The 72,089-nt window shown below is 39.8% G+C and overlaps 1 protein-coding gene across 1 annotated transcript; it reads left to right on the top strand.

Annotated features, from left to right (window-relative positions):
- The first annotated feature begins 14,926 nt into the window (after positions 1 to 14,926).
- On the top strand, positions 14,927 to 48,818 carry PDZRN3 (PDZ domain containing ring finger 3). Its single transcript, XM_026857712.1, has 8 exons — positions 14,927 to 15,202; positions 32,018 to 32,271; positions 34,739 to 34,826; positions 42,287 to 42,385; positions 43,248 to 43,310; positions 44,166 to 44,267; positions 45,350 to 45,466; positions 46,395 to 48,818. Exons 1-8 carry the CDS (start codon positions 15,134 to 15,136, stop codon positions 47,943 to 47,945), a joined length of 2,343 nt encoding a protein of 780 aa, XP_026713513.1. The 5' UTR covers positions 14,927 to 15,133; the 3' UTR covers positions 47,946 to 48,818.
- The last annotated feature ends 23,271 nt before the right edge of the window (positions 48,819 to 72,089 follow it).

Below are 72,089 nucleotides of genomic sequence, written 5' to 3'. Positions count from 1 at the left end.
GAATTAAATCAATGTTAGGCATTTAAAAATCCTAACATGACACCCTTTGGAAGTTTCTGGCTACATTATATTATAACAGCAATTCTTGCCCCCCACCATTTAGAGGGGATGTGTTTGTTGGAAGAACAGCAAGTCTTCCCTTTCTTCCTTACTACTGCTCTTCATGTCTGAACTAAAAACTGACAAATTCAGCTTCTGCCAAAAAACTCAGAAGCCATCTTTGAATTCTGCCTACGGAGTCACCACATTAAACTCGAAAAGCACTAATGCAAATCCTGAGTTTTAGATAGATCTCTGTGCTTAAAAAAGTAAAAAGCACCAATCTTACTGTTCCATAAATTACAAAGTCAGTAATTCTCCATAACCATTTCTCCCAAATTCATTAGAGAAAGTTCCCAGTAAAATTTATACATGAATTGGCAAGATGAAAATTAGGGTGAACATCTCTTAATAAGAACTCTTTAACTGAAACCCAAAACCATGCAGTTTCAATTCTCAGTATAAAATAATCTGCAGTAGTAGAGATCTGTACTGTATGTATTGCACCTTTTTGAGAACATTGTTTTTTAAAAAATATTCCATTATTTTGAATATAGATAAGATCATGAATACTGCAGTTTAGCCTCTTTTTCCTGTTACAGGTTTGCATTTTCACATGGGTGAGTGACAGAGAAAAATGAAATTGTTTAGAAGCACAGACCTGGAAAACAACTTTAAGAAGCTTCTATGTGTTCACCAATCTAAGTATAAACAGAGACCTAAAATACTAAATTAGCAGTGTCTGAGAAACTGCACAGAAAAAAATTTCTGAACTTGATCTTTATGGAAATGAATTATCTGTGACACTAATGTTGTATACCAGGGCTTTGCGCTGTGCTCCAACTTAGTGAGAGTTTCTGTTTCGTAAATTCTTTTTAGCAGTCTGACTGCCACTTCTGAGAGAGCTTCTGCTGTACAAAATGTCCGTGAGTAGGTGTGAGAAAGAAAAGGTCTGACATTGCCCCAGTGTATTTATAACCACAGCAGGGAAAGTTAGTCTAATAATAGTATTTACCTTTGTTACTTGGTAAATAACAAACTATTATTGGACAATTATAGTAAAGGTCAGTATCCACTTTCTTTTTTCTCCTTTAAGAAACGTGCTTACTCTGTGTTTACCTTCAGTTAAGAAGTGCTTTTCATAAAGTAATGTAGTGCAGCAAAAATTTTAATGTATCAGAGCTTACGATGCTGACTTAATTTAATGGCAAAAGATAAGAATTTTTCAGTAGTGCTTGCTCAGGTATCCTTATTACCATCTGGCTCCAGCTTTCATATGGGTTTGTTACAATAATAATAACAATAATAATAATAATAAGGATTCATAAAATGTAGCTATTTGCATATAAATGTTGTCCAAGTGACAATAGATTTTTATAATCGGCTCGAGCAGTGGCCAGCAAACACTCTGCTGGTGTGTGGTTGCTGGGAGTGCACACTGCTGCAGGAAATGAAAACAACTTCAGAAGGAGGAAAGATTAAATACAATCAATCCATCACAGTATGATAAGTAACGGGCTTTCAGAGTTTTAATGGACTAAATAGTGTAATGTGTTTGGTTTGGTAACCACAGAGTTTAATCAAGTATTTTTAAATTTTTAAACAGGAAATGGCCTTTTCTCCAAAGGATATACACATTTGCAGTGCATAAATCAGATCCTGAGCCCCAGAATCCTGATCTCATGGTCTTTACCATGCAGTTAACTTTAACTCTTTCTGAAGAAACCTGGTCATTCTGGTAGTATAACATGATTTGATGAGTTGTTGCTGTTGTTTTTCCATCATTTTGTTCCATTCAAGCTCTCGCCTCAACACTGTTCCTCTAAGTCACCTCCACACTGTGGGTTAGCCCCACACCCCATCCAGGGGGAGATTCAGGTAATGGGGTGCTACCTGAGCAGCCCAGCAATGGTACAACCATTCGCCACCCAGACCTCCGGCACAGACAAACCCCACTGTCTCCACCACCACCACAAAGAACGCTGGACAGTCTTGTCTTGTTTCACCTTTGATGTCTAACCCTTTCCCAAAGTACAACCACATTTGTTTTAAGCCCAGCCTGCACGGTTCTACACCCCACTGCCCTGCACGGGTGTCCCCAGCCACGGCTGCTGGCCGGGGGAACGGGCAGGCTCACGTTTAGGGCACTGAGCACAGTATGGGGTTTATTTAACACTGTACAAATGTCAGATTTTAGACAGGATAGCATGTAGCTATGACAGCTGTCTTTTAAATTATGCAGAAGAACAAGCTGAGGACAAATAGAACTGAGCAGTGGCTTGTTAAAGGAATCTACTGAATACAGCAATGTTTATTCTGTCAGAAAACCTACAGTATCATTTTGCAATAAAATCAGGTAAAATTGTAGGTGCATGTATTTTCTGACATGCTTGCTAGATATCATGATATAAATACATATTACCAACATAAAATATGCACACACACTCACACACATATCTCTCTCTTCTGAGATTACTGATAACTTACCCTTTGCCAAAATGAGACAGAAAATTTACAAAACATGTATAGTTAATATACCCACTCACGGACTACTTTTGAAAAATCTAATTCATAAATTATACATTAAGTCAGCAACTGCATATGCATGCATCGACAGGATATTATTATGACGAAGACAGCTATCTTTTCAAAACGTAGGGGACGCATTAAAACACTATTGAATGACAAGCAGAACTGGGAACCTTTCAGCAGAGCTTAATCAAAGATTCTTCTGGAAGCTAAAAAGAGGAGTGCTGGGAATCCCTTTCTCTCCAAAGAATCAGACACCTCCAAATATAGTCTGCGCACAAATCCCCTAGTTTACAAGCAGAGGATTCCCACAGACTATTAGTCCTGCTACCTCCTGCACAAGAAATACTTTTGGTATTGAAGCTTGAATTTAGGAAATTCTTATTATCCGAAGTTAGTTTTTAATCAAATAAATGTTACAGTAAGGAAGAAAATATGACTGCAGAGATAGAAAATGTTTGAAACACTTTAAATTAAACACTGAAACTACATGGAAAATGTTTGAAACATAAATGTTTTTATGCAAGTTATGGGAAAGGTTTTCTGAGGTAGGCAGTAATTAAGGAACACATACAAGACACAGGGAAGTGTTCATGACTATGCCTCTGATACTGTATGGAAAAATACTGGAAGATACTAAAAAACATGAAGTTGTCTTCCTCTTTTTTAAAGCAAAATTCAAGTAGAGGGTGTTCTACTTTAACACTCTCACATGAAGAATCGCCGTGAAACTGTTCATGAACAAGATACTACTCTACCAAAATGCTTGACAGAGCTGCAAAATAAGCCAACAAACTACTGAAGAAAAACAATCTAGCTCTGAATAGAGCATTGCTGTGATTCTAGATTCCTGTTTCTAATGATACACCAACGTGCATAGGCAGCTTCATATACACAGCTTTCACAATAAAAATTATAAACTGCTTGAATAATTTTAATATAAATAATAGCAGGGAAGCAGATACATTAATATCCAAAAAAACCCTTGATATTTTTTTTTTTTTTTTTAATGTGAAACACCTTAAAAAACTACACCCACGGGTGAAAGTATTTCAGCTAATAATACTGTATTTTAGATTGTAACATTCTTTTATAGCTATTTTTTTCCATTGGCATTTGTTTTCTATTCATTTGCTTCCTTAGTACTGTCTTATGTGGTATCATGCCACCATGACCAAAGTGACAGACTTTTTTCTCTGCTGGATTAATCAGTGTGTTCTTTGATCCATAACATATGCTCCTAGTAGACATTTAGCGTCAACATATTCAAGATTTGTGGTCTGGCAGTTCAGTGCCTGATGTTAACCTACCTGATAGACAGTTTAGAGTATTTAATTTTTTTTTTTTAATTGAGCCTGCCTTTCATCCATAATAGAGCTTAAACAATGGAATAAAATATATGATTAAATATTTGGGTTGATGTCTTTGCTTGGAGATTATTTTTTTTTCTGCGTGAGAAAGCACTGAGAGGTTGCCCAGCAAATATCAGAGCTCCATGGGTACAACATGGACATTTTTATGCACCTCTTAGGCGCAGGGTTTGTGTATTCACGGTCAGGGAAGCCTGTCCTCACAAAAGAGAATGTGATCTCTACACCACCACTTCTGAGGGTGGTCCCGGGGCCTGTCCAGGATCTTGCTACACTGACACTGCTCCAGGGGCATGGCCAGGCACTACAGTCAATGGAAAAGCCCCAGGGGCAGTTAGTTAAGTTAAAAACTGGCTTGCTAAAACTTGCGGTTGAGAGGACTTTATGGTGGGAACCCAAAGTCAGTCTGCTGGGATGGTCCTGACAGGTGCTGGGGGATGCAGGAGAGCCCTTGGTAGCCCACGGCATCAGGAGCCACCAGGCTCTTCCCAGCGAGCCCCCACTCCTTGCCCAGCCTGCTCCCGAGGGATGAGGACCTACACAGGGCTGTGAAAGTGGGTGGTTGACACAAAGTTTTATTTTCTCTAGGTGCTGTGTGAAATTGTTAAAAAGTTAGATCAAATGAAACCAGTGAAGAGCAGGGTGAAGGGGGCAGAAAGAGTAGGGTGGCAACCCAAGATATTTTTCCTTTAGTATATCAATTAAATAAAGGATATCAATTAATGAGATTCAAACTATGTAATTATTTTTTCATTGAGGTATAGCACATGATTTATGGCTCAGCTAGTCCTTTACTGATCGTACTGCTATAAAGTGCTGCATAATATATTGCTTTCTACTATGTCATGCACAGATAGAAATGGCAAGTGTAAAATGGGATTAACTGCCCTCAGAATAGTCTGGGCTTGAAATTACTTATACAAGGCCAATGTCAAAACTCCCTTTGACTTCCAAGGGTGCTGAGTTACCTCCTCATCCCCATCTTCCTCTGCAGGCAGACACATCCCTGCCCGTGGCAGACCTGTACTGGGCCGCAAAATAGCACATATAATACAGAGGAGAAAAGATGTGTTTAATTTTTTTACAGTGTTGTCCTGCCATGAACAATTAAACAGAAAATGAATGGAGAAACTAAATGTCAGCTGCTCCCTTAGACTTCAAGGCTCAGGAAACTCTGCTTAGTGGGAGTGGGAAAATACTGGCAGGCTGAAATGTAAGAGAATAATTGTATTATAAGAAGATTATGGAAGATTATTTTTCTTGTGGACCCCAGATTTCTGCAAAAACAATCCTGAATTGCACCCTACAAGGCAAAATGGATTCATCCATTCCTCTAAACAACAGGGGTTTATTAACTGTGTATTCATTTGGTGTGCAAAAAATTGAAAATGGGCTCATATTACAAAAAGTTACGTGCATCTTTCTTTCATTTGACAGCATGGAGCTCAGTGTGATTAACAATGTGGCTGTTCGTAGCAACAAGAAAAATAATTGTTTTTTCAATATACAACCCCCATAATAATTCAGAAATCAATATGCATCCTCAGAGAATTTTCCCCAGCAGAGGTTTGGAGGAAGCAGGGTGGCCGGCCTTCATTTCCGTATGAATGTGAAGCTGTTGCAGCCCTGGCTAGCCTGGCTTTTTTATTTTAATGTTTAACTATAACCACTGGGACTGGAATCATAGCTTCTGGTGGCCTAGTATGAATATTAATAAGACACTGGGCCATGGAGTTCCTTGCTGATTTTGACAGTTTAAAGGATCAGTTAGTTAATTAGAAGATGACATGGCACATCGCATCCCTTGGCTCCATCCTGCCTTCTGTCTCCTCTTTTCATTTTCCTTCTTGACATGTTAGATTACATCATTACTTGTAGTTTCACTTGTTAGCCACACCATGAAATGAGAATATTTTAAGCTGTAATTATTGTGATTTCTCTCCTCTGCTAAGAACATGAAACTCAAAGAAAGCATACTTGAATTTCAAAGACTTAGCAATATGTGCTTGGTAGTTTATAACCTTCTAACTACAGACAATAAACAGAAAAAGATTTTAAGCAGCACAGAAAATTGTGTTGGTCATCATACTGGAAACCAATCAACTATTTTTTAAGTAGGTGCCCCCATCATCTGTGCTTTATTTGTTATTTAATGCTTTCATAGGTGCATTTCTCAGAAATCTAGTCTTTTCCCCTCAGCCATGAACTGATTGTGCCTCTAGACATGTATACGCAATCCAGCACATTCATGCATTGTACTGTCCCCAAAAAAGTATGATTTTTCTATCATCATCATCATAGTCAGAACAGACAAAAGTAACGTGAACAGAAAGCACCGTACTATGCAGCAGCCCTCTCATTATGGGGGAACAACAAAGGAAAACAAAGATGTACAATGGATAATAAATTTCATTGAAACATTATTTCTCAACTATACCCGATACTCTAAAATAGACAAGCCACAACTCAAAACATACAGATTAAAAAAAAAAATGTAACCTGCAAAGCTACAGTGATACCATAAATCATAAAATATTCCAAGTTTTGCATCCCAGTGACACACTGCAGTTAGCCATCAGCTTCTAGCTATCATGCTACTAAGACTGGAAGAACCACAACCACTTATTTTGTGTATCACTAGGTAATCTCATTAATTAATATTTGTCTTCTAAGTTACATTCTGCCTGTAAAATTCTCATCAAGGATATTGGTCTACTTCTGCAGAGAAATGCAGAGAAACAAATACGCATCTTATGTTCTCAGTAGGCTTACCAGTCTGCAAACAGAAGAGTCTGCAGGAAAATCGGAGGCAGTTTATACATTGTGGAAAGGCTGCAGCTCTGGGGCTTCATTGGAAATGACAAGATTAGTGGGTAAATGTGTCTTCCAATAGGAATGATCATTTCTGGGTTATTATTGGTATTCATCACAGTGTCTGGTCGCCTGTGTACTTTCACATTTCTTCTATCAAATTTGTGTATTCATTTCCATATTACTTAATCGATACTGGTTATCAGAATATTTTTTTGATAGAAGAAATTACAGAGGAAGTATAACTACATAAAAACTCGATGCAGCTAGCCAATACAATAACCTATGTAGGTATTTTATTTTTTTCATTAAGGTAAACATGTAACCTCCCATTGATTCACAGGGCTTCACAGAAATACGGTGCTAATAACAGGTGGAAATCACTTCCACTGCCATTGAAGATAAAGCTAGGTAATGTTACCTGTAGAAGGAACAAAGTTGGGAGTTGTGTGCCCTCCAACAGCAGACTTTACTCATTAAACTGGAATTCCTTGTTCCAGATGAACCAAGTTAGGCATGAAAAGTGTCCTTCTATCAGAGAAGGGATTAACACCTTAGAGTGTCTTTTATCAAATCAAAGTTATTGCAGTAGTATTGATTTCATAATGAAACAAGAAATGAACCAGCATCGCTACAATGTCATAGGCTGGTGAGATTATATTGTAAAGAGGATAAATGGAAATCAAACAGGATGCTATATTGGTGGTGTTTTTCATACACTAAACAATAGAAAGCCGTGCACTAGGGCACTCAGCAGGACCTTAACCATCTTCTCTGTTCTCTAGTTTCAAGATTATGCCTTGGCTGACTCTGGGAAAGCACAGCCTGTCTCTGGGACTGCAAACTAGTCAGAGTCTCCATTTGCCTGATACTCTTTTCTCTTACCCCATACGTCTGATCTGGTCTGACTGTACTTTTGGTGAAGCAGAGACATCTGCTGCTTCGCATACCCAGCAGAGTCCTGCGGTCACTGCTGGCCCCTCCGTGTGCCCACAGTGGAATTAATTGCACATTCCAGATCTGAAGCTAATGCCCGTCTCCCTCAGTGGAAATGCATCTTTGCCAACTTCAAAGACAGAAATGAACACTTACATTTCCTTTGTTCCTAAAAGACTTAAATCCTATTTCATTCAGGTCTGCTCATCTTCTGGGTCTTTTCTGCATAGGAGCTCTAGCTGAGAATTATCAATCAGATTCTTCATTGTCCACCTGAACCTAGAAATGAACATAAGGGCAAACATATAAGCAACTCTTTTCATTTTGACTGCCATTTACCATTAATACTTAATATTCCCACATATCCTTTTCATCAGATGGTTAATATAAAACCTAGTGAACCATAGATGGCATTCCTGTTTTGCTCTGTTTCAAATTAAGTGTGGAGCAGTAAAAACTGAGAAATGAAAGTTAATATCTTTTCAAATAGAAATGGCTTAAAATTCATCATATGAATACAGTAACTAAAATACAAAAGTAAGTGAAGACTGTGATCCTTGGCAGGTCTTGGCAGTTTCGGCCATATATTATTAAGCATTATTCAGCTGACCCTAAGGGGAGTTCATCTGGCAACGTTAAGGTCAAAGAGTAGAAGCATTTGGACACAGTCAAATGGATTTTACACCTTTGTATCTTTCTGACATTACTGTTTTGCTTCAGCAAACTGCCTAATATCAGATATATCCTACTGGGTACCTTTCTAAATCACTTCAATTTTCTTTGTCCCTGGGCTACAGTTATATGATCAGGATCCAAAGCTATCACAGACTATGATATACTATTTTACTTGATCGTTTGTATTAGAATGAACTTTATTAGCTTTTGGGCACATGTCTATCAGTTTTAAAGATTAAGTATTATGTCAATAGTTTTTATGCAGCATTCAAGTACACTGAATCATTTTGCTTGCTCTGAGATTATTAAAAGTGTATTATCACTTTTACAGAAAACACTTTTATTTTAAAATGAATAATAACTCATAGCAGTCTGTGCTTACTAATGCTATCCCTTAAAAAGAGATATTTCACATCAAAATCAAAATGGGGATAGATGCTCTGTAAGTAATTTTAGATTTGAGAGGACATGAGTCTTATAAACACAACTGTATAACTAACATTTGACTCCATGCTCCTAGGCTTTCATTATCCACTTTCGTCCTTTAAATATTCTTAATTTTCTATTCTATATTCTTGTAACTTCTAACAATAACTACAGCATTTTTACTATGTAAAAACTGACAATTTGTGCAAGCTTGAATTTGTCTTTCCTCTTAAACAGATATGATCTAGTTAAATAACCCATAAAAAATTACAGAGATGAGCTTGGCTGTTTGGGTATCACAACCAGGAAATCAAAGATGCTTTTCTGTGAGGAAGCTGAGGTTTCAGCTAACATGGAAGAAGCTTTTAGAGCACAAATCCAGCCTATAATCAGATTTTCTCATTTCCTTGCTAGTCTTCCGTACTTTTGCTTTTGTGGTTTGTACTGGCTGGCTATATTGTGTCATGAACGGGAAACTAGACAAGGATAGTGCACCGGGGCTTTGAGCGGAACAAGTATTGAAAGTGTGATCTGCCTCCAGGTCCTTCACTTGGGCATTGCTAGGCTTGAAGCATCGCAGCTGGCAGATGGTGATTTCGGAGAGGGTTTATGATTAGGTGAAAGAGCACTCCCTTTCTGATTAGTTCATTCTCTGTCCTCGGTAGCTAAAACCCTGTTTTGCCCGCTTCCATCACGGTGTCATCACTGTAAATCCCACGTGTACATCCTCTGGTTCAGGGATCACCTTTTGTCTTAAATCTTTGCCCAAGACCTCTTGGCACTGCTGTAATAGACACCCAAAGAGGCAGCCCACAGTAGGAGGAGTTTCATAGTCCATAGGTCAGCTCTTGGCATCCTAATTCTCCCCCTCAGAAGGTCTCAGTAGCATATTAAACAGTTATTTAGCCTATTCTGACCTCATCATTTCTGCTTCATGAAAGACTGAATTAACACAATAGCGTTCTCGTATCTCCTGGCCTTGCAGTGCTTACAGCGATGTTGCTCTAATGTTCCTATGATATTACTGTCTTTCTCAAGTGGCATCAATGAAAGAGATATCAGACTCCTTAATGAGCTTATAGGACAGAACAGTTCCTTCAGAGGTTGAACAATAAGTATCATTTCATTTAAGTTACTTCTGAGAATTGGAACTCTTTCAGAGATGCTAAGTGGAGCAAATAAGGATCTCAAGACTTCAACATTAACTGATGGGAATAAAGCCAAAGTTTTACATTTGCTTTCACATCCTCTCTTGTGGTATGTTTTAGTTTAAATATTTTGGCTCCAGTCTTGACGCTTCCAATGCATAGGCAGATTGCTATGCCCACATACACACACACAAAAAATATAGAATTGAGATCTTTTTGCTGTTATATTTAGAGTATGTATTTAATTGCTGTGCCTGCACAATGCCATAGAAAATCCTGGTTTACTTTCACATATTCAAAAAAAGACATTTTAGAAGAGTATTTTTAAAGTAGATCTACAGCAATTAAATGTACTATTAAGAATCCAACACTTCACAGCTATCGATTGATTGTTGTATTGAAAATTTGCAAATAAACACAGGGAAACAGAATTCAATCTGAACACATTCTCAACAACGAGGCACTCAGGCTTTAATAGAGGTAACCCAATGGCTTTAATTAAAAAGCACCCCAACACACTTTGAAAAATTCCAGATACTTACTTTAAAGTACAGTTGTGTAGCAGTTTTCTTTCACACCACTCTATGTAATCATACTCTGTACAGTTTCCTGACTTCTGTTTATATAACACACCAATGTGAGAATTATTTATAAAGTCACAGCTGTTCTCTTTCCTAGCCTTTGTTTCTCTCAAGTCTTAAATATTTGTAAAAACAAGAAAAGTAATTAAGGTATTGATACATTAAGCAAACATTTCCCTGATCACACCACTTAAATAGGAATCATTTATTTAAACAGGACTTGCTAAGTATATGTACAAAAATATAATGTTAAATAGTTACTACATACTAGGAAAGCCAACTTGCATTTAAAGAAACAAAATAAACAATGCCAAACCATTACTAATATTTCAGTCAGCCACTCAAACATTGGGAGCTCCCAGAACCGAGTGTAACGGTTTGGTGTTTGCCCAGATCTGTGAAGTATCTATGTGCCATCTGCTCCTCGCACAAAGGACATGAGTTTATTCTTGCTGGTGGGAACTGCTGTCTAAGAGCCAACACTTGGCAGCGTAAGTCCTTACCCTTGAAAAGCTGGCAGAGAGCGCTTTTTAGCCTTTGAGTTCCCTAATAATGTTCCCCTCTGGGGTGCAGGTCCCTTGTGAGTGCTTTATTTCCCTCTTTATTCTGATTCACCATCCCGTGCAGACAGGCAAGACACCTCAAGTGCGTTGGTCTCCTGTGGATTCCCCTTACCTGCCAACACCTGACGGGCTTCATTGTAAAATAAATCAAACATTTAAATAGCAAAATTTACACTAGGCTGGTAGTTACAAGCTGAGAGGTGGTAGGTTTGCAACTAAGACAAATACAAAAAGCAAAACCAGCCTGTGGCGGTGGCGGGATTCCCTCCTCGCTGTCACCCACCGTCTGTCCGGGACATCGAGCTTCCCAGAGACGGGCGCAGCACCCTGCCCACTGTGGTGGCCCGTGCAGTCTGGCTGCTTTCCACCTTCTGTTCCCTGGGAATTAGCTTTTGGACACCAAAGCAAATGTCTGATAGTCGGAGCCAGGTATCTTGGTAAAAGGGATTTTGCAGACTTGGTCACATGCGATCAGTCAGGGAGCAAGTAATCTAGATAAATGCTAATGAAAGCTCTTGCTGGCACCTTGTGTGTTCAAAGGCTATTTACTATTGTTCCTAGTCGGCTGGCTCACTAACTTCCCATTCAGTCTGGATTGCTCAGATTCAGCTGGGACCACTATAATATTCACATTAGACATGATAGAAGCCATCCACTACACGTACATTTCGTTAAGCTCATTATCTGTGGCACGCTGGCGAGACCACACATGACACATTGTTAATGCAGATGACAGATCCCGTAACGAGCTGTCTTATCTGGACAAACCAAAGTAAGCCAGTTTACCTCCACCACGTAGGGCACACATTGACAAGGGTTCCTGAAACACACTGGGCTTGCCTCTGTACAGATGTTATAAAGCAAGTGTAATGACACAATTAACATCCACCCCATCCCAGACAGCTCAGGTGGCTCTTTCTGGCTGTCTGGGTCCAGCAGTGAGGGGCACTGAGATCTCTTTGTTCTTGATATCAGTCCTTGAACCTCACAAAGAGCAATTAAGAAACATCCCTGGCCTTATCAGACCTTTTGGCATCACCCACCAAACTCATTTATAGTGGAAGAAGTCTCCTAAGAATTAAACTGAAAACTCGTAGCAACTTTGTACTGAGAACATGCAAACTGCAACAGCTTAAAAGCTGACCAAATTTAGCAGATTTCACAGGGACAAACCGTCCCTGTGCAAAACTTCAAATTCTTGTTTCAAATTATGCTGATACTAAAACCTTCTCAAAGAAAACATATCCAGAATTTCTTAACATTGGCAAACCACGGGGTTTTTTTTGTAATCTTACTCTTGGAAATGACTGAAAACACTTTGGCTCAAGTGTACCATTAAAAGCAAAAATCAGCATTGGACAACGCCCAGAACACAAGTTTACAGCCCAAATGTTTAAAGTTTGGCAAAGTACTGTAAAAACTAGTCTATATTAACCTGAGGCAGTGCTACCATTTCTGCCTATGAGATGAACAGAGAAATATGAGTTAAATTTCAATAATGGAAACCATCTCCGTTGAGATAAGCACTGGCCTGACTGTCAGGCTAAGCTTATTTACCAGAGCAACAGTGCAACAAAGCCAACTGCGCTCTTAAGCCACACTGTTTGCTGCTGAGCAACGTGCTTAGGCTTTGTTAGGTGAGGAATCTGAAACATCACATTTATGGGATCCCTCCACTCTTACATCAAAACAATAGTCTTCTGCTGGACTTACTCTCCTGGCCTTGTTTATAGATTATCTTTTTCAATCAGATGAAACATTACCTCATGTAGTCTATCATGTTGCCATAGGAAAATAACAAATAGGTGCATTTCCGTTGAAGCTGGAAATGAAATATCCTGCATGTTTCTGTTTTATTTCTAATCCAATCCAGCTGTGTGCTCTTTGTAAAAAAAGCTGACTGAACTCAGCCACCTGAACTGAACAATAGTATTTAAATAGCAACTAGTGTTTAAGAAGAAACTTAATTGCATGAAAAAAACCCAAAAATCATAGACAATGATTTTTGAAAGTTCTACCTTAAGTTGCTTAATCAAATTACATAACTTAAAAAAAAAAATAATCAAAACCATAAATTTGTTTACAATATCACTAGGGTGTTTTTTTAATTAAATCAGTTATCATCATCATCTTTTCTGCTTTTAAGGAACACTAGTTCCCTCATGCAAGAACTTTCCAGTTGTTTGAGATCCACAGCCACTGGCTGTCAACCAGCTTTGGAAAATCCTGTAGTGGCTGTCATATCTAACCAGGGATAGCCCAAATCATTCTTCAGCTTAGAGGGCCAGCACTAAGATCCAGGCTACCTCTGTTTTGCTCTAACCTTGCAAGTTCCACCACCATTGCAGTGGCAATCCCATCAGGGAAACATCATAGTCACAGCACAGGGATGGAGTCCCTGCCTGCTTTCAGATGTTTGGCAGGGATCTGAAGAGGTCTCCTTTCTTTCTTTTCCTGTACATAGGTAGATTTTACTACCAAAACACTGTCTCAGAGTTAAGGGCCCCCTTCTTGGCACTGAAGTTTAGTAATAAAACATGTAAAGGGCATGAACTGTGTTTCACTAATGATGGTTTTACTGCAAATTGTGAGACAGTACAATTGTGGCAATAGCTGGGTGTCCTACAGGTTACCTATAGCAAGATACCTATGTACAGTATCAGACATAAAAGCTGCATATAATCCGTGCACAACATTTCCATTGCCATCCACAGAAACTCAGTAAGCAAATAGAAGTCAGTTAAATGACCACAGCTTGAGATCCAGGCCCCCTGCCTTGCAACACCTATATGGGAATTACACCCTTGGTCTCATTCCTAGCTATTCTGTCTTCTTTATAGCAGAATCAGTTGAAATAAGGATTATAAAAATCTGTACCTTCTGAACACTTAAGCAATTGGAAAAATTATGGTCAATCCAAACTCTTACCACAAGGCAGGATTTCCAACAGACTGGAAAATATCCATAAAGCTTATGACTTAGGAGTACTTTTCTAGTTCTTCAGGCAGTTCACTGATGCTTCATTCTTTACATTTATGGCACAGGTCAGTGTGGATCTAGGCACTCAAACACTGAATAGTCATAAATGCCATACTTACTTTATTGTGTATCTTCGTAATCTGATAAAGTTTATATTTTTAATATAACAAATAATATGTGAACCTGTTATTTACACTCTTCAACAAGACTCAGTAGCATAGATGGCCATTTTTCACTTGGTATAAACATCAGTCTAAATCTAATCTATAAATATTAGTCCAAGGCACTTTTTTTTTTTTTTTTAATTCCTAAATCCACATATATTCACATATACCTCTTTTGCTTTGTAGCCAGGTCCTAAGGCTGCATGTAGGCTTTCAGGGACAGAGACAGCCTTTCTCTGTTGTGTTTGTTAAATGCCTGGTTCAGTCATGTCCTGCTATAAAACTGAGGCTCTCAGATGCCACCACAGTAGGAGAGGAAAATAAATGCTACTAAGCATATTCAACTTTGCCACAGCCACCGCTGAGTTCTGTACCATTATGTTCATTTCCTTGTGACTTGCATTTAAACTGTGCTAGCCAGCTTAAATACATTAAGAATTAACCTGAGGGACCACAGTAAAATGTAGTTGTGTTTATTTGTAATTGCTACAAAATGGTTTACAAAATTGTTAGTGTCTTTTATTATGCCTCCTACTGAAGCACTTGCCTGTTAATTAGAGAAATTTCAGCTGTCATAGCTGGCAATTATAGCTTCTATATCACTGTCTGTTATGAATAGTCAATGAGAGCTGATTAATATGCATGAGTAGCAGTATATAGCGTGTGCATCGGAGCCCAGTGCTGCAGCCGGAGTGGCGCGGCAGAGGGAGTGCTGTATGCTGCCAGGGAAGGAGGGAGAGCACGAAGGGAGAGCACTGTTCCTCCGCAGCACCCTCTGCGATACCACCGTGAACTGCTGCGGTCCAGCCGACCCACCGAGGGCTTGCAAGGATACCTGCATGCATGCTGGCTACCAGAGCTCTGTGGCTGCTCTGGTGAATAAGGGAGGTTACCTCTGCCACTTACTTAAACATGGGATGCAGTTTGTGCACTCTACAGAAGCAAGAAGAACAGTACAAGTTACTGTATGAAGTTTGTCAGGTAAAGAACTAGTTTTCATTTCTAAAAGCAAATGTTCTCTTTTAGGCTTGTGACCACTGTTAATGAGAGGGAAGATGGAATATCAAAAACTGCTTATACAAGTGGAAATGAAAGGGGGTTTTGCCATATTTGACATGTGTATAGTAGTTATGTTTTTATGATGTACCTTCTGATTCACACTTGCAGAACATCAAATATTTAAATGTATGCTATTATATATCTAACTTCTTATAAAACTTAACATCACAAAATAGTAATTGTTAATTACTCCAGTAGGTATTAGGGGAAATTTCATGATGAGGATCATGGCTTGGCCACTCACTCTAAACAAGTTAGGAAAGATGTGCAAGGATGGTTTTGTATCTGTTGATAAGTGCCTGTTCCTGTCAGTGTAAGTTGATGTCTAGTTTTTGCACCTCTGCGTGTAGAAATGCCAGCTAACAAATAGTTACATTGGACAGTAGATTAAAACTGCTCTACAGATCTTTATATATCAAATTACTCATATTAAGCATCTGATAAGTTTTCTAAAAATAACACATTAACCACTATTACAAAAATGTTATTTCCTGCTTCTGCTTTTCCTTCTGTCTCTGAAATTTCTTACTCTGTCACATCTGAAGTATGATTTGGACCAAAACAGTGTGATGGAATCATGCAAAGCGATGACCAGGTGTTTAGGGATGTACTCCTAAGAAGAGATAGATCTCTCTTGAAATAATCACAGGTAGATAGCTTATGGTTAACCCCTGAAAATGTGAAGTGGGTTGTCTGTACAAACCCTCCAGATAAGAAGAAACTCCCCGGATCCTTCAAGCTGTACTTTACTACCTTGCTGTTCCCTAGGGCAGTTTACTCAATGACAATTACCCCCAGTCACAGGAGCGTGGGGTCGGTGACATTTCCCTGCGCTCGCCGGCAGAGGGAATTGCTCAGCGGTGCACAGGAGTGAAAGAAGCCCTGTGGTCCTTGCATTACCACCTGCATCTGATCCCAGATACTGATGTCACTGACAGCAAAGTGAATAAAAGATGGGGTTTGTATGTTATGCTAGTAGCGAAGGGATTAAATTTTAAACACATAGTTTTGATCTAATTCTCACTCACTCAAAAGACACTGACACTTTGTGGAAGAAAAAAACTTGTGAGAGCAAATAGGAAGACATGTTTGCTGTCATTTCTATTTATACTAACTCACTTCCACTTGCTAAGCTGCTAGGCATGTGATGGTGGGAAGAATTTTAGAGAAAGGTAATCAGATTTCTTGGACATTATTCTGTGCTGAGAACTAGTTTCAGATACTGCCTGCAACAGCAGACTGGTGCCAGGTATTGTTTGTGTGAATCCTCCCTTCAGATCAGGCAGTGGCTGTGGTAATAGTTATTTATCCCTCAAAGTCGCCAAGTTTTCATGCAGTCTGGGTTTGAGGACTGTCAGTGAATCAGACTCAGAAGCGCAACAACCAAAACAAACTAAGACAACAACAAATTATGAATATTTTGATTGTTTAGGAAGCTTGCACAATTTTTGTGGTGAAATGAAGGTGACAGAAGCTTAGCAGGTTACTGACATCTCCTAACAGATACAGGACAACATTCTTTAAATACATGTCCTTAAAATCAGTCACAGGAGCAGTGCCACTGATATCTGAGATGACTGAACTATCCGGTGCTGGCTGCAGGTGCAGATCCCTCTCAGTACTTTGGATTCAGAAATCAACCTGCAAAGTGCTGTAACCTTGTTTCAGCAATATGTGGGGCACAGTGCACAGCACTTGTGATTAACTTCAGCATGGAAGTCCTTTGAGAAACATGGTTGGAATACCCTCAGCTTCCACAGAAGTGAGAGGTGTGTGTAATCCTATAAAACTGGGATTTCTAACATCGTGAAACCTGAATTATTTAAGACTATAATCCCTGATTATTCCAGAATATCAATTATTATGCAAAACTATTTTAACAGGGTAACTACTTTGATTTCTCTGTTTCACAGATAGGAGAGAATTCTATTGCTTGTAGAGTACATCCAGATAATTAAACATCACCATAAAAACACATCCTCATGTAACCTACACATAAGAGCAATCACTTAAAATTTAATGGTGAGGGAGATGAAGAATCATTATCATTTAAAATAAGAGCATATAGAAGTTTCAAAATACGGTAGCAGTATCAAATACCTCATACAGTATTTTCCTTTTGTATCATCCATGTAACCCTAATATCATGTGCTGATATTGCCATTTCAGAGTAAAAACTAAAAGAAGCTTTTTTATCATCTCAGTTAGACAAAATTTGCATAAGTTTTAGGAAATACTGAGCACTGTTACAAATAAATCCCTTTAGCCTTATTTTTGAAAAGTTCATGACACGGAGATGTAGGAATTCAGAAAACACTTGCAAGAATTAATAATAGTACATAACTGCACTTTCTTTATTAGGCCAAGAGCTTTAGCGTGGCTGGGAAATTAATGCTTCAATAAATTACAATTCCAGAAGGTCCAGTACGTCTGGCTCCGTAAGTCCTCATAACAGAGAGCACAAAGAGGATCAAATATACCAGGGCTCAGGCTTTATCCCTTCCTCATCCATAGATAATTCAAAGAGATCCTCTTCATTAAGGGCTTTGGCACACTGCCTACAATTTCTTTTTGGGCCGCTGTGAGCTTAATGATGCAGAACAATGGTCTTCCCTCTTGTTGAACACATACCTTATTGTACCTTTAATCACATAATAAAAACCAAATTAAGACACCTCGTCATTAGTCTATTGTAGCTGTGCATATCAATGCTTTGTATTACAAATACAGAGGGGACTGTGGCAGCTTGAAATCTTGATGCAGAACAGTGTCACCGATGAGAAGCATGCTTGTGGCAGCAACATGATGCATGTAATATCTTCAATGTATCCTGAGGTTTACTTCCCAGTTGCGTGCAGCATATGAAATGAAGTAATTGTATGCTATTAGATTTTGGGTTTCTAGTTAAATGGAAATTTTCTTGAGAAAATTTTAAAGGTTGTGAAAATGGAGGGAGAAAAAGGAAGAAAGAAAAACAGAAAATTGGAGAGTGTTTTAGACCAGGTTTCTTTCCAGTTTGCTTTTCTCAACATTATCAGATCCTGTACAAACAATAACAGAAGTAAGGACTTTTCCCTTTGTAGGAAGACTCCTGGGGGACTATAAAGTAAGCTCCATTGAAGGAAACCCCTAGAAGAATGAGTCATCTGAGATAGAGCTTTTAAGTTTGCAAAATAAAAAAGGTTAAGACCGCAATTTAAGAAACTTTCTCAGGACTTATTTCATAGTACGCACATGTTTACACAGTTTGGGAGGTACGCACACCCAGTGAAATAATTTCCTAAATGGACACAATATTTTCAAGGATAAGAACATCAAATTTTAAATCACAGATGACTCTAAACTGCCGGGGCAATGCTCAGAGCTGTTCCCTGGGATTCAAGATAATGGAGTTCATCCAGTTCTCATGGTGGGGAGATATCATAAAAACAACCCATCAAAACTGGCACTTCCAGCTGAGAAATCATGTGATAAGTGAGTATGGAGACTAACCCCTTCCTCCAGGCTGTCCCTCCAGAATAAGGATAGAAACGCTGGCAGGAAACAAGCTCATGTTGCCACTGCCCTTGCTTCAAATGATCCGAGGTCAGAATATTTCTGCCTCTGTGATTGTTGAGCTGGCACCTTTCACAAATGCTAAAGTTCATGTATAAATAAACAGTTGATGTAACGACCTTTTAATGTTTTAGTAACTTGAAAGCCTCATTCACGTGCTTCTGGCCTGGCACATCTGAGACAAATAAAAATGACAGTGTTGGTAAAAACAATAGTGGGCAAGCTGGATCTGTCTTTTAAGCTAGACTAAGATAACGATGCAGCCAAGGTTATATAAGCACCATGGTCAGCATACAAATTGCTGTGCTAATGAGAAGATGGTAGTGATGAGGAACTAACCGACACTATATTTCATTGGCAGCTTCCAGCGGCACCACTTGCAAGGAGACTACTGCTTCAGCAGGACTCAGCACAAACCAGTTGCACTAAGCTGATCACCGATACAGTTCCCTTTGCCATTAGAATTCCATTTACATGTTTAGACTTGCAAAAATTAGACTGAAGTAATCAGTCATTAAGAAAGCCTAATTCAAGGAAACAGTCTAACTAGACTTAAACCTCCTGAGTAATGATGCTATCCTAAATCAGGGCCAAAATGAAGTTTGCCAAAATAAACATTCAGCTCAAAAAAAAATTTTGAATCAAAACTGTAAGATTTGGGAAACAAAAATAATTGCTTCTTACATATGCTTTTCACACCTTCAAATTTAATTGGGCAGCCAGGATTTAGTTGGTCTATATTTCAGTAGTTTTCCACATTAAGATCGAACTGGTTGTGCCAATTATAGTAAACAGGTCTACTTGAAATACACTGTATGGCTTCATATACTTTGTATGTACAGTCTGTGCTGCAGCTGAAATTAAGAATAGCGTTAAAGTTATGTTCTGTCACTTCACTACCATTAAACTCAACCTCAATAACAGTTGTGAAACTATCACACTTACTTCAAAGTAGGCATGTGTTTGCTTAAACAAGATGTTAATTCCAAGGGCTTTGTTCTAGACAGGGTTTTCTACTGCTGAATTAGTTCAGCTGTAGAAAAACTCTGCTTGACAGACTGGAGACTCATAATCTTCAGAAAACTACCCTTTAATGATTGTGGCGCCTGTCTGTGGCTCAGAAGTCCCCTTTCTTAATTAGACATTTACCAGAAACTGGCAATTGAAATTTTCCTCTTCACTTGACGATGAATAATGCAATGCCTCTGTTAGGATTTATCTGGAAGATACTCTTCATTGCATGTTAGAGGAATATTTTGGTCATTAAAGGAACATAAACAAGATGTGATATGAAAGAAACAAAATGCCTAATGGTCACCTATGTTATAAAGGGACAATTCCACCTACTGTGCACATGAAATATCTTGCTTCATAATCTTCCTAGAATTTACAGTTCCTTCTTTACATTGAGCAGATAAAATACTTAACCACAACATAGATTTATTTGGAATTTTTTTAAGCGATAAATGATTGAAAAGATGAGTTTTGTAATGCCTTACACTTACACATCTGTTTAATGCTATGAAGCAGGTGGCAAGAAGTCACAAGGGAGAACGCAGTAGGGACAATCACTCTGTGCTTTACTGTCACATGTCAGAAATGGGCTGGGAAAAAGGAAACATATGGAGTAATGAAAAAGTGCAGATTTAATAAATGCATTTTGTTGTGTTCATTAATATTGAAACAAAAGGTCAGGCTTCACTTTGACTAGGACAGGACAACGTTTCTACGTAGATTGGGATTGTTCCTTTCAGAGACTCGGTGGGTAAATGTAAGCAGATCTAGCTAGCCCTCCTGAACTTGCTACGAGTTAGGGGGTTGACAGGAGAGTGGCTGAATAAATAATACAAAATATACATAAACTTTAAACAAGACTACAATAGTTACTACCTTAAACAGTGACTATTGAAGGAAGTCTTCCTATTAATGCAGTAGATCTTCAGGGAAAAAGCCAGAGGCCACCATCTACAAGAATGGTAAGCATCGTGGCAGTGTTTTCTTACTTGTGTCAATACAGTGATAGCTCTGGACATAGACATGTTGTAGGTGATCGGACACATTGTCCACTGGCACGGGAACTGAGCACTTCTTTATTTCATTTCAATTGCTGGAACTTCTGGCTTTAGCAGCATTCAGTAGCAAGCCATTTCTCAACCACTACCATCAGACTGCTTGAGAAAGAACACTTGAGAAATACGTGTTCTGCTTCACAGAAAGTGTAACTGTACTATCAGACTAAAGCCATATTTGGTTTATGTATTTTCATGGATCATGAACATTTACAGAGTAAATTAGCTCCTATGGCATCATTTTAGAGAAAATGATCATTCATATGTTGAAAGATCACAGCTGATAAGAAAGCCTTTTCAAGTTTGGCAGAGTGGCTTGCAGAGTGCAACAGAAGCTTTTGTATCTGACCTGACAGCATCTCTGTAACTGCCATCAATCTGAGCCAAAATAGGAAAATGAAAGTGTTTTTGTCAGTAGCACACTATGAGAATGGTAGGCCATGGTCAAGCAGCATGGACTGGAAGGGTAAAGTGAGGTGGTGCTGGGACTCCTACCCACATGACACCTGCTGAGGTTAGTCTTCCTCAGCCGAAAACAGAATCACAGCATTATCAAGGTTGGAAAAGACCTTGAAGATCATCCAGTCCAACCATTAACCTCACACTGACAGTTCCCAACTACACCAGATTCCTCAGCGCTGTGTCAATGCAAATCTTAAACCCCTCCAGGGATGGGGACTGCACCACTGCCCTGGGCAGCCCATTCCAACACCCAACCACCCCTTCTGGAAAGGAATGCTTCCTGATATCCAGTCTAAACCTTCCCTGGCACAACTTGAGGCCATTCCCTCTTGTCCTGTCTCTTGTTACTTGGTTCAAGAGACTCATCCCCAGCGCTCTGCACCCTCCTGTCAGGGAGCTGTAGAGGGCGATGAGGTCTCCCCTCAGCCTCCTCTTCTCCAGACTAAACCCCCCCAGTTCCCTCAGCCGCTCCCCGTACGACCTGTGCTCCAGACCCTGCACCAGCTCCGTTGCCCTTCTCTGGACACGCTCGAGTCATTCAATGTCCTTTTTGTAGTGAGGGGCCCAAAACTGAACACAGGAATCGAGGGGCGGCCTCACCAGTGCCGAGTACAGGGGTCAGATCCCTTCCCTGTCCCTGCTGGCCACGCTAGTGCTGACACAAGCCAGGATGCCATTGGCCTTCTTGGCCACCTGGGCACACTGCTGGCTCCTGTTCAGCCGGCTGTCAATCAACACCCCAGGTCCCTCTCTGACTGGCAGCTCTCCAGCCACTCCTCCCCAAGCCTGTAGCGCTGCTGGGGGTTGTTACAGCTGAAGTGCACTTTACTTCTGAAAGCAGATGGCCCAAGATGACAAAGCCTACTCTGCAGATACCAGGTAGCTACTGAAGCAGCAGGGCCTCTTATTAACGAACCCACTTGGATCTGTCACTGCTGCTGGGTTCCCAGATAGCAGCACTGGGTGATTTTTCCATCTTTTCTTGGCACCAACTTCAATAACCCTCTTCAACACAGATTATCTTCAGAGCTATCCATAATTGCCCTTTCTCTGTCTTACATCACTGAGACATTTGTGGAAGAAGGGAGGGAGTGGGAGGATGGACTCAAAAACTACAAATTATGAGCAACAGTGCAGAAGTGGGAATGTTGTGAATTAGAATGGTCTTAAGTACAGTCTCAGAGATCAGTGTTCTGGTTTCAGTTGCAATGTGCTCTCACGTGACGTTGGGTAGATCACTAACTTGGTTTGTGTTTCATCTTCTCAACTGTACAATACTCGTTTTGTCTTTTTGCTTGGAGTAGGCTTTCCAGAGGAAGCCCTGTCTTTTGTTCTCTGTTTGCATAGTGTGATATGCTACTAAAATAATATTAGTACTATTTGAAGGCCTGGTCTAGACACCAACTTCTACTACTCTGATTTTTATTGAGGTATGGTGTTAAATATTCCTGGACTCTCACTATTTGAGATGTAGGTGCTGGAAGGGCAGGGTGGGGGAAAGTTCCCTCCAGGTATGTTTTATTCTTACACCATTCTCAAAGCACCTTCTGCATGCCATTCTTGGAGAAAGATGACTAGTCTACAGAGACTTTTGGCCTAATTAGTACAAGAATTGGTTGGTTATGTTACTCCAATTTAGCTTAAATCCATGCAACATTACACCCAGATTAATCTGTTAATGCTATTTACTATCACTGTCTATTATTTTAAACAAATATAGAAATACAGAGCTCTTTAAAAAGTTCTTATCATAAGAAAGCTGTAATTTGCTGCACTAGGCAAATACCTAGACTAGGTTTTGCCTGTTGAGAAGAGCACATTTGAGAAGGGCAAGAAGGCATTTCGATGCAACGTCACAGCAGAGCAGCCCAAGGCACCATACTGGAGGCACAGCGCTATATGTGGGCAAGTCTAAAGAACAGGAGAAAGCGCTTGTTGAATTTTGGTCATTAGTAATTCATGATTATTTATGGCTGTCATTTGTACCTCACTCAGAAATATAATTGATCTGCTCCCTCTGGGTCATGCTACTGAAATGGCAGAAAGAATCATTAAAAAGGGAGGGCCTGTAAACCTCTGTTTGTGTTTTATAGGACCAGGATTATTAAGCCATGAATAGATACACAAAAGATCACTTTTTAAATGCTGACAAAATATGAAAAAGTACTTCTATCCTGATATAAAAACATTTAACATGATGAATGTCTATTTAAGAAAAAAGGGCCCTAAGTAAACTTTGCTTATAGAGAACATACAGGAGTCTTGGAAGCCCCAGTAGTAGTCTAAATCTGTTTTCATTGAAGCAAATGATAAATTCCCTGTGTTTTTTTTTTATTTCATGATACATAGGAGTGGAGCTTAAGAATCCAACCAAAAGCAGGCACACTTGAATATGCTGCATACAGTACTAGCACTGCCTTGTTAATACGTAAATGTGCTAATTACTAGCAGAATAAAAATTCCTTTATTTCAAGAGCCTTTCTCCCAAGATTTTCCATTTGGAAGTTAACGGTTTAGAGAACAAATGTATTCTGTACTCCTAAGTAAAGAATTTTTCTTTGGTCTTAACTATTTTGTCATGGATGGCTCACAAGGCAGAAGGGAAATGCACACACATGGAAACAGTCTATTACTAAACAATATAATTCTGGTTTTTTGAAAAAGAGAGAGACTGTCCATATGAGGGAAATAAAAGAGGGATTAGATGGAGCTGTGAGAAGAATTAACCTGTATTTTGAACCTCCTTCTCCAATTCCTGAGGAAAAGGGGGTTTAGAAAATGGGCTTTTTGCAGCTCTAGTTTCTATAAAAATCTTTATAAAGTTCTGCTGCTTTTTCTTAATATGCAGACTTCTTAAGAACTTGCTAAAGAAGTGAATCAGACCATAAAGAGCATTTTAAATGGTGCGCAGACATCTGTAGTCTAACAGAACTAGCATTTTTATAGTGCACTTCCCAAGGATTTGCATGAATTTATACAAAGAAAAGCTGCTTACTCATTCTCAAGCAAAAGTTTTTTTTCTCTGTGACATTTGTGAAGCATGGAAGAACCAACAAGCTGCACAACGCATACAAATGTTTGCCATTCATGACGTTAAACCCATATAAATCAGTCTAATTTGATGGATGGAAAAGTTATTTTCTTCTACTGAAACCTTTCTAGTTTCTGTTGTGTACTACCAACATCCAGCAATGTTACACACTATTTAATCAAAAATAAAGTATAAAGTAATTCTAACTGCATACAGTAAACTCTTTCGTGCAGGTTTTCTCAACTTTTCAGTTAACTACTTAAGACAGTGTCCAGTGTAACTTTATCCATACTATTGCAAAGTATGTTTGCACTCACTTGAATGTAAACTTCCTCACCTACGTGCATTGAGTGTTCTGCCTCACTGTCCCCTGCAAACCTCAGCCCAGCCCAGCCCAGCCCTGCCCTGTTGCCTTTGCATCACCTCTCAGGGTCTTCAGGGCTCCTGGGGGCTCATGCACGTGCCCGCCGTGGGACTGCAAGGGGGGAACTGGCAGTCAGCTCAAGGAACATCTTTCTTGCATAAATAACCCAGGTGTGTAAATTCTGCCACCACAGGGAAAGAAAAAAACCAAGTACTGGGGTTTACATAAGCATTATATCAGAAGGGAAAGAAAATAAGTACTAGTGCTAACCAGGAAATTTTGTCTATGTAAACAAGTGGCAGATTTTTATATACCCGAAAGCCCCTCATTTATGACTGCCATCAACAAAGAGGCAATTAATTAGTCTCTCTGCCCACCCAGAAAAATAAAACATGTAAATCATTTACCTTTCTGAATAATTAAACAGCAGCTAGTAATAAAATGACATTTATGTAACAGCACAGCTGCGTACTATCTTACCAAAATATCTTCCTTATACCTCAGACAAAAATAAGGATGTGTTTTCTAGTAGCAGTACAATTACTAGTAAGAGCACAGTACTCTTACTAGTATAGTTGTACTCTAGTGTAAGAGTACAATTCTGTCATCTCAGTCACGGCTGTAAACTCCCGTTGACTTGCACGGGAGGTCCAGCCTTGTCTTGGCAGCATGAAGGTTGGAGGGCTCCCAGCCTCCAGACCTGTGCCAATTTTGACCTCAGGAAGATTTGGCCTGAAAGTAGCATCTAAACAGTGGTAGTTGGCTCAGGAATTGCTGGAGGACACGAAATCTCTCAGCAGAACATTTGTGTTAAAGTAAAAGCACGTATGTATGGCATAAAACAACATGAGAAAAACGTGTCCTCACAAAAGGTATCTCACTGTGACATACATCTAGAATTAAGAGGAAGGAAGAGATTTCAGCAGGAGTGATGCCAAACACCTCGCACAGTTCTGACAGAGACAGCAGCCGTTGTATATCCAATACCTTATACGCTCAGAGCACTGTAAAATTATATGGAAAGCCATGTCCTAGCTATGTACTGCAAATTCTTCACAGGCCTAAAAAGTCATGAGGTTTTTTCTTGGGTTTTTTCCTTTTCTCCTTGTTGATTCTCCCATCACTGATTTGCTTTCTCCCTCTCTAGTGGCCGTGTGTGCTGTAACATCCTATAATATATATGCATCCAACGTTAGATGATGCAGGTTCATAATATATTACTTCTGGCAAGCTACTTAGTAAGTAGCTACCAAGGCGAGAGAGATTTGAAAACAGACTCAAGAATGCACATGAGTCTTGCCAACACTACACCCAGCAAGATCCTTCTGCACATTCTATTTCTTTTATTTCCAAGGCAATACTCAAACTTTTCCAGCCTTTTCCACGGCTCCTAGAAGTTTAGAAGTGTAGCCACATTGTCCTTGTTGCTTCCACATCTCCTAACTGTCATGGGCTGTTCTTCAGCAGTTTCACCTGATGTTTAGGGTTCAACAGTGAAGTTCTGCTGCTGCTTCCATTTTCAGCCAGATACAGCATATTGTCCTTTTTTTTTTTTTTTCCCCATTAATTCCTGTGTATTTTTCTCACCATTTACTTCTTGGAAATAGATATTAATGGAAGCCCTGTGACTGAAATGAGAGTTTAAGACATTTTCATTTATTTGTTTGGTGGGATCCTCCATTTAGATTTGTGTCATGGCCTCCCCCATTACACCTTGTTGCATCATCTCTCTTTTTCTCAATTACAAATATACATCACATTTTACCTTAGTTGACCATGACAGCATTTTCCTTTCCACTGTCACAGTTTGGCCATGCCAGTTGAATGCTGATGACATGCTCAGCTTCATAACATCTTCCTTTGCTATTGGACTCATCTCTGTTTCAGTCAGAGCCTGAACTAAGGCATTGCAAAGGCAAAACTACCAGTGACTTTAGTGAGCATCAAACCAAGCTCAAGTGACTGTTTTATTTTCATTCCAAGTATTACAAGAAAACTTCTAGGACACACTGACCTCCCAGACAGGATTATGCCATGTTTATCTATAGATTTCTTGCTGCCTTTACAAAACAGCTTTTAGGTAGTGGGTTCTCTGCAGCCTACTTTTGTGCAAAAGAATGTAACGTACAGTATATACAAATAAATTAGTATGCTATAAATTAAAATACTATAAATACTACTCTATTTCATAATCATTATATAATTTCTATTTTTAAAAAATCAAGCATCCCTTTCTTATTTACTGCATGGTCTCAATTCAGAGTATTTATCTCTGTGTCTCGTTCAGTTGCTAAGCCTATCTGGCTCCACCACAGATCTCATCAAGGTCCATTCAGTTCAGTTTAACTACATACACTTCACTTTAACTACAGCTTTCTCCATATTCAGTATATTTCCAATGCAAAGAAGGTCCAAAAGCTAAGCATTTCAACACTTCAGACAAGTTAATTTATCCATCTTTTGTGCCATGAAAGATCCCCATTGTCTCTGTCACATGGCATGTAAGGTTCTTAAGAAATTATGCATATTGGTAGTTTTTGGCACTCTTGTGAAGCATTCATATGCATGGATCTTTTTTCTTCTATGTTATTTCAGATGTAACTATTTATGAGGAAGAATTTTGCTGAGCACAATTCAGCAGCATTAGTAATAAAGTCTTATGATTATAGAGCCCCTTTTTTTTAACAAAGTGAAACTGTACAGCTATATTTATTGGCTTTTAAGCGTTGGGAATAATTGTCAATTGTGAAGAATTTCCTGGATAGAAACCAAACATCTTAATATCATATATTTGCTAAAGTTTCGGAAGGACTCAAGATTAGTCACAAGTACTAATTCTACACAGACACCAGAAATCAAGCCAGTTAGATCATCCCAATATATTTTTCTTCTGCATGATTTTTATGCTACTAAAAATAAAATACCAATACCTGCTACCTTTTCTAGACAACAAAGCAATTTAGCTCTGTCATATATAGCAGACTTGATTACTTGTTTTCATTATCCAAATATTTTAACAGTTCCCATCACCACGTCCTTTCAATGGAAAATTATAGTAATTCATGTGCTGGGATGGGAAATACTATAAAGTAGTAAATACAAACTATTCACTGCTTGGTATTTACCACATACAGTGGCAGTTACTGCAGGTTTTTAAGGGGCCAGGTTCAGACAGTGTTAATTTCCCTTCTGTAAATTACTTTAAAGCATGTTTTTGCATAATTTCATATTCTTCCATCATTCTACATTCAGAATCTAAATGGCTAACAGTGATAGCTCTGTACAACCCATTAACTCTTATTTTGTTAATGCAGTTCTGAACACATAGGTCAGCATTCCACCATGTTGACCAAGACCACTAATCAAAACAGAACTGCAGAGCTAAAAGGATTCCCCTCGGTTTGAGTTTAGGAATCAGTCTCTTGTAAGAGATCCACAGGCTGACCCTGAAACCATTCATCGTGTGAACAGCTATTGGCCAGAGAATTGTTTGCTTAATATGATAGGGGTGCTGGCATATTTTAAAGAATTATTAACTTTTAAAGACAAGATCCCCAACCATATTTTAGCAGTGGGTTAAGAAACCCATAATAATAACAGTACAGTGAGTTATGCTTTCATTTTACTATAATCATTGCCATCTTCTCAAACTCAGGATATAAAATTGTATATATCAAATATAAATCCCCTTTTAGAGTTATTTATTCACCATGCTCTGCAGAGTCCTTGTGTTCTGAAATGCCCAAGTGGAGATTGTTGAATACAAATACCCAATGAAGTGCCCAAATCTGACTTGGAGCCAGCAATACAAGATGAAAGGTTCTAGCCAAGCATCACTTAGAGCCCTTTTAACATCCCTGCCCCAAGGTTTTCTCCAGCCCCTCTGCTGGGACCATCCCTGTAGCCAGCGAAGCAGAGCAAGATGAGCATGTGCTCCTTAACAGTCTAATTCACTGTCCAGTAGCTACAGTTAAGCCTCTGATGAATGGGCATTTGTGAAATCCCACATGTATCAGTTCTGCTGCCACTGCTGTCAGAGGGGGAACTTGATGGCAGCAGGAGCCTACATCATGCTGAGTCTCAACCTAAAGCCGAATGCCAGAAAGTCACCGACCTTTCCTACACAAGGTCCCCTTTGCAGAAGTAGAGGTTTTAGGTTAAAATTTAGCTGGCTCTTCTCCCTAATTCTAACATCTGGTCTCACATCCTTCTGCCTGGCTATGCAGCACTTTTTCACTGTGTTATCGGCTTGTAGAAAACAATCAGGATACTACTTGGAAATAATTACTGTAGTAACAATTCATGATAAATCTGACTACTACCAGTTCCCTGCTTGATATCAACCTTACTTTGAAGTTATGGTTATTTAATAAACAATTACATATGAAGGCACAAAGAGAATGCCAGTCCACAGATCTGCAGAAAAAAAAAAAGGGTCCTAAAGAGCCTAAACTAAAATGCAGGTCTGTACTAAACTGTCTGTAATCAAAGTTCATGACAATATTGAGGAATAAACCAGAAAGCTCTCCTTTGCATGACTTCACCAGTTTTTAGCATAAAGATATAGAAAGCAGCTCACATGAAAAGTTTCCTGCTCAAGAATATTCTGAGCACATTTCTGAAAAAAACACTATCCTTGCTGCAATTTAGATTCTTTTCTTTTGATTGCTTGTTCCATTTAGTTGTACCAAAAAAATTAGGATGCACACAGTAAAATGTGCAACATTTAATTTGCAGCAAATAATAAAACTCGAACCATAATCAGCATTTCCTTTTTCCAGAGAAAACATTACACTGAACTTAATTTTACAGCTGTACAAATTGTTTTAAAGTAATCTGCTCAATTGGGTGAGTTAATGATATTTAATTTGACCAGGCCAAACTTTACATGCGATGCATTACTCTGAGCAATTGTGTTCCAGACAAGTGTTTGTGTAACGTAAATGTAATGCTAACACCTTCCATTCTCAGCTGGCTTAACAAAAAAAACCTGGTGTCATCGCCTCTCTAAGATAAACCAAAGATGACAGCGTAAAAAGTGTTATGTGCACGAGGTAATTCAGCAGGAATTTAGTATTTTCAATGTATTCTGCACTCCAGTTAACCCTCTTTATTATCACTCAGCTTTTTGCTGTGGGCAATACATTAAATATGGGCTGAATTCAGTTACTGCACTGAGTAATGTTACTTGTTCAGTTGCCCCACTTAGTTTAATGGGACAACTAAATGTGGTATAGCACAGTGTGAACTGAGTGCGATCTGATACAAGTAAAGACACCAGAATCCAGACATATATTTCAGTATTCAATCATATTCAGGAAGCTAATGTCATGACATTAGTGTACATTTCAGACATGTACAGAAATGATTAAATGACAGAGTAGTAGCCACCTCTAATACCTGAGGCTAGACACTTGCATCTACGTCCAATCAAGGCAATTAATTTTTTTTTCTGCCTTGGAAAAAATATACTACTCTTCTATGCACTTCCATGCAGAAGGCAAGCGTTTCCACTGCGCGACTCATCCCTCTGATAACAGAGACAGCAGTGCGGTTTATCAAATGAATAGCTGCCTGACTGGAAAGAGTATGATGTAAGACATCATTCATACAGAAAATATATAAACAAAGTACGCTCCTTGATAAGAGGGACTGCTACGAGAGGGGCTTTCACTGTCAGCACTAGTAGCATCTTCGTATCTCAAATTGCAGTTTATTTCTACATGTCAGCCAACATTTGCCCCAGTCCAAAGAACATGGTAACAATTATATCATAGCGTGATGCTTTAGGATCATAATTTCACTATGCAGCTTTCACAAACAAATTGCTTTGCGCAGCTTCTCTTTAATTGCTTCTTTTCATCTGTATTAAAATGCCAACATTTTGCAGGTTAAAGGAGGATAAAAACTTATTGGAGTTACCCGTGGTTCCCACTATGTCTGTAACGTAGTTTTTTGCGTATGAGCCCATAAAGCTTTTGGATTTGCAGATGTCTCAACAGACAGGCCAAATTTCAAAAGAGATCTCCATGTTAGTCTGGAAACAGCAGGATGTGGGCACACGTTCAGTCTTTTTGCCACAGTTGCCTTTTTTCAGTTCATTCCAAACTGTTCATTGTGTTTAGCTCCCTTAAAATTACAATCCATATGGTCAGAGACACACAGAAACATTAACATTTCTCACAAACCAAAACTTGAAATGAGAATGATGGTTTTGCAGCTTTATAAAAATTCTGGCAAATGCGACCTCATCTCTTTCACAGCCCCTAGGTAGACTTAGATACTTATAGAAAAATTCATTAGAAACCATGTGAGGAAGGAAGCTAAGCATGAGTGAAAGACAAAGACACAGTGGGTTGGAAGTGCTCAAGACCTCTCTCTGGATCAGGAAGGGCACCTCTGCTTGCCAAAGATTTGAAGCTCTGTATAGAATTCAATGCCTCATTTTGGTTTTGTTGCTGTGAACAGAAGCTTCACTGCTCCTTTGAGATAGGAGGGATCTGTGTTCAACTTCTCAGACACCCACCTTCCAAGGCCTGGCATGTCGAATATTGGTAGTTCACAGTGGGGTGTCTCAGTCATGTTTAGTAAAGGTGTTCTGTTATGTATAACTATTCACTCAACCAGGAGATAATGGTGGCAAGATCCAAGGATGGGAAATGGCCAAGCCACACAGACAAAAAGTTACTTTGGAAAGCCCATGATTGTTTTTCCCTTATTATTTCTATTCACTATCCCAGTATGACCCATGTCCATCCCTAAAATGCAGAGTTTTATTGCAATGACTGGGTACCACCATCATGTTTCATCTGAAAAACTGTTTATCAGAAACAAATACATAGTTTTGTAATTTTAGGTCTTGTCCCAGTAGTTCTGTTCGGCAAAAAGGTTAGAAGATTAAAACACAAACAAAACCAAGAAAAATTACAGGAGAATCAATAACTTGTTCTGTTTGAACAAGGGCTGAGGGATTTCTAATCTGCAAGAAACAAATGGGATGCTCGTTTGTTAGCTCAAAGAGCAAGCCCTGTAAAATCTTAACAATCAAAATAAAAAGCAAAGCACAGGATTTGTAAAGTTATGGTAGTGAAAGGGGAAAATGAGAGATGTATAACATTACATAAATAGTTCCTAGTACTTGCTGTATATACCTTTAGGCGGAAGCTGAGACTTCTAAATTAACAGGCAAACCCAACAAAGATATCCTCCACTTTCTGACTGTTTCTCTTATGGCTTTGCTTGCTTTCTACCCACAGGTCAATGGGAAGGATTTATCTAAAGCAACACACGAGCAGGCAGTGGAAGCATTCAAAACAGCCAAGGAGCCCATCGTGGTGCAGGTCCTGAGAAGAACTCCCCGCACCAAGGTCTTCACTCCTCCTCATGACTCACAGCTGGTAGATGTGGGCACGCAGACAGATATCACTTTTGAACACATCATGGCTTTAAGCAAGATGGGCTCACCTACTCCACCCGTCTCTGTGCTAGACCCATACCTCCTACCTGAAGAGTAAGTAACAGTTGGTGAAGCACTTGAAAATCCTTGCATTCTTTAATGTGGTATGTTGGAGGTAGTTCATAAGCCCACCTTCACTTGCTGGTGAACATGTACTCCCAGAAGCAGCTAGGATTCATATGCCATTGAGCCATAACTGAAAACATTTTCAATTTTTTCTACATATTACAAAGCCATTACTCACATGAGTAATGCCACTGAGTCACAAGATGGCCTCATAAAGCTCATTTTTTTCTGGAATTTGATGGATAAAGTTATTGCTTTTTGTAATTCCTCTCACTGCCTCTTTGGGTTGCTTATGTTTTAACTTTATTTTTTATGGCTGCCATAAATTGTGTAATGCTAAGAGCTGCTACATTCTGTTCCATTGTATTAATTACTTTATTATAACCCTGCAGCAATCTTACTCAAATAACTTATTTTCTAGGACTAAAATTACTTACCAGTGCTATCATGGACGTTTTAGAATCAAATTTTAATTATTGTTAATGGTAGTTTGATGCCTTTGTACTTACAAATAAAAATGACAATTATCTCCTGGCACACACACACCACGCCCTCACACGCTGTTCAAGAGGAGAACAGCTCCCCGAGGAGCCCATGCAAATTGCCTGTCATCTTGCCATGCATCTCTACAAGGGAAAAAGTAATAGAAAGGATTCTGAATGCCTGTCGCCGTGTATAAGACACCGTGATCTGGTCAGCCCACAGCGATATCTGGTTTGGAGGCAATCCTCTACAGGGCAAGAGGCAGTGCTGGTGTGCGTGTGTCCTGGCTGTGCAGCACAGCTCTGGAAGGGATCATACACACACACCCCCCGATAGCCTGAGCTGTGGACATCAGTCAGCACACAAACACACCCCAGCGCCTCTTCGGACATCCCCGTCAGCGCTCGAGGACATTGGGTTTGACTACAGGCACTGATCCTATACTAAGTGACTTTCACGGCATGTTAACATTCACACATTCAGCCAGGAACTGGGCTTCTGTGTGCAATGTCTGTTCCTTTCATGACTCCCAGCGCTGAAAGATGATTCCATGGGATATTACTGCATGGCCACCTATTCCCAGCCCATTGAAAATTCAAGCACAGCTGCACATTTTAGTGAAAACGTTTGACAAAAGGCTGTAGCTTTGAGCTTGTTTGCAGTGAACAAGCAGCAGGACTTAGATCACTGTGGAGAGGACACGGTTATTCTTAAAGCACCTACGTGCATAGCCCCAAACGCATTTGCAAGAGGGGTTTTCAATATGTACAACTTTCCAACTGCAAAACCAGTTGCATTAGGAAAATGGCAAAGATTAATTCACAATGAATCATTTAGGTTGCAACACACCTGCATAATCCAGCTCAGTCCTATCAGGTAACTTCATATTGCCCCTTAATCGTTAGGCATAGATTCCAACCACTAGCATCAGCAGTGGCCTTACGTCGAGCTGTAGATTTTGGTGCTGAGCGCTTTGCCTGCGTCAGGCTGTCCCTGCGTGCAAGGGCAGGCAGTCGGCTATTCCAGTACACCATCACCCAGCACGTGCAAGCAGGCAGAGTCGGGTTTTTTCCTAATGCTTCTTGTAACTTCTCCAAATCCCATTCAGATTAATCTAGCCTGCACATAACAACTTGGGTATCTTAGCCAGTTAGCAGATGCTGTTACGTAAATAGCCTCACACTTACAAAGAAACATGTATCTAGTTAACAGAGAATTAAAGGGAGTTTACTTTCATTGCAGAAAAAAAAATCCAGCATAAAAAAAAATCATCAGAAGCATTACACTGCTTACAGCTTCCAAAATACAGACAGTGCAAGTGTCAGAGAGCTCAAGCAGTATGCTAGTAGTGAATAGCAAAACAAAGAGTAGTACATACTTAAATAGTATTTACATCATTATGCACAGCCTGTTGGATTCAAATCAATCAGCAGAATGCTGTTGATCCATATGGTTGGGTGGACAATTATTTTTATAGTACTTAGCAATTTGATAAGATTTTGTGTCTTTAAAGTAAAAATGCCAAGCAGCTGGGCAAGAATGATTTTACTTTCATGTCTGCAAATAACCTGAGCTCACAAGTAAATAATGTAGTATTCCCTCTCATCTTGAACCCTGGCAAATATCTGCCCATTCAGCTGTCCCCTGGTACCCCTTACCCTATTTCGCCGCTATTCTCTCTGTATATTATTCCCCCAAGTCAGCTCTACATCTGGACAAAAATCATTAATAAATGCTACAACTTTCTCATTCATCATCAGGTGCCAAATGTTTTAGACTCCTCTTACAATACACGTCATTTTTAATACATTTGTTGGTGTAAATGGTATCATGTATATAATTAACCAGATGCAACTTCTTGTTGTGGTTGTTAGTCAATCATGTTCATGATGACTTGCTATAAGCTTCAAATGGATTAATATGCAAACCAGAGCAATGAGTGCTGTCCTAAAACATACCTTTCATTTCTCAGCCATCCATCAGTGCATGAATACTATGATCCAAATGACTACATGGGAGGAATTCATCAAGAAATGGACCGAGACGAGTTGGAATTAGAGGTACTTAGACTTTAATAACTATTTCATTTGCTGACAGTTTAACATGTGCATGTCATGCTCTTTATATTCTAGATGAAGCAAAAAAGACATTTTAAAGCAGATATTTGCAATAACATTGCTCATTAGTCACTTTGCAGGTTGAAACCTTACTGATACCTTTAGCAGTATATTTAACTGTGTGCCGTGGACTGATAAGCTACCAAATTAACATAAATAATCAAGTAATTGATTTCATTAATTAAATTCTGAGTAACTCTGCTGATTTAGACTTTTTGCAAATCTGAAAGACTTTGCAAGTTTGCTGGGTGGCAGGACCTGTTCCACATAGTAACAGTAAAATGTGTGAGTTAAATATTCCCCAGATGAGAAACAGATGTTCTTGATCATATAATTTAGAAGCATTTTAAGTTTACAAGACAAGACCAGAATAGATTCGCCACTATACTAAGCTTTTCCTCCCTTTTTTGTTACTGAACAGTTACATATGTATACATATAAAATTAAAGATAATAAAAGTTGAACTAGTCATGAAGGTATGCAAGTCCATTTTCCTGCCAAATCTTTAAGTTATTTGTGCTTTTAGTACTTGTGTATCCCATCAGAAGTTCACCTTCAGTTTTCTCAGTCTTAATTTTCATAACCTGCTCCCAACAATTCAGAGTACAGCATATAAATTGTGGGCCTTAGTTCTGCAAGATACTTACGCAGTACTGACCCATTGAAGTGTTTTGAATCATTTGTAATAAATAGCAGTAAAGTATCTCAGTATTTCTAAATACTGCCAGCTGTGTCTGACCCAGCTAATCCATTCAAGATTATCAGTAATTGAATAGTTTACTCTTAGCTCGCTTGCACTTCTGATTTCTTAGATCCCGGTCCTGCAAATGCTTATTTGTCAAAGCAAGTGATGCTGACCTGTCTGTAGCTCTCTTTAAATCAGTGGTAGATTTATCAACAGCTTCAATGGGAGCAAAGTTCAGCTGTTCTACCAGCACCAAGTTGTTCCCTTCTGTAAAAGTGTTTGCAGGATCAAGGACTAAAACCCCATAAAAACTTTGCAAGCTGTTCTCAGATTCTGCAGATCTGGTAGTAATTCATCTCTATATACAAACGCAAATCAAAGTCAGGATAAAATCAAAGTGCCAGTAAAACAAATGCTGTTTAGCAGACTTCAAGGCCTTACTTTTCAAACAAGCGCTGCTTTTTAAAAAAAAAAAAAAAAATCACCAAATACAATATAGATTTCAGTCTTAAGGGAAAACGTAGAACAAATTAGTATTTTCTGCCAGTGTCTTTTCAAAACCTATCTTTTAGGAAATCTAATATTGTGGATAAATTATATTGCTTCCATCAGAAGGTCAACCAGTTGAGCTGAAAACAGTTTAAACACACGCACTTCAGTAGCCAGACATTAATATGCCTTAAACCACAACATTAATAATTTTGACATTGATATAGTACTTGATGGCAAAAGGTGATCAGCTCCGTAACACAGGGAGATGAACATCAGAAAAGTCTCTGTAGCTTAATAGTATTTCTTAAAAACCACTAAAGATTCTTGTTCAAATTGTAGAGACTGTGATCAATGGTAAGGTCAAAGTGCTAACAGGGACTCAACTGGCTAGTTGCTTTTTTGTTTGCCTTTTGATAGATATGTTTTAAAAGACCACAAAGGCACTGTTTCATTGACTGCAGCAGGAATGTCTAAAGTAAGAAAGCCATCAAGTCAGCCTTCTGGGTTTCTGTGTCCATAAAATGTGCTTTGAATTTAAATCAGAAGCTCCTCATCTAAACTTTTATGGTCTATAACTGACTGGTTAGTGATTTGTAACAAGTAAACAAGACAGAAACAGTGAAATACCCAAGTTCACAAGCTTCTAATGTAAATATCTGTAGGAAGGAATTTATGCTGGCAGTATTGCCAAGACACTGAAATTGTCTTCTCGTTTTATCTCTCAACATTTTTCTTAAAATTGATGAGTCAGAGGTAACTGCCATGTATTCCCTACTACAGAAATAAATAAATAGCATTTCTTTTCTTTTGAAGTTTACATGCCACAAGGAAAAAGGGACTAAATCCTGAACTACTATTTTATTACAAATTAAAAGTACATTCACTCTTCACAGACACCCAGCCAGAAGTCATTTCAGGTTCATAAAGGAAGAATAATGTCACTCCAGGATTCCCCAGCAGCATTATGCTTTAATATGTTTATTCAAACAAGCCTGTCCAGCTGTCAGACACACAGCCCAACTTTCTCAGTGTGTTAATTTTCTCAGATTACAAAGGAGAACATTCTACATCAAAATGAGGGCTTGTTCTCTCACATTTTACTTTCTTTCTTGACCCTTTCCTATATACAACTTGTGTGTAGGTCTTGCTTTTTTTCTGAATAGAGAAACTGAACTGAACTCAGCGGAATGGCTACTTGAGACTAAGTGCACCTTAGAGATTAAAAACTACATGAAACATTTGCTAACTGCTACAAAATCTCCCTTCGATACTCTCACTCAGTCTTGGACAGAAGCAAAGTCTTCACGTCAGAAGACTAGAGGACAACAGATTCATTCAAAGAACTTTTTGCCCTCTCAGCGCACAGTGCTTGCATGGTGTTCCCAGCCTGAAACCACATCATCTGATCAGCAAAAAAATAATACACTGAGCACCAAAATCCATGCTTCAAAATTTGAAATTAATACTTCACTGCTTTTAGGAAACCATAAATAAAAGCTGAATATCAGGGTTTCAAGCTCTCCCCTTTACATACTTTGCTACTTTGGTTGAAAGTTTTCTTTTACTTTTCCAGTAATCAGTTTGCAAGGGAGGGAAGGAGGCGAGAGGTAACTATCTGAATATGGGAGTCACTAGGCTCCATTACAGGCACTTTTCAATTTTTATTCCATCCTAGTTGTAAAGCATTCAAAAGCATCTTTTATGTGAATATATTTCTTCTCAACAAAAACTCCTGCTCCGCAGGGAGTTGCAGTGATCAGGAGCTTCTCAAGGCATTACTATGCCTCTGAATACAAAGGACTTTCCTAAGACAAATATTTGTATGTTCTTTGTTAGGAACAAATCCAAAAGTGGTAAAACATTTCAGCTTGCTGACAAGCTAATACTGAAAGGTTATCTTCCCTTAGCTCTCTGGAGGACTTCAGCCTGGCCTTAACACCTCTTATTGCATAAGAAGGGTCTTAATTGTGGACCAGTGGCCATCTGCTTGGCAAAAAGCCGGGCATCCTTCAAATTACCTTACTTAGGCATCCAAAACATCTTTTCATCAGGGTGAGAAACACTTTTCTTCAGCCTTCCCCAGCACCACTGATGACTCACACCAGTCCAGTCTCTATGGTCCATCACAGAATTACTGTCATAGAGCTGGATGGCACAGAAAAATCCAGGTAGATTTTTACTTCTTCTCCAGGGCAAAGAATTCTGGAAAGAAAACCTGTTTCATAAAACCTTCTCTGAAAAGTGGAGGGCTAGGATTTTTGCTTTTTACCTATGTTGAAAACCACATTTATGTGAAAAGACAAATCTAAAGATCACTTTGTTTAGTTTCAAGACAGGAGGAACAAGTGTTTTTTTAATCCTGCTGTACCAGGGTCAGTTGCCAAAAGGTAGCAAGAAGGCCTCAACGCAGTATAAAAAGAAATAATTCTTTATATTTACTTCCCTGACATTTGTTTCTGGGTGAAACCTATTAATGGAATAGCAAAAAAGTAAGTCTTGCTGGTCAGGCATGTCAGAAGTCAGCACAGAAAAAAACACCACCACCTTTTACAGAGACAAAAGGACAGAGTACACATCATTCAAGCTTTGGATAGTGCTTTGTGAATGTTTGAAATTTTTTTACTCCATCATTGTCCTCTCATTTCAGATTTCTACTGCTCATTTCTGTCTTGTTAGGGAAGGCACTTTGATTTTTATACATTTGCAGGCAGGTCATAATTTTAAATCACCAGTACAGTAATTCAATAATCTCTTGCAAATGAAGGATCTTCTGAGCTTATAGAGGTTAATTTACTATTATCACTTACTCCTAATTCATTATTATGAGCAGTTACAGGTATAATGTCATAGTGCACATTCATTTCTTCTTGACTTGCTACAAATGCCATATGGATTTCAGGAACTATCTCTTTGAGCCCTCCTTGGCTCTACATTTGATACGGAGCCAATAATCTTTCAGACAGTTCTCTTGTGCAGACTATTTTGAAATAGCATACAAATACTTCTCTTGAACATCTCTCAAAATGTCACTTTTACCTGATCTAAAGAAGCAGATTTTAATTATCTGTGTGTGTAAAAGTCATATCATGTATGAAATTTTTACAGTTATTGTATTAACACAGCCCTGACATTACCACTCTCTCTGGATACCACCATGGTCTGGTGCAGATCTAGACCAGGTGCTGACTAACCTCAGTGTCTCCTTTCTGCAGTGTAGGTGGCTGATACATTTCATACGATCTTATACAGATTTCATGACAGTAGTTTATCTGAGCCTCAGCTGAGCACTAAATATTCTTTCATCTCAAGACCATGCAGTACACCAAACTAATCTGGCAGTTCACACGTCTAGCAGGGTCTCTGGAAGCAGCCTGGCTGCTCTGCAGCAGGAGCACAGGATTGGGCTCTTGGGCTCTCCAGAAGTACAATGCTGGAGACAGAGGAGTAAGAAATGGCAAGTCCAGTGGCGTTGCAAGCACATGAACCTACACCTTCAAAGTTCTCTAGGCCCATATTAATTCCTAGACTTTAATTAATTCTTGGTACAATTACACAAACTACCATAATACCTGTACTTGCAGGTGCCAATTTTCTGTTCTGTTTTTCCTTTTGATGTATCTGTGCATTACACAGACTCTGCTCTGAACATGGGAAATAATCTTTGCTTTGAAGACTCTGGAGTTGGTTCTTCAACTCCAACTGGAATTGCACACTTTTATCTCTCAAATATTTCAAACCTTTATGATTATATTAAAACTTTATTGATGCAAAGATGCACAGAAAGCAGCTGTTCCTTTCTTTAAGTACACAAAATTATCATATTTGGGTAGCATCAAACCCACTTACTCTTTTCCTACCAAGGACTACAGGGATTGTGCCCAAGGGGTAAGTCTGTCAACTAATTTCTCATAAAAATTCAGATTCCAAACACCTGCTCTAAGGTGCTTAGCTTTTTGCTGCTTTATTTGTGAGTGTGTTTTAAACCAAATATATCTATATTCCTTTTAAAATATGATTTACCAGATTATTTATTACCTTCTAGTATATCACAGGTGATGTTTTGGATGGTGCATTTTAAACCCATCCTTATTTTTTAATTATAATATAATACAATTCATAGTTGTCTTATGTTGGAAAAGCAGCTATTGTGATTCAAAATGTGCAGCAGGTAAGAATGAAACTATGAGCTTGCTACCTCCCCTCTTTCCACTTCAAAAGGTGCTGACAAGTGTTTAAGGTTACATAGGATCTATTTAAACAATGGCCAAAGTCACCATGCTTTTTTTGTTTGGGTTTTTTTTTGATTTTTTAACATATATATTTTTCACTAACAGTATGACAAGTAGTATAATGAGCTACAACACTAGTTTCTTGCCACTATTTCATTGCCACATTTTCAAATGAGTAAACTATATAAAAACTTGCCTCAAAACATGAAATCATTTTGTTCAAGCATGCAAGAAATATGGGAATCATTCTAGGGCTAAATTAGGCCCAGTGCACAAATTCCCACCTTGTACCCAGTTATCACCATGATTAAATGCAGAGTAAACACACTGACTGCAGTGATCAAATGAGTTCAGAATCAAATCGACTTTGTCTCATCTTTTCTTCTCAAGAATTTCCATCTCCTCTCTAGAAAGCCCCAAAAACTTTAGAAATCTGAAAAAAAAAACAACCCACTATTAAAGCATTGTGTTCAAACCTTTAAGTAACAAAAGAGGGAGAAAAAGAACAGCAGTTCACCATGGATACTATTGATTGAAACCATTTAAATACCATCTGAAATGTCACAGCCATTTACAACTACTTTTCTTTAAAAAAAAAAGAAAAGAAATTACACATGTTGACAAGTAAATAACATGAGATTGCTGATCTTGGCAGCTGTCATCTAGACATGCCAATAAATTATTCATATCAGCTTGTTTTATTGTCTTGCCCCTTACAAATGGCACAGCGCAGGTCAAAACAGAGAGATGTTCAGAAATAACGACTTGTGTTATCAGGACTTCTCCACTGGAGGAGACGGGTACAAACATGAGCACGTGGTTCAGGGTCCACCCTGGGGCTGGGACAGCCCTCGGATCCCACACTGGCTGGGATGGCTTTCTCAGCCTGTGGCCCTTTGCCCCCCCTGGCCGGTCCCACTCTTTCCCTTTGCAGCAGCGGGGCTCAAGCCTCACAGCTGCCACCTCCATCCTGCCTGGCGTTAGGCTACAGAGGAGTGGGACCTTTCAAAGCCTCACTCACTGCCAAGCTCTCTTGTAAGGGAAGTAAAATCCACAACTACAGTTGGTATTACACGTCTACCTATGAAGAAACACCCTTCCTCCCCAGGGCAGCATCCTCAGGACCAACACAGCAGTCGCACTAAGCTGGTTAAGGGCGTTAGGCCCCCCAGGGTCCTCAGGCTCTCGGAAGCAACAAAGCTAAGTGGAGAGATGCTCCATGGATGGTCATGCTGAGTGCACACCACCCAGGAGCATCCTACCGCTTGTGGGCAGCTCCATGGATTTTACAACCCTTGATACCAACCAGCGTCACAGAGTGGTAGCAAACGTAGGAAAATCCACATGATGTTAATGTGTCAAAAAAGCATAGAGGAAAAAGCATATATTTTTAAGGTGGCTTAAACGTCTCCAGGACTAACAAGACCACCAAAGACCACTAGAATGATAAACTATAACCTGCTCAAACCAAACCCATGCTTATTATATTTCTATTACCTATGTCGAATGCTTTGCTGACAATATATTGATCTTCAGTCACGCTTTTGAGAAATTTATTACATAATTTCATGAAAATTACAAAGTTAAGGTAATAGAGTATTATATTTTTCTCTGAAAAGCCAGAAAATTTCCCTGCTTATAAGGAAATATATATCAGCTGTGGCAAATATTAAAATCATACTTTATAAGTATTTCAGCGCTTGAAGTCTTACCACTACATGAAATATAGGTAATTTTTCTTCTTTAAGATCAATAAAAGGTCTGTTTTCAAAATGACTTCATATTGATTGAAGGGTCAGAAATGCCCCAGGTATTGATTGTCTGCATATAATCACATTTTGCTCAGTAAGTTAACCTCGTCTACAAGTGAAATGAAAAGAGATCCACTATATCACTTAAGCAAAATATTTTCATTGTATTTGAAAAATTGCTTCCATCAGTCACCAGTGTCTCATTGACAATTTTTTTTTTTTTTTTTTTAAACAAAAAAACCTCAGGAAGTCGATTTACATAGAGTGAACAGCCAGGACAAGCTTGGCCTTACTGTATGTTACAGAACAGATGATGAAGACGATATGGGTATTTATGTGAGTGAGGTAAGATTGAGCTGATTTCCATAAGATACAATTTGTCTTTTAAACTGCAGCATTGGACATTTGAGACATTTGTCTTCTGTTTGTACCATATTCGAAAAACAGCCAGGATGCAGTAATTGGAAGAAATCTAATTTTTCCTTTTCTCTAAACTGAGTGAAATCCTGCATCCACTGAAGTCCAGCTTTGTTATATTAACATCTAGTGTTCATTTTTCCCCTAACACAGTCTCAGCATTCAATTTCAGATTACATTTTGAAAGTATTTTTAATATATTCCTCCTTTATTTTTTGTCCTCAATTATTTCAGAAACAATATAAATGGAAAAAAAAAAAATACCCACACATTTTTATTTGTAAAGATTCGGGGCCCATTTGTCTCTCTTGGCCCCCTTTCATGAAATAAGTAGTATTTCATATGTGTTCTTTTTATCGTGCAGATCTATTTCAAATTTGTAGCAGCAGTTTGGGAAAAGAAACTCATAACTAAATCTAAAGTCTTCCATTAAAATGCATCATTTAGGACATAATCCTTCCTGTTCTGTATGCAAAAACTGGTTCTAATCAGAGTACTCTGTTGTAAAGCAAAATGTTAAATTATGTGGTAACTCGATATCATGCAAACATGATAAACCTACATTCTCTGAAGACACATCTCAGGAATAAATGTTTTGGGTTTGACTTGATCATTTCAATTTGCATTTCACTTTGTCTCACATAAGCAAGGAAGAGTCCTGTAATCACTAAGCAAGACGTAACAACCACAGATACAGCAGCAATGACAGACACCCAGGACTACAGTATCAATCACATTACCAATACTGGGTTTACAACAGGAGTTAAATACTGAATCCCTTATTTTGTAGATTGATCCGAACAGTATTGCTGCAAAAGATGGTCGACTCCGAGAAGGGGATCGCATTATTCAGGTACGTGTGTAAGTGGCTGAAAGTCTGCTAACACACTATAGTCTGCTGCAGTGTCTTTATTTCAGTATAATTCTGACGAGCCATTCCCTTCAGACTGCTATTTATATGCTTCCTTTGAACTTTCTGAGGATATTTCCCTTTCTTCTGCTGTATCTCAGACAGATTTTGATAGTCCTGGCCAGATAAAGCCCTATATTGGCCCTACTCTGTAGATGTCAGCAGATATCACGTTTCCAGCACATATTCTGATACACTTCCAGTTTTTAAGTCTTCGTTATATTACAGAAACCCTCCATTTGAACCAAGCAATTATTCCTCTTTGCAGACCTTTTCGGGGCATCCCTGTTTATTCACAGGGACATTAATACATGTTCAGCAGTCTGAACACCCAGTGCTGTGTGCTGGAATGAGTTGTCTTCCAAGTGCAACAATCCTCCACCACAGGGGCTTTGTCAGAAGTGGTTTGTCCTCTGAACAGACACTAACAGGGTAGAGGTCCATGTACCATTCAGTCTCTGGGAGCAGCATCCACAGCCTCACCTCTCCCACACAAGGATGTTCCTGTTCCTTTCCACCCACCAGACCTGATGTTATGATTCTGCTCCTGCCCAACTCTCCTTCTCCAGTTTCTGTCAAGGCTCTGCATGTCACATGTAGCAGTGTGGAACAGCTTCACATGTCCAAACCAACATACTTGCCCAACACTTACCTGAACAACATGGGTGTAGATGTGAACATGGACTGTGCCTGGCCCGCACTGAGATCTATCCAGCCACACACTTCTGGAGAGCTTATCTCAGCAGCATTTAATTAGCTCTATGAAAAGATTTCATTGTGTTGCTCTTTTCTTTAAAGATCAATGGCATAGAAGTACAGAACCGAGAAGAAGCTGTGGCACTTCTCACCAGTGAAGAGAGCAAGAATATCTCCTTACTTGTTGCAAGACCAGAAATTCAGGTATTGTAGCAACAACAAAAGAACCCTCTCGAGTCTTAATTAAAAGAATTTCTGTTTTGTAGAAAGCAGTTCTTTTGAAGAACTTCAACCTGCCTACATCTACCAAATACACCTAAAACCATATTATACAGTTTGACTGGACATTTACATGGTCTAAAATAATGGAATTCAGCAGTCACAGTACCTATATATATTTTATATTAAAGTTCAATTTGTAAGACGTTTGGTGATTTATATATGCTGCAATGCTATTACAAACATCAGTGCTAGGCATTATGGATGGTTTCAAGCCATAGCTTTGAAGAACATCCTGAACTCTAATTCCTACAGCTATTGATTATTCATTCATTAAAACACCTATTATTTAGTCCTTTATACAGCATCTCTTAATGTAGTTAAATACTGTCCAGAAGCATCCTCAGCTGTAATAAAAGGTTGAACCAGATCCCTTTGTAGAGCAGGGATTAGCACAACAAAGGTGTTGAACAAACAGCCATGAGCAGTATTGTTTGATCTGCCTCTGCTCCTCCTGCTGCGAGAGCAACCCTTGCCAAGGCACCAGGAGACACAGGGTCAGGCTCATGACTGTCCTCTTAGCCTCGCTGTTTCTGATCTTTCCCTTGGGGATATAATTGAAGCTGGGAATAGAAAAGTTTTAGAGACCCCGAGAAAGCATTCTTCCCTCTGGCCCTTGATGCTGCCTCACCAGTGGTGTGTTCAAGCTTTCGGCTCTGGAGTAATTTTATACATCCTAATCAAGTCGTGTACAAACCAAAACAGCCCCAGCTCTTCAAAGTATTTCCATGGATGAAAAGGCTGGGTTTGTTTCGTATATAAAGGGCTGTTGAAGATAAAACTATGCTGCTGGGGACGGGGGTGGCAGTGGGGGAAGGTAAGACAGTCAGTACCCACACACTTCACACAAGGAGGCATGTGCTCCCTCCCAGGACACAGCAGCACTGTCACAGGAAGGAATCTCCTAAGATTTCCCAATCACTTTCCACAAAGAAGGAACATAAATTATGTCAGTCTTCATTCTTTTGACAACATTTGGTTTGCTTTTCCCCTCCCTTTTCACATAGCTGGATGAAGGATGGATGGATGATGACAGAAATGATTTTCTGGATGACTTGCACATGGACATGTTAGAGGAACAGCACCACCAGGCAATGCAATTTACTGCCAGCATGCTTCAGCAGGTACTGCCTTTCTGTTGTGCACTAGTGTCAAAACTTCACATTGCACTCAATATTCCAGTACTGAGCTTGACTGAATACACTTAGTGTCTCGAATGACGATCAAGGCAAAAGGACTTTCTGTAAAATCAAGATATTACGTGACTTTCCACAAACCTCATCTTGAGGACAAAAATGTATTAAAATGTTACTTTTTTTACTTTGCCCCTTACAACAACATAATCACAGTTCTTAGAAATCCACCGTTCTGGCTATGGTCACCAGAAGTACAAGCTCAGCGTATGGTAGATATAGCAGGCAGAGAGCCAACATATAAGATTTTCTTTTTGATACACATGCACATACTGAAAATATCCTGCCTCCTGAAACCTTAAAATCCAAATTAAGAACTCTGGCAAATGACTGAAATAAGGCAAAGAAAAAGTTTTTACATATCAGAGTTTATGCAGGGCCACAGATTTAGGCCTGTATTGCCCATTGTTCTGTCATGATTAATGCAATCATGCAAGTTCATGACCATGTTTTGAATTTTTGTCTAGTTTTTTTTCTAGAGTTTTCTAAAACTGCATCCTCTGGATCATCCACATTTTTTGAAGAGACATATTCTCACTTTGGCACCATAGTAAAACTGGATACATTTGTGCACCTAAGTGGGAAAAGAAACATTTTGAAAATGTGGCTTCTACCATTGTTGCTATATAAGTTAAAAGCAAACCTCAGGTTCTTCTGAAAAGCACATCCATAGCAAACTGTGATTTTGGTGACCATTTCTATGAGTTCTTAATAATATTCTTTCCATACAAGTAAAAGACAAAAGATGCAGAAAGTGTAACAAGTGACAAATTACAAAAACAATTAAAAAATAAATGCCCTGAAATATTTTATGCTCTTGCATTAATTTCTCTTTCTGGCTTTTCATTTTTGCTGTTAGAAGAAGCATGAGGAGGATGGAGGCACCACAGATACAGCCACTATTTTATCTAACCAGCACGAGAAGGACAGTGGCGTGGGGCGCACAGACGACAGCACTCGCAACGACGAGAGCTCCGAGCAGGAAAACAATGCGGATGATCACACCACCTCCTCCAACACTTTAGGGAGCCAGAAGAAGCTGACATACAGTCACGACACCCTAGGAAGTGGCGATATGCAGTTCAGCAACGAGTCGTTTATCTCTGCCGACTGCACAGACGTCGACTTCCTTGGCATCCCCGTAGACGAATGCGAGCGATTCCGGGAACTGCTGGAACTGAAGTGCCAGGTGAAGTCTGCCAACCCTTACAGTCTGTATTATCATAACAGCACTCTGGATATGAGCAAAAGTGACCAAGAAAGTGTTGACAGAGAGCTGGAGATGTTGAATGAGGAGCTGCGCAATATTGAGCTAGAGTGCCTGAATATTGTGAGAGCTCATAAAATGCAGCAGCTGAAAGATCAGTACCGGGAGCCCTGGATGCTACATAACAGTGGGTTCCGCAACTATAACACAAGCATCGATGTTCGCAGGCACGAGCTCTCAGACATTACAGAGCTCCCTGAGAAGTCTGACAAGGATAGCTCGAGTGCATATAACACAGGCGAGAGCTGCCGAAGCACACCACTCACGCTGGAGATTTCCCCTGACAATTCGCTGCGCAGAACTGCAGAAGGCATTAACTGTCAAGGTAATGAGGGGGCAGTGGCATATAACGTCTCCCAGAAGAATTTATTTGCTAGCTCAGAAAGTCATGAATCCAGCTCTGGTAAATGTCCTGCCTCTGTTAAAGATCCTGACCTTGGCAAGCAGCTGGAAAGCAAGGAGAGAAAAGCTAGTGATGGGAGCAAAAGCCCTACTCATGGTCAAAAACCTTCTGGATCCTATGCCTCCCCGTACCATCACTCTCCATATAAGCATGCTCACATCCCTGCCCACGCCCAGCACTATCAGAGCTACATGCAGCTGATCCAACAGAAATCGGCGGTGGAGTATGCACAGAGTCAAATGAGTCTGGTGAGTATGTGCAAAGACTTTAATTCAAGCCAGAGCGAACCAAGGATGGAATGGAAAGTCAAGGTCAGAAGCGATGGGACCCGCTACATTACAAAGAGGCCAGTCAGGGACAGGCTGCTGAGAGAACGTGCCATAAAGATTAAGGAGGAGCGCAGTGGTATGACTACCGATGATGATGCCATAAGTGAAATGAAGATGGGCCGTTACTGGAGCAAGGAAGAGCGGAAGCAGCATTTAGTGAAAGCGAAGGAGCAGAGGAGGCGGCGTGAGTTTATGATGCAGAGCAGGTTAGATTGCTTAAAGGAACAGCAAGGTGCAGAAGAAAAGAAAGAGATGAATATCATTGAACTGAGCCACAAAAAAATGATGAAGAAGAGAAATAAAAAAATATTTGACAATTGGATGACAATCCAAGAACTGCTAACCCATGGAACAAAGTCACCAGATGGCACACGGGTGTACAATTCCTTCCTGTCAGTGACTACTGTATAATCACCATTGCTAAATTATGTACATAAAACACTACCATTGGGGTAGAAATGAATGCCTCGTTCAATGTGGCAAGATTTTTGTATATAAGAGAAAGTCATCGAGTTTATAGTTCAAATACTGAACTCTACAACTGTGGGTGCCAGGATCTCCATTATAAAGTGGAGAGGAAGCTTGCCCATCTCCCTCAAAGGCAATATTAGCAGTGCTTTTTGGAATACTGATTGTACTTTTTTACTTGTTACCTTTTACATGAAGTGTTTAAATATCAGAAATGTATTAACCATACTTACACAGGTAATTTGCTTAAACTATATTCATATTAAAAGGTACCCATGCTTTTCTTTACCTAAAAAAAAAAAATGCAAAAAACCCACAAGAGCAACTGCACATATGTATTTTTCCCATATTTTGTGGTATTTTTTTGCTGTTGTTCACTTCTACACAGAGTGCTGTTTATCAGTATTTAGCTCAAGGTTTAAACTCAGAACTAGAATCATTCTCTTGTAAGATTTAACAGTTGTCGAACAGCAGTTTTTAGAGTTATGCTCAACACTTAAACATTTTTCTTTTTAAGGTTTCTGAAGAAAGTATATAGGTTTCATCTGAAAAGCCTGAAGCAAAGTACACTATACTGCAGCTTTAAAGGATTTTAAAGCATGTTTGCAAATGTTGCAACCTATTGAAAAAATGTGCATGTACAGCTAATTTGTTTATATAAGACAGTTTGTGGAATTTGAAAAGCCCATGGTAGTAACTGTTTGCTATATAGATTTGAATGTATTGAGTTATAAAAGCAGTTTCATGAAATCATCATTAGCTACAAACGTTAACAAGTAAAATGAAGTAAAATAAATTATTGTTTTCTATTTCAAACTATTTTAAATTCTTTTTGACTCCCTTCTGGTTTCACCACATAGATTATTCTTTCCTCAAGCATAGCTCCGGTGCTGCAGAAATGCCTGGACAGTCTATCGGAATCAAACCCAACCAAATAATGTGCATTCTGACTCTGGGGGAATTTGGATTGAGGTTTTCTAGAGGAAATAGGTAAGAGAGAAGTACAAGGAATATCAAGAGTAGAATAAAGAAGTGCAAATCTTCAGCTCACAAGGCATGTAAGATGACCTATGAGGAAAAAAATAGGACTTCTGCTCTCCTGTTCAGCTTTGTTTTGTGCATTTCTTAGCGGTATACAAGACCCACCTACAAAGTGGGTTTGCATTAAAAACAGACAATACATAACTTAAAGCATATATAAATTAAAGCAAATATATAAATTAAGAGATATGGTGAAAAAGACAAAAGCTAAATATCAGAGGTATCATTCCTTTTCTTTTTTTCTATTTCTAATTAAAAATTCACATATAATTCGGAATATTCTGCTGGATTAAGTAACATAGACTCATTATAAATAGCTCCCAGATTCTCCATCCCATGTCCTTTGCCCCCACAGAAAACTTATTCCCAAACCCCTCTTAAGTTTTTGTTCTGGACTTTTCAACATAACTATACAGAGCAAATATAATAATCTTAATGGTAAAAGTGAAGAGTGGAAGGGGTGAGATCAACATCATCTCAGTGCCTGTTTTGTCTTTTAATCAAGCAAATAACAGAGTTGTTCAGGACTCTTTTCCACTCGCTTTGTGGATTAGCACTAAATTAGCATTTAATGTATGTCTGCTATATTCCACAATAAAATCTTTCAGATACCTGAAAATGCATCTTCAGCCCATGTAAATTGTCACTGCCCCTTGAAATCTAGCACTTGCGTCAATAAGCCTCTGCAAATTTATCTTCAAACGATACTTTCCTTGGGGATAAAGTACTAGTCCTACTGTAGTCTATGAAAGATTTGCTATTGACTTTGTTAGAGCCAGATTTCACCTGACATACTAGCAGCTATTATTATGAGTGGTACAGTAGGAAAAATAATGATTTTTCACAACGCACTGCCTTCAACATGCTTGCAATTTCTATCTGAAACCTGCTTTACTCTGAGTTTGTTCTCTCTTCATCACAGCTGCAGGTGTAAGAGCTGTAGCAAAATACTACCTCTCCTAAAGTTCAGAAATTCAGATGCATAGGCAGAGCTGTAATTAGTGTGGAATCACAATCCTTAAACCAGGCATGAAAAGACAGTTAAGCTATCTTTAGTCTACCTGGAAATACTAGAGCAAGATTTTAAGTGCTCTAATAAGGAAGAATTATCATCAAGGTGTTCCTCAAAAATAGGCTCCTTTGGAATAACTTCACAAGTAATGGTTCTATTAGATATCAGTTGTATAAATGCTCAGCATTGTAGCACGTGTGTAACAGCAGAAACTTATTTGGGATTTCAAGTGTGATGTGTAGAAATTACACCAAAGCATCAACAGTATAAAATTTACATTCTTTAAGATGTTAAAATAAAATTATTGGCCAAGAATTATTCTCACACCTCTGAATTTTTCCTCACTAAACATTTGTTATTTCAGTCAGTTAAAAACCACCTCTCTCCTTTAGTATTATGATTTTGTTAACTAGTATCAGTTCACAGAAACCATCAGTTATCCTGGAAATCGGGGCAAAAGAAAACAGAAAATCTGCAGTTTGCAAAGCCTTCTCAGTTATCTTACAACACACCCTTTTTCATTGCTTTATTGAAGTACGTTATGCGGTGTTGAAAAGGGAGATTTGGGGTCTTTTTATTGCTTGCAAGGAAACACTGGAAATTACCATAATGTTAGTCCAAACCTGACCTCATTATAGTGAAATGAATCAGACTAGAAAGCAGCCTTTGATGCCCAAGAGAAAAAATTCCATCCAACAGCTTTTCTAAAAAATTGCATTATAATACATAGCGCAGTGCTTAAAAGATAACAACTGAAATTGTTGTTCTAGTTGCCTACAGGACATCTCATGCAAGAAATCTCCATGCAACAGTGGAGATTGCGTCTCCTGTCTCACTTCAGGCTTTGCCCAAAACCCAGCACTCCCCACCAACTGCTGCACACCCTGCAGAGCCACAGAGCCATCCTTGCCGCAGGGCCCTGTCCCACAGCAAGATTCTGGCTCATCGTGGTGGGTTGACCCTGGCTGGACACTCAACTTCAAGCCCAGTTACTCAGACTCCTGCAGGGATCGGCACTGGGGAGTGTGCTCTTCCTTCCACTGGTGAGGCTCATTCCAAGTGGTTTTTGAAGTTCATTTAAACCTGGAAGGAGCTAAAGGGAGCATTGCTCACCTGAAAGTATAAATCTTCATTTTCATCCTCCTTTTCCCATCCTCAGCCCCTTTACTTGAGTGTAATCTGAAGACTGAGTGATAACAGATCCCAAAATAGTACATACGCAGGAAGAGATCCCAAGTACACAAAGGGGGAACAAGCAACTTCCAAGAAGCCTGAGAGGTTTTACCAGACCCCATATGCACAGGAGCTCTCACGCAGCCATTACTCATACCTACTGTCCCACACCCCATCTCTGCTTCTGCACTGGTAGCAGTATGACACAGTCACAGAGACTTAACACCTCAGTCCCATCCTTTGCCAACACGTGCCCTTTCGGTAAAACAGAGATTTCAGTGGGACGCCCTGGATACAGGCTGGTGCAGAATTTGGCTTGATTCTTTGCGATGAAAATAGGCTCTGTGTCAAACTGGGGTCAATTTCCCTAAATTGCAGAGCATCTCCCAGATGTAAGATCTATAAAAATGTAAAATACTTACTTGCAAATAGGGTTTAAATCAGCGTGGAATCACCCAGTTTAGATGTGCACCAAAATGGGAAAGCCCTGAACCAAACCTAACAGCATTTTTTTGTAAATTAAAAGAAGAGAACTTGCACATTAGGGATGGCAAATAAAATGAGGTAAGACTACATATTGCCTAGGGACTACTGGTTGGAGAACTAATTAGGATTATAAACTGAAAGTATGTAAATTAACCAAATATAATTATCTGCTAGTGGCCTTTGGAAATAGGTTACAGGATACTTGTTAGCAAAATTGCTCAAATGCCTGGAAGCCATACAAAGCAAGCCATAAGCAATTTAAACTCCTCTTTTTGTTTTATTTTCAATTGTTTTTAAAGCAGTTGTTGTATTAAGGATTTATTGGAACATAAACTAATTATTAGAGAGAAAACTCAAAAACCCAAAGTAAGACAGAAGCTGTCACAGCAGGTGCTGTACCTCCATCCCAAGGCCTCTGGTTTTATTAAATGTAAATTCTTTAACGTGACAAAATAGTAAAGGTTCTGCTTGGGGTTTCACCCCAGCAGCTTCACTGCCTCCTCGGAACAGGTTCTGTGAGCTTCCAGACAGAGTTAATCTGGAAGAGTGGTGGCTTTCTTGCAGGAGTCCATCTTCTCAACTAGACTGAGTTTAGAAAGTTTCATTCAAATGCAAACATGCTGAATTAACATCCGTTTCCTCTTAAGCATCTGTCATGACACAAAGTGGTACTAGATTGAGGGGCTTCTGAGGGGAAGTCTCACTCCCAGTCCATGTCATCAGAAACACAAGATTGGCCACTGGAGAGACTGATGGTAGTTGAGACAGTGTTATGTATTGAAAAAAATAGAGGGGAGTCACTTATAAAGGTTAGCTGGGCTGATTTTCATGCTCAAGCATGAGGACTTTAATACAAAGTCTGACAAAGCCCACTTACATGATCTGAAAACCTCCAAGCAATCTCAGAGGATTTGAAACGGACTATTAACTTACACAGTCAATTATCCTAAACTGTACTAATGAAGGATATGAAAGGCCATCACATCTTTGTGTATCAGAGCACAACTTGATTTTCTGCTGCTAACCACATCTCCCAACATACCTTCTAGTGGTCACTGCTTAAAAAGAAAAAAAGTTAATTTCCTTGCAACCCTACTAACCTACTGCCACACTAAGCTGTACCCCTTCAGAAGATACATCAGATTTATGTCAGAGCTCATACTGCAAAATAAATTATGCAACTATTTCTGTTGCAGGAGTGATCATAAACTAGGTTCACAAGTTTGCATGCACTGCTCAGAAGTGTTCTTTCTTGTGTCAACTCTTCCTCTCAGTTGGGTCCTAAACCTTCTTGCTGGAATCCTAAAATGGCCAAAACATTAGAAATATCCTCATTTCTGGGGCATAAAAAGATGCAATTACCTACTCTGAAAACGAGGTGGAAAACAAAACCAAAATTAATTAAAAAGGAAAAGGTTGGCTCCACTGGATACAATGTACCAGTTTTGAATTTTGGGAATTAAAACTTCATCTGAGTTCTGTTACCTAAATTAGTAAATCAACATCATGGATCTAAGAGCATAATTGCAATGTTCTTTATTGATCAAGTTCAGAATAGAAACAAAGTTCTACCACTCTTCTGCTAAAAACTGCATCATCTTCTGAGACACAGACTGAATAGGCAACTAGTGTTTTAATTTACAAAAAAATATAATGCCCATCTTGCAAAAATCAGTGTGGCTCCACTGAAGTCAAAGCCCAAATAAAAATCTGTGCTAGTATTCTTACCTTTTCCTTCTGCACAAAATCAAAGTAATTTTAAAAGACAATTACATTTCTCCAAGATCTTCAAGCACCTCTATGAAAAATCAAGTTAAAGCAAGCCCAAACAGCCCATACCTATCTCTCCCAGCAGATGGTAATTGGCCTTAGGTCATGTGCTTCTCACACCCTGTTCCCATCTCCTTTCTGGGAAAAATAAGTCAGCTTAGTCAGAAAGGGACCAGAAACAATAATCCGCACAGTTGTCAGCTGGGTCTGGGCCCAGCTATGACTAGGGATCAATTACATATGCAGGAAATTACATACATAACACACACACACAAAAAAAGGCCAAGTCTAGTTCTGCTTATATGTTTTGATTTTGTGTTTGATTCTTAAGGACAAAAAAAGGACCTAGTCCATCTCACATATGGTACGATAAGCACATTGTATTTCATGTTAAATTATAAATCTGTTGTGTTGGGACTACAAAAATCCCCAGAGAACTGGAAATGTCTTCATTTCCACAGCAGAAAAAGATTAAATGACTTGCTTTGCAACCCAGGTAGGAGATTCTATTATAAAATACAACCCTAAAGAGCAGCACTTGCCCAGAAACAAGGGGTCAAAATCAAAATGCCGACAAATCCTAAACTGCAAAAGTGTAAACAGGCATGATAGTTTGGGTGGCTGGGTCATGGACCACTCAGTCTGGACATGACAGAACACTTGGTCTGTCTTTTCACATAAGTTTGCCAGGGAGGGACTTTAAAGGTAATTTCTTTGACAATCCATCCTTTTTATGTTAAGCAACTGCAGGACCATGCAACAGGGAGTCCCATTAACTGAGAATAAGAACTTCTCTGTAAAAGTGAACTTTTGGTGACCTTCACTCAAAGAAAATACTTTATCATATTGGAGTGCCGGCCTCCCAGGTGTCACAGCAAGGCTCGGACCGGGTGGGCTTCCATTGTCCCTGTTAGGAGAGCCAGCTTTGATTTTCGTTAATCCATCCTTCAGCTTAGCTGGGCTTTGTTAGCTTAGAATGCCATAAACAAAGACTCCCCAAAAGGCAAATCCAGCTAGAATTGTTTAATAAAAGTAATTCCAAAGGCTGCAAATTGAAGGCACCCAAGGTTTGTCAAGTTTCTACTCCGCTCCAGTTAAATGTAAGCATCCAACTTTTACTAGTCCTTAGGGCTCAAGGTGGCAGCCACAATAAAAGCAATAAGGTCACATCCAAATAATTTCCACAAGAAACAACTTGGTTATGCCATAAGGTCCAGCAAGCGCAGATGCCAAATGTAACAACAAAGCCAATTTTAGAAAGCTATTCCAGAAAATGCTTCTCTGCTCTACTGCATTTGAACTCTCATTCAAAGAAACTCCACAGACTTCCTCCACAAACTGAACTCAAGGCAGAGGCAAGTGCTACATGGTTGGTAATGAACTGATGAGCTTTTTCAGTATTTCCATTCCAAAGTCATCAAAAAATCTAGTAAGGAAAGATTGACCCTTTCTATATATACAACCACACAGCTTTCTCCTACGTGTCAGTGTTTTTCAATGAGGCTAAAAGTTTTTTGCTTCATTTATTCTTTCAAAGAGTCTTTGTAGACATCTCTGTGCATTTGTATTACAGAATAATTGAGGCTGGAAGAAATCTCTGGAGATCATCTAGCCCCAGCCACCACTCAAAACACAACATTATCAAGGATTGCTAAACACAACAAACAAATAAGGTGCCACACAATGCAGATTTAAGGCAAAGCCCACAGGCACAATGAAGCAGACAGCGAAAAGGGGTTTGATAGTTTCAACACAAGCTCTGCTTTTCTTCTCCACAAGCATTTTCTGACAGACATGCCGTTTGTGTCCTCATCCTGCAAAGCTTTGCATTAAGGACCCTAAGTGCCAGCTCTCCTAATGCAAACAATGGCATGGTCTCAGGTTATAGAAAGGTGAGGTCAAGAAGCAGGAACAAGGCTCTAGCATCACACTGCAAAACTGCTGAGCCCTAAACGTGGTCAGGAACGAGAAGAGAAACAGTTGTGCAAGGCTCACACTTGACACACAAGATTTGGCAGATGGTTTTGTATTTATCCCCTTGAAATATCCGCACTGGAAGCAGCACACATACCACACGCCCAGAGGACAGAGGAGGTTACACGCCTTCAGGCGTGCGCACAACAGAATTGTTCTTTGAATTATTCAGGCTGGAGAAAAAAAGTCACATTATTAAGAAAAAGTAATAACCACCACAACACATCTGCATGTATTTGTGAGTCACACATGCGCCAACCCTTCTCCTTCCTGAGTCCCAGTACAGTTTCTAAGTCCTTTGCCTAAGCATAAAGAGCACCAGCCCCCCTGTGGAAGCTTCATGTGACTTTATGGGAGAAGGAGCAGACCTTGCTGAAGAAAAGTAGCTTCGCTCATCAACATTAACAGCTTATATATCAAACACACACAAATGAGAAGCAAAACCAAAGCTAGAAAACTCTTTCACCATGTTTTACAGTAATGTAGCATGTGTCGTTTTCAAAACCAAGTCAGAATAAATGTGGCAATTTCAGTTGCCTGCATGTGGCTGTTGATGAGTGCAGAGAAATATTTCCAAATTAAATGGATGAACATCCATGTGGCTAAAGTAGTACAAATAGGACCAGGCACAGCTGGTACTTTGTCTCCTAACATGGAGATTAGTGCTGTCAGCAGGGGCACATGAGCCCAAAATGCAGTAATTCTGCTAAATAACAAGTGCCTGCCAAAGGGCTTGTATATTCCCAGCACAGCTTTAAACCTCAAGTCATCACCAACATCTGAGGCAACAAGGTTGCCTTAAAAATGCAGTTCAGATTTTCATCCTCTCCACTGGAGGAGGAGGAGACCTGCTTCCGACTCAGTTTACTCATGTGCCAACCCACAAACAGCAGCAATGGACCCCAGCAAAGTACCTCATAATATTTTCCTTTTTACTTTAACTATGCCAACAAGCCCTCAAACATCTCTCACGCCTCTCTCACTTTCTTGATTGATCAGTTCAGGTAACAACAATCTTTTGTTAAAAACAAACAGGAACACAACTTACATTTACAAGGTCAATGACCAATCACATCACTCATCTGAAAAAGTCCTAAAAATTTCTTTTAAAGCTCACAAAAGCAGCCAGTGCTTTCAGACATAAGGTAAGCCAATACTCTTTATAGACTGATACATCAGTTAGACTCCATGTGCTTCTGGTCCTCAGGTACATAAATGGTTGTGGCAAGCAAAAGGGAATGATCTATGCTCAGGCACAGGTACCCTATTCTTCTCCTTTGCAGAGTAGAATTGCTCCAAAGCAATTTATGCCCGATGAAGCTATGCTGTGCAATAGGGCTAAAAGGGATTAGAAATGAGCACTCACAGTGAAAAAAAGAACATTACAAAAGGCAGCAACTGCAAGCCTTCGCAGGATCTATATTTTAGCTTGTGATTCTTCCTCAAGTCAATCTGAAGTTTGTCCTCTCAGGAGTGGCAGTCTTGTGGGAGGTCTCGCTGCAAAAAGGCAAATCTTCAGGACTGTCAGCTAGTGGTCAGATGTCAAGAGGAATTCTGCCAGAACAGGAGGTGACCAGCTAAAAAAACACTGGCATTAAATAAAGCAGCTGTAGTTTTCTCTTTCAGCCGACAATCGCAGTGCTCTAGTCACTGCCTGCTCCTCCCTGCACAACCAAACTTCTCCTTCACGCACATGGCCACAAAAGTATATGTGTTTAAACACTGACACAAAGACCCTTACTCATAGAGGTCACCAGGCACATGGAAACACTACACTGGGTTACTTGCAAGGCCACAACACGTTCCACCCTTTCAGTGACTTCTTGTGAATTCAGAAAGGAGCAAGAAGGGACCTGCTGACACATCAGACCCTCACACATACCACCAACACGTGCCAGGACACACAGTGAGGTGTTTCAGCTCTCCTCTGAGATGTTCCCAGTCTCTTTCAAAACAAATATTATCCTCTGCGTGGTACTGAAAGACAAATTCTGCAGCAACACCAGTGGTGAGAACAGGAAAAGAAGAATGGGATGCCAAAGTGCAGCAGCAGCAGAACCTCTCTCCAGCAGCTGCGTATCACACCGCCATCAGGACCCTTCAAGAATGGGTGAATCCAGTTATGGCTCTCATCTTGCTCAGTGTAAAGGTCACATCTTAATGGGGTGAAAAGTGGGCTGAGGTTAAGATAAGGGATAGAAGATGAGAAACTCCGCCCCTGTCACTGAAGCTGGGAGGGTTCCTGAATGAAAGCAGTCACACAGACACACACACACAGGAGAGCAGCCACAAACAGAACATCCTCTCTGGCTCAGAGGGGGCCATGGGCAGTAGGGCAATCTTGGGGCAGATATTGTTTCGTAGACTCCCTCAAAAACCCTGATGCAGTGGAACTTGCTTTACTTAACAAGCACCACAGGGGACAGAACCTGGCTGAGCAAGGATTTAAGCCAGATCCATATCCCAAGCAAGTCCAGTACCCATAGGACCACTGTACAGTTTCCCTCCACCCAAGTAACATTTAACTTTTTGTATAAAGAAGCCTAACTGCACAGAGTACTGACTGCAGCATGTGCCTGGGGTGCCTCACTGAGAACCCAGGTTTCACATCTCAGCCCTCCCATGCTATTCATAGCTAGTTTTCCCTATCTCCCCTCAGCTAGGAAGTCATTCTTGAACCTTAAAACAGAGTGAAAAACTAAAGAAAACTGTACCTCCCACCCCCCCTAAAATTTCAGTTTTGAAGAACAGGTATTTTACAAGAAAAGAATATTTTGCTGAAAAATGCTGTTCACTTCAGTACACACAGTACAGATACATATAAATACACTTGCATGGATCTGAACTAAGAGTGTCTGTTCTCACCCACCACTGGCATAGGAATCTAAATTATTAGAAGAGGAGGTGAAGCATTCAGCCTCTACCCTCACATCTTCCCGAAGTTACAGCCATTATTTACTACATCACAACAATTTTTGTTTGCTTATAGTGCACATTTGACAAAGTCCAGGGAAAGGCAGTAGAAGAGTTTGGTAATTAGATGATAAAAAACAGCATGAAGGTTGTTAGGGTATCAAGACAGCAAGAAAAAAAATTGTCATTTGGAGGGGGAGGAAAGGTTTTGACAAAGAAAAAACCAGAATCTTGTGGAACAGTTGACACACCCAGATTATAACCATTACTTAGGAATTAAAATGCAAGTCTGAATGAACAGAAGGCTGTGAGAAAGAGACAGGCCTGCCAGCTCAGGAAGTTCCCAAACTATTAATTGCCAGAACTTGTGAAGGCTAACCGAGGCAACAGCAACTGGTTTGTATGTGCTTTTCAGGAGCATCTGCTAAACGGCATGTTTAGAGAGAAAAGACCCGGTTATACAGACTTTGGGTTTGACCTAGGACTGAGTCATCACACCACAATGGCATATGTAAGTAGCACAAATACAAAAAAGGACCCTACAGTCAGAGAGAGCCTTAAGGTGTCAGTTCAGATGTCTGAGCAGCAAGTGCACTGCTAGAAAGGCAGGCAGGATGCATTCGCTTCTGGTTCCTCTTTGTGGAGTAGAGTTACTACCACAGCATCTAGCAGCTTACAAAGAATAACACCGTACTTGAAATACACATCAAACTTGTTCTGAAGCTGCTAAATGTGCTACTACTTTGGAGAGGAATACAATTTGATTTGTATAAAGATTTTTGAAGGATGTTTTATTTTGTTTGTAGTCACATGAAATATTAGAGACTAAAATAAATCCTAAAATGTTCTGACAAAGAATTAGACTATTTAAGCATAAGCCTGGGTTACTTGCAGGAAGCTGGGAAAACCCAGCAAAAGTCCATCTCTGCCAACAGCTGGCTGACTAGTTCTGAAGGGGGATAGATGAAAGAAAATCAGCACTTTTTGGAAATTTATATTCTGAAATAAAGTGGGTAAACAAATATTTAAATTGATATATAGTATGAAATGGCTAGGAGGCCTTAAAGTTAGTTCAAAGGTCACTAAAGCAGTGGGTATTTGATCAGGCTGATATGAATAAGGATTCTTCCCTCTAGAAAGATTAGGACATAGCCTATCAAAGCCTAGCAACACCACAAGAATCTGCATAGTTAAAATCAAATCAGAATTTGGTCTAGAATTTCTTGCTAGTAATTTCATGCCATAGCTGAATGAAGCCAGACATCATCTGCCAGAAGATGAATGATTTATATCCATGAAGTCACCATCTCAGATCATTTCTACCCTGACAAGTCTCAACCAAGGCTTTATTTTCTTATTGGCCATTTTTAATTGATAAACTAGTTCTATTAGTTCATTGTCTTTCTACCCACTCAGTTGTAAACGGGCCAAAGTATTGACAGCAAGGAGTCCTCCCAGTGAAGACAAAAAGCTCATGGGGTAGGGCTCCACTGGAGGAATTTCCCAGGCAGAAATTAATACAAATCGATGGAAAGCTTCTCTGCAAAGATTTTCCATTGGAGATGTCCTCTTAAATAAATGACCGAGAGGAGCTTTACCATCACAGCCCAAAACTGGGGTGGGCACCACAATTGCCAACTGCAAGCATAGCTTCAGCTCTTCTTTAAACCCTAATCAAGTTTCTTCTTTTGTTCAACAGATGAACATACTTTCTTTGCTTAGTAGTATTTGTCCATATCAAGTCAAACATCATCTTGCATTTGCAATGACAAACACAACAAACTAAAGTTGAAGAGGAGAAATTTTACTGAGGGGGCGGGATAAGAAAGGAAGGTTAAAAATACTATCTACCGAGATTAGAGTTGCTGTTATGTGAACAGTGAGAAAACGACCAATACTGCCTAATAGTTGAATTGCAATCTATGAGGCTTTTTTGCTTTTATGGCTCTCTGTCTGGTTCATGCCAGTGTGAGCTACAAACCATAACTTTAATAGCTTCAACCAAAGAGTTATGATAATATCAGACACTGTGGATGATGAGCAAATAACAGCAAAAATGTAATGAAAAGTATATATTTATTGCCTTGCTATTAAACCCAAAGCTATAAACATTGACAGCTCTAAGAGCAGCAGTTTCTATTGTCATTGATTAATGCCTTGTTTTGAAGAACAAGGAGAAGGTTAAAACAAGAAAGAAACAACGATTTTTTTTTTTCTTCTCTCAATCTGAAAAATTACATTGGCTATTTTAGGTGGAACCTGCATTTCTGGAACATTTTCATACAGAGCAAAATGCATAGCAGTGAAAATGCAGTCAGAGATCTTTTAGGGCCTTTGAATCATACCACAATGAACATGCTAAAACACTAATTAATCAACAACCATCCTCACTAATGTGTACACTTCAAATTTGTTTCTTATGTTCTTTCCATTAGCATAATTCTCAGCTGACAGTGCAGCCATACCCACCATGTATTCACTGCAAAATAAAGTTTAACTCTTAGGTAACTATTGCCTCAAAGACTTTGAGGAGAAAAAGTCAACCCAGCCAAATCAATGCAAAAACTTTGCAATTAATGCAATTCATCACAATAACTATTGATGAAAAAATATCTTCTGCCTATAATGGCATCAGGGATGCAGATGACAGCTTAAAACTTAGTCAGAAGAACCTTCCATGTCTGCCACAACCTAGAACACAACAGCTCTGCACCTTGGCTCCATGCACCATAATACCACATCTTCTCTCTCTTCATACCTAGCTACACCTTCAGAGGATTATTTTTCCAGTCCAAGCCTCATCCCCACATCTGTTTCTGAATGGAAAAAATAAGGTCACACACTCTTAACATTTCTGTAATGGTACCACCCTCTTCCAACCCGATAAGCGAGAAGTTTCATTTCTACTGTTTCTGCTCTGATGAAATGTTCATACTAACATATGCTGAGAGAGCACAAAAGATTTGCACAATTCTTCCCTACAGCACGGCTCCCTCTCTCCTGAACTCCTCTTTTAACCTTCTCTCTTTGGCACCATACAAACACAACCTGATAACCACCCAGGAAATCCAAAATTGTGTTCTCTTGAGATTTCCAGAAAAAAAAAAAAAGACCCTAGAGGTTCTCTTTTTAATCATTTTTAGATTAAAAAAGAAATACAGAAAAGATCTAACTAAAGCTATATAAGATAGCAAGTCTGAGACCCACTCAGCAAAAAGCTAAGTCTGTGCCATTTCCTGGGGACAGACATTGTGCTCTTAAAATACAGTACATGGCATTGCCTCAGTGTTACACGTTGCATATTATACTGGCAGTTCATCAATTCTCCTGCCAACCCACTGACCCTTCTCCCATTAAAAGGAATCAGCTCTTCCCTCTATTGACATTTGCCATTCCTCTTTCTCATGCCTCCGAGCCCATCACTTCAGGTTAGACTAAGCCCCCATGGCATAACTCACCGATTTTTTTTCCAGGTAGCCACCCTGGGCATTAGCCTGACTCACTGCAATTCCACAAGTTCTCTCAATGTTTGCTCTAACAAGCTGAGGCAAAAATGAGTTTTCCTACATAGCCAAGGATTGAGAAGACAACCTTTTTGGTGAAAAGCCTAATATTCACCCTCAACTAAAAGAAAACCTATTTCTCCTGAACATCAGAAATGCTCGTTGTGCCACACCATTGTCTGTTGTTATTTACATGCACAATTCTTACACTGGGAGCAAAGATGCCCAAGCCCTACGGACCCTTCCCCATGGCTTTGTGCTACTCCCTAAGGGAACTGGCATGATGTTTTTCTTCTTTTTCTTTTTTTAATAACTTGGATTGTTATTATTGCTGTTGTTGTTGCTAAAGAGCTCTAGGGGGAGATGTGAAAATAGTCTGTTCCCTTGTGTAATGCCTGAAATCAAACCAGAATACATCAGGCTGACACTGCCTGCCTGTTATTGCCTTAAAGCTTGTTATTAAAAACAAACAAAAACAATTGCTACACCACAGCATATTCCACCTTCTCCAGAATGGAAGGGCAATTTAATCTGGTGGTGAAAGATATACAGGATTCAGGACTCCTTTACACCAGCCAGGATCATCACCATGTGTGTTTATATGCCAGCCTCTCTGGGATATAAGAAACGTGGAGAGTATCCAGCTGAAGAGAATCCCACTAGCTTACGCAGTTCTCTGCATATGCTGTTTGCACTGGAGAATGACATACCACTGAATAGCTGAAGAATTAATACAAAACAGCTTCAGGAAACATGCATATAAATTCTTTCATTGGAATAGTTATAGAATAACAAATTCTGAGCTTGGAAACGTGCTTTCAAAAACCTGTCAAAGTAAAACTCTCCTGTAGCATCACAACAGCAGCTGAACCAGTTTTATATAACATATTATAATCATCTGAGGATACGTATCTGTAGATGGTGTACAAATTCAAAATCCAGTGTTGCAATTGTGTGCTATTTAGAAGTGGCAGGCATGCCACCCACAACACACAGGTTTTCAACACAACCCCTCCCTCAAGAAGCAGATGTCACTCACACTGTCTGCTCACTGCCCTCACAGGCTTCTCGGAGCACCTGGAAAAACCTGACAGAGCACTGATGCAGCTGTTTTGATCAGAGAACTCCACAATTTGGCCACCTAAAAGAGAAATACAAATCATTTCTCTCTGGACCCGACAAACACTGGTGTTTGGATAAAGGTGCTTAAAGTTCTATACTTTTAGTAGCATTTATGTAAAGAATTTTTCTTCACCATCTAGCATGAGGAGAGAGAAGTCTGAAGAGCTGCATTAATCTCTGTGAATCACTATCTCAGCTCCAACTACTGTTCAATATTCTTAAAACTGCAGCACCAAAAATATAGGTTTTCTGCACAATAAACACTTTTTAAAATACCAGTAAGATCACTCTAAGGAGAACTGTTATCATGAAATAATTATGGCCTTTTGGGATATGAACACATGGCTGTAACACCCCACATGAATTACAGCGGAACAACATCTCCCGTTGTGCTATTCTCTTAAAGGCAGGAGGTTTCCTGGCCTCCCCCTCCCATATTTTTAGAAGATGGTCCAGGCACCTTAGCTAAAAACATGTTCATAAGAATTGTAAAAGAACAAACAGCTGTGAATTTTTTACTCTACAGCCATCTGTGCTCATGTATTTTTAATGATTCATTTTGGCTATTCATTCACACAAAAGTTGTATTTGATTTGGTATTTGTAGATTACCTCATTATCAGACAACACTTTCTCTGCTGAGAGGGTAGCTAACATGACAAGAGCTTTACCACATCAGATCTGAACTGCAGGTCACAGGTGAAGAGAAGCACTGGGACAGTCTTCTGTGGGAAGAGGACAAGTCTCTCACAGCTGTACTATCCTTAAGGTCCCACAGTTCGGTTTCACAGAGGCAGGTAATTCAAACTCCCAAGAGGCTATCACAAGAGACTCAAAGACATTGTCACCTGTATGTGAGGAAAGTACAACTCCAAATCCTCATCACTTGCATGTGTCTTACCCTATTAAGGGTATCTCTAGTTCACATACATACACACAATAGTGGTTTATATATCCCGCTGTGTGTGCATGTACAAAATAGTTCACCATTTATTGTTCATCATAAAGCAAGGCTAGATATCATAGCACTTAAAGACCCATAGAAGGACTTATTTAAAAAATTAGAAGAGGTATACAGTATTTAAAGATATTCTAACAGACTCTGAGTCAGAGCTGCAAGGATACGATACGTTTTCAATGGGATGGTGAAGAAGTCTGGGCGAGACAGGGTTTGAGTCAGTTCTAACCGGAGATTCAGTCAGCAGCACTGACACCTCTTGTCTGTGCGGAAGAGCTGCAAGATGATGGCTATTACTGAAGTAAAAGCTTTCCTCTCAGGGCCTGCTTTCTTAACACATATACAGGGAGCTTCACCTAGATGGGAGGAAGCCATCCCACTTCCAGAGCACCATGAGGAAAAGGCTCCCACTGCACAGAGCTGCCTGCCAGCTGCTGCGCTGGGGCTGCACCCACCTCTGGGGAGGTCCCACACAACATGCCAAGCTGCAGCAGGGCTGGACACACTGACAAGCCCCCACACAGCTCATCCCAGCCAGCTGAGGTCACCTACACCAGTTCTCCACACTCCTGTGCCAATAACACCACAAAAGACATGACTCTTTCAAGGTTATTTGTTTTTCCAATCAAAATGAGAAAAGGTTGAAACATCTGTAAGATTTTGGACACTCCCCAAAGAAAAGAGTCATCACCTGGTTTGGAAAATGGCCTAAACTGCAATACTGAGGACCTATTTACACACAAAGAGACAATTTCAGGACAGAGCCCACACCCACTGAGGGAAGCAGACAGGGATGAATTCACCCTTCAGTCCATATGCCAGAGAGAAGCTCTTGTGTCACAAATGCTCATTTTGGATCATTTTACATATGAGTAGGAACCTAAATGAGTGGGAGGCACAGGATGGAGACTGAAAAAGAGTGAAGAGACCAAAAAGAGAGTAAGACTGAAATACTGTAGGAGACCCAAGACAGACTGAAGGCTGAAAACACATGTAAACAAAACAAAAAAAAAAGCAGGAAGGAGACCAAAAATGGGTGGTTGGCTGAAAACGAGTAAGAATAAAGAGAAGATTTGAGGCTGAAAAAGACTAGGAGGCCAAAAAGGGGGCAGGAGGTCAGAAAAAAGGGGGGGCAGAAGTTAAAGTGGGGTGGTGAGACTTAAAATAGGTAGAAGGCAGGGAAAGAGTGGTCAACCAAAAAAGTGTGCAAGGCCAAAAAAACAGTGAGAGGCTGGAGACTGGAGAGTCAAATGGGGGAGTTCAGGCCTGAAAGTGTTGGGAAGTCAAATTGGAGAGAGGCCAAAAGGGAGTGGGAGAGCAAAACAGTGAGAGACATTGGAGGCAGTTGAGGCCAAAACAGGAGTGGGAAGTCCTGGGAGAAGTTGAGGCCAGAATAAGGTGACGTATCAGAAAGGAGAGAGAGTTTGAAAAGGGGACACTGGAGACTGAAGTGAGGTGGGAAGCTGAAAAAGAAAGAATTAAAGGCAAAAAAGGGGTGGGAGGCAAAGGGGGGAATTGATGCCAAAACAGGGTGCAAAACCAGGAGGCAGTTGAGGCCAAAACAGGCTGCAAGACCAAGAAAGGGTGTAAGGCCCATGGTAAAGAGAGGTCAAAATGGAGTAGGAGGCCCAAGGTTGAATTGAGGCAGACAAAGGGTGGGAGGCTGAAATGGGTCAGGAGACTGAAAAGGGTTGGGGTGAGACCAAAAATATGGGGAGGTGAAGCAGAGCAAGAGCCCAGAACAGGGTTATAGACAACAAGGTGGGGAATTTGAGATCAAAATAAGGAGGGAGACCTAGGGGAGAGCTGAAGCTGAAGGAGGGGTGGGAGGCTGAAAAAGAGGGAAAGTTGAGGACTAAATAGGTGTGGGGAGACCCAGGGGAGAGTTGAGGTCAAAATAGGGGTGGGAGGTTGACAGAGGAATGAGACCAAAAGAGGGATGGCAGGAATAGGAAAGAGTTGAGACTGAAAGAGGGGTAAGAGGCCAAGAGAAGGGTGGGAGGCCCAGGGGAGAGTTGAGGCAGAGAGGGCTGGGAGGGTGATTTTAATCGCGATCTCTGCTAAGAAAGGAGAGCAGAAAACGATGAACGCATCCATGTGATACAACAAAACTTGTCTTTGCTAGTGTAATAACAGCCATGGGTTTATGAACCATTGGATAAAACAACCAACAGAAAAATTAGATCATTTGGCTGTAGCTACTGGAATGTAATAGATGGCTCTTCGACTGGGATAACTGAGCACATACTGCAGTGATTAATGCGAAAATCCGGGTGGTGTATAAATTGTTTAACAGAAGAGAGCAATATGGCATGCAAACCAAACTAAAACAACCATAAATAACTTAGGCACCCTTGAAAAGATTTACAAAGATTTATTTCACATATAAATCCTCTTTGGTGTAATATCAGAAAGAGGATGAGCATTTCTTTGCTTATTTATACAGAATAGAATGGAAATATCACTTCAGAAAGAGGAATGTTTCACTTCTCCCCTCCGCCCAAGACATTATATAGCAGCATCTTGGCTAAAGGTCTGCTGAAAACTTCGACAGTAAAATCATGTTCATCAGCACTATATAATTATATAGCCGATATTTATTTACAGGGTTGAAATTAATACAATACTAGAGGATGAACAATACAAAACTGGGTCTCACTCATAGCTTCTAAGGGCAGTATTCTTCGGACAGTCTCAGCATTTAAAACTGTGCCTACAGAGCAGGTTAGAGTGGGCTCAGGTGTGCCAACCCCTGAGCAGTATGGGGATTCTCACAGCTGAAAGAACAGTCTATCACATACTCACAAGAGATGAATATAGAGCCTTTCATGTTCCAGCAAGCCCAATTTCTTGAACAGTCTTTGGTCAAGCAAGGAATTGTTATTTCTTCATTGTTCAGACTGTATGCCAGTGTAGAACTTGCTGTGGGACGCCTTTCACTAACATGACAATACCTGCTGTTTGCTGTTCCAGTCTAGTAACCAAATAGCACAGCTAAACAGGGAAGCACTGGGCCAAGCCTTCCTGTCAATACTCCAGTGATTAAATCAAAGGCTGTGGAAATTCATCTAGCAGTTAAATACAATTGGATTTATCCTTCCAGCCCTATGTACCACTGCCAAGAACCACATATTCCTTAATTTGAGCTCAAACTGTAAAGTCTTTGGAATCCTGACATACACATATCAACCCATAAGATCAAGAGCAGAAAGCATGTAATTGTTTTCCCTGGGTGCTCTGAGGTTGCTCTGTAAAAATCAGGCCAAGTTTAAAATGAATCATCACAAAACAGAACGACTGGAGCTGAGCCTTATGTCACCACATCTCCTGTAACACAGAGAGCCTACAGCTCTGGTGTAAGCAGGGAGTCAGGATGCTGCACATCAGAGGGGACAAAGCACAGCCCTCTCCCAGTTCAGGCTGCACACTGAAGGCACATCCTCTGTGCTGGGTTATACAGAGGCACTGGAAGCTGTAGCCAAAGACAAATTCTTTAGTTGCTGCACATCACAGGGGGCTGCAGTTAAAAACCACAAAGCACCATTAAGACCACAGTTGGCCAGTGTCATAAGAGTTTGGAAGATAAATTATTTTTTGCTATATAGTGATTTTAGACATTTGCCTTTTTTCATCCACATTGGGCATGCTCTGTACAGAGTTCATCAGAAACAGGTAACACCTTTCGACTGAAGGCAGTGGTGTCCCAAAGCTTACATATATTTATAAGAGTTCCCCACTGTTTCTGAAAGCAGGGTATGCCTAAGTCTTATCTCAAGGCTTGATTCATGAGCAGAACAAAGCCTCAGGATTTTACCCTTTTTATTGCTGCAAATGCCAAGAAAAGTTTAAAATTAATAGCAACCAGCATAAAGTGGAATAAGAAATAAAAGAAACATTTACTGCCTTATATACAGGCCTGTGCCCCTGACATTTCCATATCAGGGCAGTAGTCTCTCTGCCTTAGCAGCAGGCAAGCATAAAACACACTCTTACTGCAAACACCATGAATTTTTCTGTCCTTTTAAACTTAGCTGTGGAAGGCTGCATACTATAAAAACAGAGAATGGAAGACTTTCATTCTACATAAGGCAATTACCACGGCTGTCAGCAAGAGCAAGATTTACTATATAGAAAAGGTAAAGAGAAAGGAGTGTGCCAAGCAGTTCAGAAAAAATGAGACAGGGTTGCAAGATATTTTGCCAACCCCAAATTTGGTAGAGGCCATGTAGCTGTAGGGCAACCTCCAAAGCCCCAAACACCCCACAGGTCTTTATCTGTACAGGTGCTCCCATCACAACCAGAATAGCTACCTGTGGAGCATGCAGCTCTTCAGAAGCTGCTTCTCTAGCAGAAGACATGGGATCACAGAACCAGGTTCCTGTGCAGTTCTGAGGTTATCCCGAACAGTCATCTGCAAAACTGGAAGCTACGATGGGAAGTTTTGCCAACAGACACCTGACTTCTCCGTCAACTCTATTAACCCTCCAGAATTCTGAGATATGAACCACAAGTTTCATCCAATGCTGCTGCCACCACTGGCAGTGTTACCAGATGGTCCAGGCAAAGCAGATCACGAGCAGTGTGTTTTTCATCAGTGTTATTGCCCAGGGAGCTCAAAGGGAGACCACTGCTCAAACTCAGCCAGAGCATCCTTGGTTCTGGGTGACTGGAAGTAGACTGCCACATCACAGCTCGAAAATCTTAAAATACCCATTGACTGCAATTGGTCAGTAACACCACTTACAAGCTAAGCTCTCTAAATATGTATCATCCTGGATCATCACTCTCAGTTTTGACCGTGGTGCTACTATAAGAAATAACTAAACATCATCTCACCCAAATCCTGCTGTACTTGAAATTCAGGGACTACTACTAATAATATGAAATAATGGTGACAGTTGGAAAGATTCCTTATGTTTGTAAGACACTCTTGGCTGGAGAAAGCATCTTCGTGGAGCTCCTTTGCTGGGTTAAACTGAGATAACCATACTGGCAAACAGCTGAGGTTCTGCCCAACAAATCTCTATGCAATTAATAGTCCTTGCCAATATAAGACTCAAAGATTGACTGCTGCTATTTTCTTCAAAATGGCACAAGAAAAAAAATTGGATTTTTTTTGGTAAAAAATACTACTGTTTTGACATGAAGAGACACCATAATCAGCATTACAACTTGGAGAATGTGATGCAAACTAAAGAATAAGTACAAAAGCTTTTGGCAAACTCCCAGAGAAAGCAAATGTATTGGAATTCTCAGCCAAACTTCTCACTGGAGTAAAAAAGGGAGTAGCAAGAGAATCATTCCATGTAGCATGTGTTGGTGGTTTTGGGATTTTTTTTCCCCAAAGAATTCTCACTCAGCCACAGTGGGGAGATACTGTGGTGAAGAAAGCTGTAAGAAGTTTTAACACCTAATTGTTAGTTATTGCTACGATTGCTGGTATCCATTATTTTGGATTCCCAGCTGGCTCAGAAATTACTGTCCCCTGTAGACAAACTGTCATCCTTAGCACAAACATACCTGGTGCCTGTACAGCCAGTAAGAAAAGCAGCCTTCTGAAGTGCAGAGAAGAGAGTTAAACTGAATCACTTTTAAATTGTTAAGCCATTGTTATGAAAGATTGTGCATAAATATTAACACCACTACTAAGCACTTGTATTTCATATTCCTGCTTGAAGCAAGTTTTTATTGCTGAGTTGTAACTGCCTGAAATTAACACCTTTTCCTGAAAATGCTGACAGATCATTCATTGTAATAGTGCTACAGGGCACAGAACACAGCTAGAACACTAATACCAGTCTATTTAAAACAGAAAGCAAAGCAAAATAGAGCTCTGGGTGTTAACATTAGCCAGCCAGCCCTAGAGCAGCCCATCCTACCTTTATAGCCCCGCAAACCTACATGGGGGGGATCAGCTCAAATGCCAAAGGAGGGCAAAGAACCCCCCAACTGCCAGTGCTTGAAAAATACCTGCCATGGCTTGGCCTTGCTGCTCTGTGCCTGATCTGACCCTCCTCCAGTGTTTCAGTAGAAGGCCAGGATTCAACTTAATGTCACAGGTTAATCAACCTGCCAAGAACAGTCTCACTTTGACTGCTTTTGTCTTTCAGGAAAAATATCATCATGAAGTGACACAATCATCCTGGCCCGGCACCGACTTATTATTTTGTAGGTGTTCATGTCTTCTTCAATCCCTTGATTTCATTCCACAAAAGCAGCTAGCATGAGGCATCTCCCATCTCAAAACAAATGCAAAAATGAAGAGGGCTAAGAAGGGGAAGAGATGGTATTGGATGCTGAAGCAATTTCACTCTCCTTATACCTCTCACTTCCCTTCCTACACAAGCACACTTGCAAGGAAATATTTACTAATTTCAACATTTTATAAAATTTCTTTTTAAAAAGTTTGATAGTAGAAACTGAAAACGTTGAAGCACTGAACACACTGCCTTGTATATATAAAACAATCTACTTTCTGCGATTATTTTTTTTTCCACAAGACAGTTCAACCAGACAACTTTGTTGAAGTCACAGACACAGCTTTTACTTCCTCTGCAGCAAAATGCCCCCAAAGCAATCGGAACCTTTCATATTGATCCCAAGTGAAACCCTCCCGCTGGTAACACTCTCTTGCCAACCCCAAATTAAGTTAAGATTTGTGCACAAGAACCCTGGCCATACTTTTGACAAACTATGTTTATGTCTCACTTTTGCTTGTTTGGATGTGGCCCAAGCTGCAGCCTCAGGAGGATAACCCTTCTGCTCCATCCTTGACACCTCCCAGGCAGAGTTCCAACAGCTCTCACCTCACTGATCGGCAGGGAAAGAAACTCATTTTTTTTTCTCCCCATTTGCAGCAACAGAAAAGCTCATAAAGCAGTTGGCTGTCTGATTCCTTGCCATGAACAACAACTCACACAACCTCACAGAAAACTGTGACACTGTGCACTACTGCAGTGGCTTCCCCCGTTGTAATATTGCTGGTGCAGTGCTTCCTTCTGTACTCCCAAGCTGGTATTGGTTATTCTCATCATTTTGGGACTTGGAAGAGTCATAATATTGGATGAAGTCTAGCTTTTCCACAAGTTCTGGCCTTCTTTCCTTCAGCAGTTAAATTAGTCAGAAAGCCTGATAGCGTATTTGCTCTGCTGCTTCCTGAGTCAGTTAAAATTACTCACAAAAGTTACCTTGAAAACTTCAATGCACACCACAGCTGGAATATTTCGCCTGCTCTGATGACTGGGGAGAGCCTACATGCTCCTCTCAGCTCTGCTGTTCTATAACACGCTGTCCAGCCATACATTTCCAAGTAACCTGCCCCACACATAGCACAAGGCTTCTTTTTGCAGGGTGGATAAAGGCGCCAAGAGTCCAGCAGGGAGGTTTTCAAGAGGCACTTAGCTTTGGCCTAACCCCAACTCCTTTCGATTTCAGCAGAAGCAGAGTTAAGTTCAGTGCTGTGAGCTACTTTTGCTAATCAAGGCCTAAATTAACTCAGCAAGTAGTGGCAAACTCAGAAGGGTCTTGACTCCCATTAACCTGTGCAGCTTCTTTTAGTCACAAAGTAATAGCATGCAGAAGAGCTCTTTTATTCTACGTGGGTCATTCTATATCAGATTTTGGAAAATGCTTGGATTACCCCTCCTCAATTGCTGTAGTCTAATTGCATCTCAAAACACTGGGTCTTTATGTAACAAACAATCCCCTGTACAAACTGACTTGTTTTAGAAAAAACAGATTTCCTCAGCAGCAACCTTAAAGTTGAATTTCTGGTTTTAACAAAGTCCTTCATAAAATGCCTTGGGGCGGGGGGGGAGCACATTGCTGAGCTGAAGCAGAGATTTTCAGCCGCGCAATATAAGATTTTGGGTTTAGGATTCATTTGGTCTTTCCAGCTTCTAAAAGAAGAAAAGGGAAGAAGAGCTTAAAATTTCAATGAAATACATAATCCATCCTTTGCCTAAACCCTCCAAGTCACAGCATGCTCACCACCTGCTTTACTTTTATGCATGCAGCCTGGGCTCTGCAGGGAACAGTCTGTTGCAGTGAGGATTTCAATACAATTGCAAGGGCAAATGCTACAACTCAATTTTAAAGTGAAGAGGGAGAATTATAAATAGAATCTACTGAGAGTCA

Source organism: Athene cunicularia (genome assembly GCF_003259725.1).
Source record: "Athene cunicularia isolate RWA chromosome 12 unlocalized genomic scaffold, athCun1 chr12_part1, whole genome shotgun sequence".
Taxonomy (NCBI): Eukaryota; Metazoa; Chordata; class Aves; order Strigiformes; family Strigidae; genus Athene; species Athene cunicularia.
Note: the sequence above shows the minus strand (reverse complement) of the source record. Positions and strands in the feature narration are given on the sequence as shown.

What these genes read in the sequence shown, in the direction of transcription:
- PDZRN3 (XM_026857712.1), top strand. Translation starts at nt 15,134, where the DNA reads ATGGGATGCAGTTTGTGCACTCTACAGAAGCAAGAAGAACAGTACAAG. An exon ending in TGGGTATTTATGTGAGTGAG is followed by an intron (nt 42,386 to 43,247) that starts GTAAGATTGAGC and finishes CTTATTTTGTAG; the next exon opens with ATTGATCCGAACAGTATTGC. An exon ending in TTGCAAGACCAGAAATTCAG is followed by an intron (nt 44,268 to 45,349) that starts GTATTGTAGCAA and finishes CTTTTCACATAG; the next exon opens with CTGGATGAAGGATGGATGGA.